This window comes from Lontra canadensis, unplaced genomic scaffold (genome assembly GCF_010015895.1).
Source record: "Lontra canadensis isolate GAN:19392208 unplaced genomic scaffold, GSC_riverotter_1.0 scaffold88, whole genome shotgun sequence".
Lineage (NCBI taxonomy): Eukaryota > Metazoa > Chordata > Mammalia > Carnivora > Mustelidae > Lontra > Lontra canadensis.
The window spans coordinates 4,778,225-4,850,046 of record NW_022631082.1 but is presented as its reverse complement, the minus strand read 5'-3'; the positions used below and the strand labels follow the sequence as shown (position 1 = coordinate 4,850,046).

Sequence of the window (71,822 nt, the reverse complement as noted above, 5' to 3'; positions counted from 1 at the left end):
TAGTGATAAAGAAGACCAAATGCTGGGGAATAAAGAAGCTGAGAAAAACATAAACAACTACTGGATCACGAGGGGAGAATTTGAGTGATAAGTGATACCATAAAGTGAAATAATATTAGAGTAATTGGGATCCCAGAAGAAAAAGAAAGAGAGGGGCAGAAGGTATATTGGAGCAAATTATAGCGGAGAGCTTTCCTAATTTGGGGAAGGAAACAAGCATCAAAATCCAGGAGGCACAGAGAACGTCCCCTTAAAATCAATAAAAATGAGGTCAATATTTAATTTAATAGTAAATTAATAGTAAAACTTACAAGTCTCAATGACAAAGAGAAAATCCTGAAAGCAGCTCAGGACGAGAGGTCTATCAAGGGCAGAAACATTAGACTGGCAGAAAACCTATCCACAGAGACCTGGCAGGCCAGAAAAGACAGGCATATTATTCAGGGTACTAAAGAGGAAAGATATGCAGCCAAGAATGTAGGAGTGATAAAAAGCTTCTAGGGTAAACAGAAACCAGAAGAATTTGTGATCACCAAACCAGCCTACAAGAAATATTGAAAGGGGTCCTCTAACAAAGAGCCCCAGAGTAACACAGACCAGATAGGAACAGAGATGATATACAGTATCAGTCACCTTACAGCAGGCAAAACAATGGCAATAAATTCCTATCTTTCAATAGTTACCCTGAATGTAAATGGGCTAACGGCCCCAATCAAAAGACATAGAGTGTCAGACTGGATAAAAAAGCAAGAGCCATTGATATGCTGTCTGCAAGAGACTCATTTTAGACCCAAAGATACCCCCAGATTTAAAGTGAGGGGGTAGAAAACCATTTATCATGCTAATGGACTTCAAAAGAAAGCTGGGGTGGCAATACTTAGATCATACAAATCAGATATTAAGCTTAAGACTATAATAAGAGATGAAGAAGGACACTATATCATACTTACAGGGTCTGTCCAACAAGAAGATCTAACAATTTTAAATATCAATGTCCCTAACATGGGAGTAGCCAACTACATAAAGCAACTAATAACAAAATCAAAGAAAAACATTGACAAGAATACAACAATAGTAGGGGACTTTAACACCCCCTCATTGAAATGGACAGATATCTAAACAAAAGATCAAGAAGGAAATAAAGGCTAAAATGATACACTGGACCAAATGGACATGACAGATATATTCAGAACATTCCTTCCAAAGCAACAGAATTCACATTCTTCTCTAGTACACATGGAACATTCTCCAGAATAGATCACATCCTGGGTCACAAATCAGGTCCCAGCCAGTACCAAAAGACTTGGATCATTCCTTGCATATTTTTAGACCACAATGCTTTGAAACTCAAACTCAATCACAAGAGGAAAGCTGGAAAAAACATAAATACAGGGGCACCCAGGTGGCTCAGTGGGTTAAAGCCTCTGCATTCAACTCGGGTCATGATCCCAGGGTCCTGGGATGGAGTCCCCCATCAGGCTCTCTGCTCAGCAGGGAGCCTGCTTCCATTCCTCTCTCTCTGCCTGCCTCTCTGCCTACTTATGGTCTCTGTCTGTCAAATAAATAAATAAAATCTTAAAAAAAAAAAACCCACCTTAAATACATGGAAGCTAAAGAACATCCTACTAAAGAAGGGCACCTGGGTGGCTCAGTGGGTTAATCCTCTGCCTTCAGCTCAGGTCATGATCTCAGGGTCCTGGGATCAAGCCCTGCACTGGGCTCTCTGCTCAGCAGGAAGCCTGCTTCCCCCTCTCTCTGCCTGCCTCTCTGCCTGTGTTCTCTCTTTCTCTCTGTAAATAAAATCTTAAAAAGATAGTAATAATAAAATAAATAAAAAACTCATGGAAACAAATGAAAATGAAAACACAACTGTTCAAACTCTTTGGGATGCAGCAAAGATGGTCCTGAGAGGAAAGTATATAGCAATACAAGTCTTTCACAAGAAACAAGAAAGGTCTCAAATACATAACCTAACCCTATACCTAAAGGAGCTGGAGCAAGAACAGCAAATATAGCCTAAACCCAGCAGCAGAAGAGAAATAAGAGAAATAAATGAAATATAAACCAAAAGAACAGTAGAACAGATCAACAAAACTAGGAGCTGGTTCTTTGAAAGAATTAGTAAGATTGATAAACCCCAGGCCAGACCTATCAAAAAGAAGAGAGAAAGGACCCAAATTAATAAAACCATGAATGAAAAAGGAGAGATCAGAACCTACACCAAAGAAATACAAACAATTATAAGAACATATTATGAGCAACCATGTGCCAGCAAATTAGACAATCTGGAAGAAATGGATGCATTCTCAGAGTCGTATAAACTACCAAAACTGAACGAGGAAGAAATAGAAAACCTGAACAGACCTATAACCAGTAAGGAGATTGAAACAGTCTTCAAAAATCTCCCAACACGTCTGGGTGGCTCATTCGTTAAGCGTCTGCCTTCAGCTCAGGTCATGATCTCAGAGTCTTGGGATCAAGTCCCACTTGGGGCTTCCCTCGGGAAACCTGTTTGTCTCTCCCACTTCCCCTGCTTGTGTTTCCTTTCTCACTGTGTTTCTCTGTTAAATAAGTAAGTAACATCTTCAAACAAACAAACAAACAAAAGAAACCTCCCAACAAAGGCCCAGGGCCAGATAGCTTCCCAGGGGAATTCTACCAAACATTTAAAGAAGAATTAATTCCTATTCTCCTGAAATTGTTCCAAAAAATAGAAATGGAAAGAAAACTTCCAAACTCATTTTATGAGGCCAGCATTACCTTGACCCCAAAACCAAAAAAAGACCCCATCAAAAAGGAGAATCACAGACTAATATCCTTGATGAAACTGGATGCAAAAATTCTCACCAAAATACTAGCCAATAGGTTCCAACAGTACATTAAAATGATTATTCACCATGATCAAGTGGGATTTATTCCTGGGTTGCAAGATTGGTTCAACATCCACAAATCAATCAGTATGATACAATACATTAATAAAAGAAAAAACAAGAACCATATGATCCTCTCAATAGATGCTGAAAAAGCATTTGACAAAGTACAGCATCCTTTTTTGATCAAAATTCTTCGTAGTGTAGGCACAGAGAGTACATACTTCAATATCATCAAAGCCATCTTTGAAAAAGCCACAGTGAATATCATTCTCAATGGGGAAAACCTGAGAGCTTTTCCGCTAGGGTCAGGAACACACAGGGATGTCCACTATCACCCCTGCTACTCAACATAGTACTAGAAGTCCTAGGCTCAGCAATCAGACAACAACAACAAAAACAAAAGGCATCCGAATCATCAAAGAAGTCAAACTCTCACTCTTTGCAGGTGACACGATACTTTATGTGGAAAACCCAAAAGATTCCACCCCAAAACTGCTAGAACTCATACAGGAATTCAGTAAAGTATCAGGATATAAAATCAATGCACAGAAATCAGTTGCACTTCTATACAACAACAACAAGACAGAAGAAAGAGAAATTAAGGATTCAATCCCACTTATAATGGCACCAAAACCATAACATACCTAGGAATAAATCTCTCCAAAGAGGCAAAGGATCAGTACTCAGAAACTATAGAACATTCATGGAAGAAACTGAGGAAGACACAAAGAAATGGAAAAACATTCCATGGTCATGGACTGGAAGAACAAATCTTGTGAAAATGTCTATGCTACGTAGAACAATCTACACATTCAATGCAATCCCTATTAAAACAGCTTCAACTTTTTTTTCACAGAAATGGAACAAATAATCTTAAAATTTGTATAGAATCAGAAAAGACTCTGAATAGCCACAGCAATATTGAAAAAGAAACCCAAAGCTCATGGCATCCTAATTCCAGACTTCAAGCTCTATTACAAAGCTGTAATCAAGACAGTATGGTACTGGCACGATAAACAGACACATAGATTAATGCAACAGAATAGAGAACTCAGAAATGGACCCTCAACTCTATGGTCAACCTATCTTCGACAAAGCAGGAAAGAGTATCCAATGAAAAAAGCCTCTTCAACAAATGGTGTTGGTTAAATTGGACAGCTACATACCGAAGGAGGAATGTGGACCATTTCCTTACCCCACACAAAAATAGACTCAAAATGGATGAAAGACCTCAATGTGAGACAGGAATCTATCAAAATCCTTGAGAAGAGGCGCCTAGGTGGCTCAGTGGGTTAAAACCTCTGCCTTCGGCTCGGGTCATGATTCCAGGGTCCTGGGATGGAGCCCCACATCGGGCCCTCTGCTCAGCAGGGAGCCTGCTTCCTCCTCTCTCTCTGCCTGCCTCTCTGCCTACTTGTGACCTCTGTCAAAAAAAAAAAAAAAAATACTTGAGGAGAACACAGGCAGCAACTCTTCAACCTCAGCCACAGCAATTTCTTCCTAGACACATCATCAAAGGCAAGAGGAGCAAGGGCAAAAATGAACTATTGGGACTTCATCTACTATTGGTAACATTCAAAAAGCCAATGCTTTTGCACAGCAAAGGAAACAGTCAACAAAGCCAAAAAACAACTAACAGAATGGGACAGAATATTTGCAAATGACATATCAGATAAAGGGCTGGTATCCAAAATCTACCAAACTCAACTTACCAAACTCAATACCCAAAGAACAAATAATCCAATCAATAAATGGGCAGAAGGGGTGCCTGGGTGGCTCAGTGGGTTAAAGCCTCTGCCTTCGGCTCCAGTCATGATCCCAGTGTCCTGGGATCGAGCCCCGCATCGGGCTCTCTGCTTGGCAGGGAGCCTGCTTCCTCCTCTCTCTTTCTGCCTGCTTCTCTGCCTACTTGTAATCTCTGCCTGTCAAATAAATAAATAAAGTCTTAAAAAAAAAAAAAAAAGAAATGGGCAGAAGACATAAACAGACATTTCTGGAAAGAAGACATCCAAATGACCAACAGACACATGAAAACGTGCTCAATACTATTAGGCATCAGAGAAATACAAATAAAAACCACAATGAGATACCACCTCACACTAGTCAAAATGGCTAAAATTAACAAGCCAGGAAACAAAAGACGGTAGCAAGGATAGGGAGAAAGGGAAACCCTCCTACACTGTTGGTGGGAATGTAAGCTGGTGTAGCAACTCTGGAAAACAGTATGGAGGTACCTCAAAAAGTTGAAAATAGAGCTATCCTATGACGCAGCAATTGCACTACTGGGTATTTACCCCAAACATAAAAATGGACTGATCTGAAGGGGGACGTGCCTCCCAATGTTTATAGCAGCAATGTCCACAACAGCCAAACTATGGAAAGAGCCCAGGTGTCCATCAACAGATGGATGAAGATGTGAGATATGTATGTATGTATGTATGTATGTATGTATATGTATATATATGGCGGAATATTATGCAGCCTTTAAAAAAAAAAAAACAAAATCTTGGGGCACCTGGGTGACTCAGTGGGTTAAGCCTCTGCCTTCAGCTCAGGTCATGATCTCAGGGTCCTGGGATTGAGTCCGGCATCAGGCTCTCTGCTCAGCGGGGAGCCTGCTTCCCCTCTCTCTCTGTCTGCCTCTCTGCCTACTTGTGATCTCTGTCAAATAAATATTTAAACAAAACAAAAACAAAACAAAACAAAAAACCCCCAAATCTTGCCATTTGCAATGACATGGATGGAACTAGAGGGAAATAAGTCAATCAGAGAAAGACAATTATCATATGATCTCACTGATATGTGGAATTTGAGAAACAAGGCAGAGGATCATAGGGGAAGAGAGCAAAAAAGGAAATAAGAAGGGAGACAAACCATAAAAGACTCTTAATCTCAGGAACAAACTGAGGATTGCTGGAGTGAAGGGGGATGGGAGGGATGGGGTGGCTGGGTGATAGACATTGGGGAGGGTATGTGTTGTGGTGAGCACTGTGTATTGTGTTAAGATTGATGAATCATATCTTAAAAAATGGGGCTGCCGTGGGTGGCTCAGGTCATGATCCCAGAGTCCCAGGATCGAGTCCCACACAGGGTTCCCAGCTCCGTGGGGAGTCTGCTTCTCCCTCTGACCTTCTCTCCTCTCATGTTCTCTCACGCTCTCAAATAAATAAGTAAAATCTTATTTAAAAAAAGACTGATGGGGCGCCTGGGTGGCTCAGTGGGTTAAAGCCTCTGCCTCGGCTCAGGACATGATCCAGGGTCCTGGGATTGAGCCCCGCATCGGGCTCTCTGCTCAGCAGGGAGCCTGCTTCCTCCTCTCTCTCTGCTTGCTTCTCTGTGATCTCCCTCTGTCAAATAAATAAATAAAATCTTTAAAAAAAATAAATAAATAAAAGGACTGATGAATCACAGACCTGTACCCCTGAAACAAATAATACATTAATTGTTAATAATAAAAAATAAAACAAAGATCAAGTTTAATGTATGTATTTTATTTTCAACTTATGCTCGGAGTTCACCATAAAATGGATTCAGTTATCCACACAGAGAGAGCATTCATGCAAAATGTTAAAAATGGGTTAAACTACTATAATGAACATTCACTGTACCGGGTGTTCAAATTTTGTTCAAAGTTTCAGATTTTACAGAAGAAAAATTGAGGGGATAAACCACACTCAGTCCAAACATCCCGTTAAGGGTAAAGTCAGTTATTCTGGAACTAGTGCCACAAGGCCCCCACCTTTTTCTCCTGGAGGCCCTTCTTGTGATGGTTTGTGGGGGATGCATGGGCCCAGGACGTTCAGAGCACGAGACAGCGGAGTATTCTTGCTTTCATTTAGAAGAATGACTTATGGCCCGTACATGTCCGTTCTTATACACAGAAATACACACACCCTTGAACCTAAGTCTCTTTTCTTTCTACCTATAGGTAACGTTCAAAAAGAAAAACAGGGGGCGCCTGGGTGGCTCAGTCCTTAAACGTCTGCCTTATGCTCAGGTCATGATCCCAGAATTCTGGGATCTAGTCTGGCGTAGGGCTCCCCGCTAGGTGGGGCGCCTGCTTCTCCCTCTGCCTGCTGCTAGCCCTGCTTGTATTCTTTCTGGCTGTCTCTGTCAAATAAATACGTAAAATCTTTTTTTTTAATTAATTTATTTTTTTAACTTGACAGAAATCACAAGTAGGCAGAGAGAGAGAGAGAAGGGACTCAGCCTCCCCGCTGAGCAGAGAGATCGATGCGGGGCTCGATCCCAGGACCCTGAGATCATGACCTGAGCCAAAGGCAGAGGCTTTAACCCACTGAGCCACACAGGCACCCCTAAACACATAAAATCTTAAAAAAAAAAAAAAAGAAAGAAAGAAAAGAAAAGAAAAAGAAAGACAATGCCAAGGCCAAACGCTAGCAAGAAACTTTCTCTTGCCTATGAGTAGAGGAAAGTCCCGCTGATCCTAGGCTCCTCCGGTGCTCACCACAAGGGTCAGGAGTGCCAGCGTCGTGAGAACCGCAGGGCACCGGGTCGGGACAACGTCCCTGGCTCGTCGGAAATTCACTTCCTCCGGGAAAAGAGTCGCAACCGTTACTTGAGGCGTCTGAACCGGGAGGCACCGTGGCCGAAAACAATCCGCAGGCGCGCCCTCACCTCACCTCCCGGACCGGCCCAACGCGGGCACTAGCGACCGCGAAGGGCACGAGCTCAAGGACCCGTCCCCTCTCAAGAGGGGACTGGGTCGCACCTGTGTTTTAACGCCCTCCTCGCATTCGGGCCTCCTTTTCAATCGGCCTCGCCGAACACAGGCTCACGCCCGCTACGACTAACCTGAGCCGCCCAGGGAAACGCTGAGCAACGCGGCAAAGACCGCCGCGCGCGAGTGACGCCACTTCCGCTTCCTGCCTCGCGCCGTAAGGGGCGGGGCTCCAACTAGGACCGCAGGACTCGTTGGACCGCTTCTTGCTGGGAACCCGTAGTTTCCTCTCCAGTGGATGCTGAGGATCCTGGAGTTGGGCCAGCGTGGGGACAGAGGGCAGGGACAGACCCGAGAGACTAGGTGGGGCTCGAGCCAGGCCTGTGCTGTGTTTGGAAGTCAGGAGGGCAAGACTGGGCGGGGGGGGGGGGGGGGGGGGGGGGGGTCTGCCCTCAGAGGATGCTTTTTTAACAAGTAATTTTGAGGGTTCCCGCCTTACCCTAAAAATTCTCTTCAAACTCTAGATTCCAACAGATTTCCTAATTTTCTTCTAGATGCATTGTTTTTAGTGACATTTTAAGAATGTAGTTTGATGGGATAGCGGTGTGGGATAGTAGATCCATTTTTCCTTTCCTTTTTGTGTGTGTTTTTTTTTTTTTTTAAGATTTTATTTATTTGACAGAGAGATCACAAGTAGGCAGAGAGGCAGGCAGAGAGAGAGAGGGAGGAGCAGGCTTCCTGCCCAGCAGACAACCCGATGTGGGGCTCGATCCCAGGACCCAGAGGTTATGACCTGAGCTGAAGGCAGAGGAGTGACCCACTCAGCCACGAGGCCCCCTCATTTTTCCTTTTTCTTCACAAATAAACCGTACTGTAGTAGTACCTATTGATAAACTTTCGTGACATACTGATTTGAAATTCCACTTTTGTTATGTAGTAAATTCCTCTATATACACTTGCATTTGCTTCAATTTTTTTATTTTTCAAAATTTTCCATACAGTCCAGGGCTCCCCATTCTAAGTTGTGGAACAGCACCTATAACAGGCATTTTCAGTTACTCAGCAATGGTTCTAAAGTTCCCACCACTGTCGGGTGATGTGGATTTCAGTGGGTGGTCATGGTGGAGTTCATAAGGTCCTTTTAGATCCTGGTTTATTAGCACATTACCAAGAATGGTTTATGTGCGTTATCAAATGTGTTTTACTCATCCCTTGAATTCATAACTGTTTTGCTATGTTCATGTTTCTGTATAACATATTTCATTTTCATGTAGCCAAAGGAATCTTTTGAAAAAAATCTGTTTTTTGCCTTGCTTTGAAAAATTCTCTTCAAACTCTAGATTACATACATGTTTCCTATTTTCTTTCTTAATGTATGTTTTAATGACATTATAACATTTATACTCCAAGAATGCAATTTATCCTGTGATGTTGGAGAGTGGATCCATTTTTGCTTTTTCTCCAGAAACATAGTCTTCTGTAGAATGATCTATTGATAAGCTATCCTTGACATACTGATTTGAAATTCCATTTTCATTAAACAGTGGATTGCTCTATATGCACCTGTATCAGTTTCTAGACTTAGGGTCATATCATACTCTCTTTTTACAATAATTTTATACTATGCTTTAGCATTGAGTGGTAAAACTATTATGGCAGCTAATGGTTATTACATCTTTTTGCTCAATGTTCTTCAGAGACAAAATTTTTAATGAATTTACTTATGTAGCTATTATCATGATTTTTCCCTTTTGTCTGTGTTTTGCAACAGCTATTATTGAGATATAATTCACATACCATTTGATTTACTCTTTTAAAACTATACCGATCCACGTTTTTTAGTATGTCACAGAGTGGTGCAAGCGTTACATTTTAGAACCTTTGCATCACTCTGCAAGCACCCATGGCTGTCCAAACCTTATTTTCTTCCTCCCTCAACATCTAAGCACCAACAAATCTATTTTCTTTCTCTATCAGTTTGTATTGTATAGTAATTTCATGGAAATGAAATCATATAATTTTTGTCAATGATTTTTTTCACTTAGTATGCTTTTCAAGGTTCATATGCTTTGTAGTATACATCATTTTAAAAAAGATTTTATTTGAGAGAGAGAGAGAGAGAGAAAGCACACTTGAGTGGGGGCGTGGCAGAGGGCGAGGGGGAGAGAGAATCTCAGGCAGACTCCCTGAGCACAGAGCCTGGCTCAGAGCTCGATCCCAGGACCCTGAGATCATGACCCAAGCCAAAATCAGGAGTTAGCAGCTTAACCAACTGCGCCATCCATACACCCTCATCATGTTTTTTCTTGGTGACTAATATCCCATTGTAGGAGTATATTACATTTTATTTACTTATCAGTTGATGAATATTTGGGTTGTTTCCACTTTGTGCGTATTAGGAGTGTAGTTATTGTTTTTTTTTTTTTAATGTATGCTCTATGCCCAAGGTGGAGCTTGAACTCATGAGCCCGAGATTCATGTTTGTTTCTTTGTTTTTAAATATTTTTATTTGTCAGAGAGAGCACAAGCACGGGGAGCGGCAGGCAGAGTCAGAAGCAGGCTCCCCACTAAGCAGGGACCTGATGCACGACTTGATCCCAGTACCCGAGGATCATAACCTGAGCCAAAGACAGACGCTTAACTATCTGAGCCACCCAGGTGCCTGACTTGATACAATTTATACAGGGATTTTACTCAGGGCATCTTACAGATGGGGGCATCAGCTGGATGAAATCCAGGTGCTATGCAGCTATTCTTTGCAAACTTCAGAACTTACTCCACCAATTTTATAGATCGAGAGGATGCCCTGCTTTTTTTCCAGGGAGAACTGTAGGGAAATCAAAGGTTTCACATGCACACAATTGACAGCTAACATTTAATTAGATTTTGTGGTGCACTCTGTGTGTCACGAAGGGGAGAAACTATGTTATCTTGAACAAATTTATAGAGGACCAAAGCAAGCCTACCCCCATCCTGGCCTTGGCTATATTAGTCTACAAGGGGCCCAAAACAGGTAGCCCCAAGAGAGGTCATCATTTGAACATGAGCAAAAAGGAGGCTTAAAGCTGCAGTCAATATTGTCAGTGATCCTACAGTCCTTAGGTTCTCACTGTGGCTCCCACTTCCTAAGGAAAGTCCTTCCCAACTACCGACTCTTCTACATCAAAAATGAACTTTTATGGACACTGTACATATTGTTGCAGGTCATGAACCAAATGCTAATGGATTAGACTGTAGTAAACCCTGTGTTGGGTCACCCATTTCTCTCTTCAAAATTAAGGGCTTAAGTCTCCAGGTTCAGGGACTACAGCCATCTGACAACCCTCAGCCTTTAACCCTCTTGGAGAATTGCCCGCAGCTAAAGGAAGCTGACTCACTTACCCACTCAGATCTCCTGCTGCAGGAGCATAACTGCCTGACAGCTATCTGTATCCACCACGGTCTTTGGTCTAAGAATCCTGCTGGGCTGCTCCTATCCACTGACTGGTCACAGGTGGATACCAGAGCACGCCCACTGCCAGGCTCACACAATGACATTCATGACGACGGTCAATTAACCCTGCCAAAATGGTGTCTCCTCTTTCTGGCTTAACAGATCTCAAATTCCAGGCAGCTGGAAAACTTCAATAGGACCTTGGCCATGTTTCTGGAAGTGCTAACCTTGTAGGTGTCAAGAGCTCTAAAGCTGCTGAGGCCAGAGTTGAAGAGACCTGAACCAAATACTGCCCAATCGGCTCACTGGGCATGACATTAGACAGGGCTACTTCTAACAAGCCTTGATTTCTGGACCCAAGTATCCCATATATTTGAGTTAGGGAACATTATGATTGTCACTGACTTAGAGTGTATATGCATCCTGTGAATTGTGTAGCGAGAATATCTACTGTATGCAAAAGTCTGCTCTAAATGTCATCATACTTTTTGAAATTAAGCGTGTTGCATACTTCCCATTAAACAAATTTTTTAAAAAGATTTCATTTATTTATTTGAGAGAGAGAATGAGAGAGACAGCGCATGAGGGGGAGAAGTCAGAGGGAGAAGCAGACTCCCCGATGAGCAGGGAGCCTGATGCGGGACTCGATCCTGGGGCTCCAGGATACCTGAGCTGGAGGCAGCTGCTTAATCAGCTGAGCCACCCAGGCACCCCTAAACAAATTTTTAAAAACCATACTCCCCATTTTTCATCTGCATAGTTTTGCCTCTATCCTCACACTCCGTGACAAACTTTAGAGGTGGTTTATATTGGCACCTCTGTTTCCTCAATACTCACTCATCAACCCACTCTACCTGGATTGTTTATGTCCCTCTCCCTCATGTTAGAGGTAAAAAATGGTGCCCTCTCTAATATCGACAAAGGCCTCCATGTCGCTAGCAAATGTCAAGGGATATTTTCAGTCCTCATTTGGTTAGTCCTTTCAACAGAACCCAAACTATTAACCACTCTGCTTTTCTTCAGAAAGGACCTCTTTGCCTCCATGACACTGTGGACTAAGTGATCTTTGAAATCTCCAAAGATTCTTCAAGAAATGGGTATTCCACAAAGTTGATTCCTGGTTTTGGTTCTTGTAGAAATTACATGTTTCTTAGGGGATATTTTCTCATTTTAAGTCATACCAAAGAAAAAAGAATTTTTTTTTTTTGAGAATATACTTTCATCTTTGCCCACTGTTGCCTACCCAGACATGACTGAAAATTTGCCATTCTTTCATCTTTATATCCCAGGGGACCTGAATTGTTTGCAGTGAGGAAAGTCAGAAGAACAATTTATTCAATGAGGACCTTTGAGAATTCAACCACTATGATAATAACATGTCCCATTCCCACTTTCCTGTAATTCTCTGAGGGCAGCTTAGGGGAAAGCCCAAATGGGTTCTCCTGGGACGGACCGCTGAGAATAGAAAGCTTCCATGATAATCATCAGAGAGGGCAGGATCATTGCTTCCCAGTCGTGGCTGGAGGAGTAGGGGGGAAAGGGGTTAGAAAGTGGGCACTGGGTTTATCTCTAGAGTAATGAGCTAGGTACAGTCCTATATTTAGTCAGTCTACAAAGCTGAAGTCCCTGTAGTACAAAGGTGCTTTACTTGCTACTTAAACCAGTCTTCCCCAGCTCTTTTTTTTTTTTTTTAAAGATTTTATTTATTTGACAGACAGAGATCACAGGTAGGCAGAGAGGCAGGCAGAGAGAGAGAGGAAGGGAAGCAGGCTCCCCGCTGAGCAGAGAGCCGGATGCGGGGCTCGATCCCAGGACCCCGGGACCATGACCTGAGCTGAAGGCAGAGGCTTTAACCCACTGAGCCACCCAGGCGCCCCTTCCCCAGCTGTTGTTTTGTTTCAGAATCTAGAGACACTCTTCAGTAGGTTCTTTTCCAGTGAGTCTCATCTTTATCATTTCCCATGAATCCTAGCTCCTGTTCCATCACTTAACTACTCACCTGATACATGTAATGCATGATATGTTGTCCTCTTTATTCCTCAAGTGATATGATTTTTTAAAGTTATATTCACTGTTTCTGCTGGCAGATTTGCCTTAAGTGTCTGATCACACTTAATAGTTAGGCATTGTCGTTGTTTTCCTTTAGTGTCCACAATATATCTACAAATAATGCAATCGTTTCTGACATTTGGTATTCAGACTAATATCCGTTTCCTATCTTACTAATCTCTATAAATATTCACGAGAATATGGAGTGATTGAGTTGGAGCAGATTGTCTTGACCTGCTCACAAATTTAAGATAAATAATTTAGCGTATTAATGTAGAATACCCTGTTGGCTGCAGTTCTTTTCTTTTTCTTTTTCTTTTTTTTTTTTTTTTTTACGTGACCTCTGTGCTGAGCATGGGGCTCAAACTCACAACCCAGAGATCAAGAGTTGCATGGTCTACTGACTGAGCCAGCCAAGTGCCCCTTGGTTGCAGTTTTAACCAACTATTCTTTATTGTGTTAAGAAACTGACCAAAGTTCCTTCATGTAGTAAGAGACTCTTTCCAGGCAACTAAGCACAGGAATGGCTATCATATTTTCTCAAATATTTTTTTCCATTGTGATTATGGCTGTGTTCCTCTTCATTTTTCTATCTTTGTGATGCAGACTTTTAGCAAACATCGTAGCATTAATGAACTTTCCATTCCTAAAATACTTGTTTTACTTGTTTAGGATATACTACTCTTCTTAAATAGGCATGACTGCATTGTATTTAACTTTACTGTCCCAAGTTGTTGTTGTTGTTTTTGTCTACATTTAGTCATATGATGAGCTTGAAGATTCCTTTCTTGTGTTCTAGTGGAAGCTTTTGGTCTCAATCTTTATTATACACCTAACATGTCATGTGTGGAACACCTAGTATGTGCAGGCACCATGTAAATCTTTAGAAAGACAACGGAGAGCAAAAACGGTCACAACCTCTAGCCCACAAATAAACATAAAATCACCAATGTGAGAGCCACATTAAGGAATAGTAAAGGAAGCTCCCTGTGTGCTCCTCACATACTGTGTCCCTCCTGAACTTCACGGTCTGCTCTCCATCTCACTGGCCTCTCAAATCCCTTCCATTACTGAGCTGACCCAACCACGGAGAAAGTGCAAATTCTGTTCTCAGGACCTGAAGTACGTGCTCTTTCCTTATTTCCCTTGATTAACCATTACCCATCCTTCCTCTTGCAGCTCAAATGTACCTATTTCAGAAAAGACTTTTCTATGTACCTCGTCAGAATAAATTGGTTCTCAGTAATTTTTTCTCTTTAATTAATTGCAATCTCTAGACATTAGGAATAACAAGGACCTCCTTTTTGTCATGAATAATGTAAACATTTATTTTCATGTTAAATTTGCCTTTTAATTTTTTTGCCTTTTAATTTTTAAAGGATGATTTCCTTTATAGAAGTTTTTGAATATTTTAAATCAAATCTACAAGACATGTCAAAAATCAGCAACGGAAGTGCTGATTTTTAATACAACAGACACCTGCTCCGGAGTGGGCACACAGGAGCACACACTCCCAAACTTTGTATTTTACTTTAGTGGTTGTGTGCTTCTGTTTCACCCTATTATCTAAGTAGTCCACTTGCTCTTCTCTGTTCTTAGAGAAATCCACCTGGCAAGTGGTATCTGAAAGAGGGAGGTATAGGGTATTCATGAATGAGAAGTGCTTGAAGGTGGTCAAAAGAGTTACCAGACCTATTGTGTTTATAATGATCAGAATTCCATCTTTGATGGATGTCTCAGTTTAATATTGATAAGTGATAGCTATACAAGGCAGATTTATTGTGATGGTAAGGGCAGAAGCTCACATTTTCCAAGTGTCCACAGAATGTCACAAGAACTACAGTAGAAACATAACATGCATCATCTCATTTAATTCACTAACCAGGCTTACAGTGTAGGGAATACTTACCACTCTTATTGTAGAGGTACACTGTCTGCAGCTGTAAGAGATGAACTTTCTCTGGGTCACACACAGAGAGTACATTGGTAGACCAAATTCCTGTTCTAGAAAGACTGACCCAAGATCCCATATTTGGAATCACAGCTCTATACTGAATTTGGGGATATTTGTCTACCAAAGGGATTGACAAAAATAGCCATCATTTATTGCCATCCTACTGTGTACAAGAGCATTCTGAATCCTCACAAAGAAGTTAATAGCAGTAACTGCATATTTAGAATGAAAAATAATAAGACACATAATAATAACAGATAGTTAACTGTCACATTGATAGGCAGCATCACCTCATCAAAGTAAGGCTATTTGAGTTGAGAATCCACATTGTATAACTAGTATAGAGATATCTGAATAATGGAGATTATCAAAGAAGACATTTGATGTCTTCACTTCTTTTGAATGATCATATCATAGAAGAAACTGGCTTATGTCCATGGCTTCAAATAGAATTAAACCAGTGAATAGGAAATTTAAAAAAAATTAAAAATTTAAAAATGCTTAAATTAAAAAAAAATAGAGATGTCTAAATTTTTGAAAGGATACCTAAGTACATTTAGATTGAAAATAAGCTACCATTTGGGTGAGTGAGTGAATCATTGCCTTTGGAAGGACTAATGGAGGGTGAAGGATGTCCACCTAAAGGTGGTATTAGAAATATGATGACTGGCTGCTGTGCCAGTTGGCTATTCACTGAATATTGCTTTCAACCCCTGCTCTAGCAGGCACATCGGCTACATGGAAGTAGGAAACCATACCAGAGGATCCGAATTCTTCCTCCAGGGCCTCTCAGATGACCCAGAACTGCAGCCCCTCCTCTTTGGCTTGTTTCTGTTCATGTACCTGGTCACCGTGCTGGGAAACATGCTCATCATTCTGGCTATCCTCTCTGACTCCCATCTCCACACACCCATGTACTTCTTCCTCTCCAACCTGTCCTCTGTTGACATCTGTTTCATCTCCACTACTGTCCCAAAGATGCTGGTAAACATCCAGGCACAAAGCAAAGACATCTCCTATACTGGATGCCTCATTCAGGTGTATTTTTTTATGATTTTTGCTGGAATGGATGGTTTCCTCCTGACTGTGATGGCCTATGACCGGTTTGTGGCTATCTGCCATCCCCTGCACTACACAGTCATCATGAGCCCACGACTCTGCGGCCTGCTGGTTCTGGTGTGTTGGGTCATCATTTTCTGGGTCTCCCTGATTCATGTCCTACTGATGAGGTGGCTGACCTTCTGCCCAGGCACAGAAATTCCACATTTCTTCTGTGAAGTAGTTCAGATTCTCAAGGTGGCTTGCTCTGACACCCTCATCAATAATATCTTTTTATATGTGTCCACTGCCATACTGGGTATGTTTCCTCTTATTGGGATCCTCTTTTCATACTCTCTGATTGTCTCCTCTTTAATGAGAGTATCTTCTGCGGCAGGAAAATATAAAGCATTTTCAACCTGTGGGTCTCACCTCTCTGTGGTCTCCTTGTACTATGGGACAAGCCTGGGGCTCTATTTCAGTTCCTCTGCGACTCATTCTTCACAGAGCTCAATTGGCTCAGTGATGTACACTGTGGTCACTCCCATGCTGAATCCCTTCATCTACAGCCTGAGGAATAAGGATGTGAAGGGGGCCCTAGGAAGACTCTGCAATTGAGGAGCCCTTTGTCCGTGATGAACCACTGGCCTAAGAACCAAGGGGACATTGTGGGCTCCAAAGGCAAATATTGTGCATGTAAATCTTCTGGGTTTCTTTCCTCTCCTAAAAGACAGGCCTCACTTCTATTCCTAAAGTACTCACAAGTTTGCTTTTGTTAGGTTTTGTTTTTGTGTGAGTTTCTCCCTAACAACCTCCTCAATAATTTTTTCTCCTTTTTCTTCCCTATTTGGAGCCTATAATATTCTTTGGTCAGCTTTCCTACAGCCATTCCTGAGATTTTCAATATTACATGTGAAGTACTTATATCAAGTGCTAGCATGGTTTCCTCCCCAAATTGTCCTCTGGAATGTTGATATCCTTCACCTTAATTTGGTTATATGTTTGTTTTAACCTGGAAGAAGTGGAATGGAAATCATACAATAGTCATAACCGAAGTGCTTGCCATATCGAGACTGTACTTATTGCTCTACATCTGTAAATTTATGTATCTCGAAATTTCCTTAAGATATTTTCTCTCTTTTTAAAAAATGGTTGGGATTGGGGTGTGGAAACCTGACTCTGAGCTCACACTCCTAAGTTTGCTACCATAGTGTTCCTGAAAACACTGGTCTCATTTTCAACTTCAACAGTGGGAATGTTGATTTGAAACCTCGTTTGTTCAGGGTTTTTTTTTTTTTTTTAAGATTTTACTCATTTGGAGAGAGAGTGCGAGAGCACACAAGCAGGGGAGCGGTAGGCAGAGGGAGAGGGAGAAGCAAGCTCTCCACTGAGCAAGGAGCCCAACGCTCGACTCAGTCCTTGGACCCTGGGATCATGACCTGAGACGATAGCAGACACTTAACTAAGACACCCAGGTGTCCCTCATTTGTTCAGGTTTGTAGGTATTATAGTGCATTGCATATCACTGAGATATTGCCTCCTATTTGTCTTCTTCCTCTTCCTTCTTTCCCTCTACATATTCTTTGTTCTATTGGACCTTTATTTCTCATGTCAGGCTCTCTGCTCAGTGGGGAGCCTGCTTCTCCCTCTCCCTCTGCCGGCTGCTCCCCCTGCTTGTGTACTCTCTGTCAAAAAAAAAAAAAAATCTTCAAAAAATAGTAAAAAAAAAAGAAAAGTTTTGATAGAAATGAGTCTGCAGTGAGGAGTGTATTTGTCAGCATTTCTCCTCCATTTGCAGGGATCCTTTCACTTTCTCCATTGCATACCAACCTGCCAATCAATGTTCAGCAACAGGTGCACGGGGTAAGAAGTAACAGGGAATTATGCCCCACCAAGGATAGCTCTCTCTCTGTCTTTTAAAGATTTTGTTTATTTATTTGATAGAGACAGAGGTGGGGAGCACGAGTGGCAGGCAGAGGGAGAGGGAGAAGCAGGCTCTCTGTTGAGCAGGGAGCCTGATGCGGGGCTCGATCCCAGGATCTAGGATCATGACCCAAGCTGAAGGCAGCTGCTTAACCGACTGAGCTCTTGGAGCCCAAGGACAGCTCTTGATGGAGAGGTGTGAAGTATACCGTCTTCATCATCAATTAGCTGGGATAATTCTCATATTTCCATTTTGCACCACTTTCCAATATTTCCCCACAGGATAAAAACTGTTCAATTGATGTGGGAGCTGACTTAGGGCACATTTTATTGGATGTACTTTCTTCCCTGTTTCACTTCCCCTCTCCCTCACCCATGTCCTTCTTCCTTGCTTCTTCCAGTAATGTGTGTGCCAATGAATCACTGGCGCTGTGTCTTCTTCTAAGGAACCCAAATGGAGTGATGTAGTAAAGATTGTGATGGGTATTAAAACAATTATCAGGGATGGAACTAAAAACTTTTGGGACAAAATCAACCTGAACAGAAAACAAGTATTCCATATATAATTAGATCTTCAAATTACTGAAAAAAAGGCATAATATTTCAGCAATATGGAGTGGCTTAAATTCATTTTCAGTCCATTAAGTTTCAAGCAATGTTTAATTATTGTCTATGTGTACAAATTGAAGAGGGTACCAAAGAGGTAAATATGATTGCAATACAGAATTGTGAGCATAATAATGTTGGTGTGTAATAGAACCTGTTGAAAAGAAAGGTAAAAGTTTACGACTCAAGTAATTCCAGAGAAAACATTTACTTAATGAAATTATTGAGATATAATTTGTATACCATAAAATCCATTCAAAATGTAAATTCAGTAATTTTAGTAAACTTATAGAATTATGTGCCCATTACCACAATGCAATTTTAGAACATTTCTATCACTCCAAAATTTCCCTTGTCTCCAGTTGCAGTTACTCTCACCTCAGTCTTAGGTAACACCTTATCTGCTTCCTGTCTCTATAAATTGGCTTTCTCTAGATATTTTATGTAAATGTAATCATACAATATATGGTCTTTTGATTCTCACTTCTTTCACTTAGCATAATTATTTTTGAGGGTTATCTATGTGGAAAAGTTATATCAGTATTTTGTTTCTTATAATTGCAGAATACTCAAACATATAAATATACTTCTATTTGTTTATTCATTTATCAGCTGGTAGACACTTGGATATTCCAGTTTGGCGTTATTATGAATAATTCTGTTATGAACATTTGCATGTGTGTCTCTGTGTTGACATGTGTTTTCATTTCTTTGGGGTAGATAACTCATGGTGTAATTACTGAGTCACATGGTAAATTGATGTTCCATTTTTAAAAACCTCCTAAACTGTTTTTTCAAAATGGCTCCACTATTTTACATTTATACATACATTCCCTCGAGCATTGAATGATGGTTCCACAGTTAACACATCACCAACCCTTAGGATTCATCAAAAACTTCTTAAAAAGATTTTATTTATTTATTTGACACAGAGAGAGAGAGAGAGAGAGAGAGAGAGATCACTAGTAGGTAGGGAGGCAGGCAGAGAGAGAGGGGAAATAGGCTCCCTGCTGAGCAGAGAGCCCAATGTGGGGCTTGATCCCAGGACCCTAAGATCATGACCTGAGCAGAAGGCAGGAGCTTAACCCACTGAGCCACCCAGGCGCCCTAAAAACTTTTTAAAAAAGATTTTTATTTATTCATTTAATTGATGGGGAGAGAGAGACAGCGAGAGAGGAGAGTGGATATACACAAGCGAGGAGAGTGGCAGAGGGAGAAGCAGGCTTCCCACTGAGCAGGGAGCCCGATGCGGGGCTCAATCCCAGGACCCTGGGATCATGACCTGAGCTGAAGGCCGACGCCTAATGACTGAGCCACCCAGGTACCGCTCATCAAAAACTTCCAATGGGACAATACACTTGAGCACTGAGTAACAAATAATCAGTAGAAATTTAACTGAAGAATGGTTTGGGCAGGAAGTAGAGAGAAGAGTTGCAACTAGAGGAGAAAGGAACCACGTACACATAAACACGGAAAATTCAAGACTAAAGCATGTCAGGATGGTACATGGAACTGTTGACTGAGTTATTAGAAATAAACCTAGAGGGGCACCTGGGTGGCTCAGTGGGTTAAAGCCTCTGCTTTCAGCTCAGGTCATGATCCCCGGGTCCCGGGATTGAGCCCCACATCGGGCTCTCTGCTCCAAGGAGAGCCTGCTTCCTCCTCTCACTCCCTGCCTGCCTCTCTTGCCTACTTGTAATCTCTGTCTGTCAAATAAATAAACAAAATCTAAAAAAAAAAAAAAAGAAAGAAACCTAGATATGTAGATGGAGGACAGACTATTAAGAATCCAATTTGAAGGATGCCTGGGTGGTTCAGTTGGTTAGGGATCTGACTCAATTTCGGCTCAGGTCATGATCTCAGGGTTGTGAGATCAAGCCCTGAACTGGCTCTGCACGGGGAAAGGAGCCTGCTTGAGAGTCTCTCCCTCTGTCTTCCCTACTCCTCCCCACCTCTGCTCTAAAAAGAGAGAGAATCTAATTTGATCTATTAAGGATTTTGAAAGCAATGGAACACTAAGGCCATGCTGTAACCACAGATGTGTTACGAAGACTTTAGGGTTGCTCTGAGTGGGAGAACCTGGAGGCAGAAGGAATATTTAGGAGACCGTTGAAGTAGCTGAGGGGAAAAGATGATACCTGGTACCTGACCTAACCAGTGGCAGTAAGATGGGAAGATTTTGGAAGAGAGATATATTAATTTCCTATTGAAGCTATAACACACTGCCATAAGTCTAGTGGCTTAAAATGACACAAATTTATTATTTTACGTTTCTGGAAGTCAGAAGTCTAAAATGCATCAGCAGGGCTACTTTCTTTCTGGAAGTGCTTGAGGAAATCTGTTTATTTGCTCTTTCCAAATTCTAGAGACCTCCACCATTAGTGGGAGTTTTGGTATTCAGGTATAAGACTACAAAGCCTCAGCAGAGCTCAAGAACAAGGAGGGACATTTTGAGAGGGCAGACCTATGCCCAGGTGGTCGGCTAAACATAGTCCCAGCCACACACCTGTAAACAGTTATATCCTCATGTGGACTTGGCTATAGCCCCATTTGGCTTTGGCACCATCCCTCAGCCCCCAGAAGGAGACACATCCACCCATACCTTTCAGGTTAACAGGTTGCTGACCTCACTCTGAGATGCAGACTATGAGCAGCCAGCCTGTGATCCAACTCCAGTCTCTCTGATCTGTGGTCTTCTGCACATAAGAATCCAGAAGGACATGTGTCCATCTGTGACTCTGGAGGCAAACCTGCTGACCTGGTCTGACTGCAGATCTTGAAGCAGCCCACAACCCAGCTTCAAACACTCTGAGTCCCGATGTAGGAAGAAATCATGCCCACCCAGAGACCCAAGGGGAGACTCATCCATCAGTGCCCACTGAGGCAGGCCTACAGAACTCAGACATGGATGTGGACCCTAACGCAGTTCTAGGACATGGCTCCAGCCCCTCTCAGTTGTGTTATGGGGCCATTCGTGCACGTCTAGTGAGAGAGCCATACTTTCCCACACAACTAGGAAAATAGCTCTGCCACCTGTGGTTTCTGACGAGAATCCTTGTCCTAGGGCCAGCCCTACTGACCAAGGTCCTGGAGGCGGTCCTGTCTACCCAGGGACCAGACAAGGTTTACTGCCCTACTAACAGGATTTTCACACAGACTGTTACAGATCCAGGAGCAGCTGTATTACATGGCTCCAACCCAACTCAACTATGATCCTAGAAGCAAACCACCAGGACTGAAACCCAGCAGGAGAAGGTCTTTGAGTGAAAGCAGCTTCTAAAGACTGAAAGAAGTGTTTGCTCCTTCAAATGCACAGACCCTAATACCAATACCACTTGTCTGCATACTCTACTAGCTGACCTGTAAAGGATGTCAGGCTGAATACCTACTGCGGTTATATGCAACAAATATCACCTACCATTATATATTTACCATGAAATATTAAAACATATAAGCCTACCATAATCAAGAGTGAGATATGTTTATATGTAAATACATTACTAGTACACAAGAGTTCTAGAAACTGATACAGGTATTTATAAGAATTGTTTTTTAAATACAGGTGCAATTCCAATTCAGTGTGCCAGTTAATTTATCAGTAAGTGGTACTAAAACAATTAGCCATGTTTTCTGGAGGAAAAAATGTGACTGGATCCACTACCACACACTACATGTCAAAATACATTCCATGCAGATTAGAGATTTAAGTGTCTTTAAATATATTTAAGAAGAAAATGATAAAATCCAAATACGATCTGTAGCTTGAAGAGACTTTTAAAATTAAAGCAGGATGGGCGCCTGGGTGGCTTAGTGGGTTAAAGCCTCTGCCTTTGGCTCGGGTCGTGACCTCAGGGTCCTGGGATCGAGCCCATTGGGCTCTCTGCTCAGTGGGGAGCCCGCTTCCTCCTCTCTCTCTGCCTGCCTCTCTGCCTACTTGTGATTTCTGTCAAATAAATAAATAAAATCTTTAAAAAAATTAAATTAAAGCAGGAAATGCAGATAGTCTTTTTGGGGGTGCTTGGGTGGCTCAGTCGGTTAAGGGTCCAACTCTTGGTTCTGGCTCAGGTTGATGATCTCAGGGTTGTGGAATCATGCCCTCCATTGGGCTCCTTGCTGGGCAGGAAGTCTGCCCAGTCTCTCCCTCTGCTCCCCATACTCTCTCATAAATAAAATCTTAAAAAAAAAACACCCCTAGACTCCTTCATCTACATAACACTTAAACCTTTGTACAGATGGCCTGAAGGGCAGGGTGTGAGGCATGCAGGAGGGAGAGGGCCTATAGGGGCTGGGGCAGTTCTCAGGAGCTTGACGGTCACAGTACTGCAGCCCTGGGATCCTGGCATTTTTTAGCATCTGTGAAAGCTTCCTTGTAATTCATTTCCTCTCACTACAGTATTAAGAATTATACCAAATTGAAGGGCGCTTGGGTGGCTTAGTCGTTAAGCATCTGCCTTCAGCTTAGGTCATGATCCCAGGGCTCTGGAGTAGAGCCCCGAATCAGGCTCCCTGCTCAGCGGGAAGCCTGCTTCTCCCTCTCCCACTGCTTGTGTTCCCTCTCTCGCTGTCAAATAAATACATAAAATCTTAAAAAAAGAATGATACGAAATGGAAAAAATATGAATGAATATCGTAAAACAAGAAAAAGTAAGACATTTCACTCTTCTTGTCACTCAGATTCCTCTGGAATAAGCAGAATTGCAGACGAATTCAATGGAATGTTTTCTGTTCAGTTATAGTATTTGTTCTATGAGAAAACCAGACTAAAATATTTTGACAACAGAACGGATGACTCTGATAAAGAGACATCAAATGATTTGCCAAAATTTACAGATGTAATCAAGACCAGAAATAGAAATCCTAACTACCTTGTTCCCAGTCCTGTACTGAGAATTCTAGACCAAACTGCCTTTTGTGGGGGAAAAAAAAAAAAAATCTGCTGATACTGAAATTTGTGATGAAGAGTGTGACTTATCTGAATTGGCCAACCAACAAACTCAAGAGGAGAGTCCTATAGAAGTTCACACTGCTGAAGATGTTCTAACTGTTGCAGAAGTGCATGCAACTTCTGGAGATTACGATTTGGAGACAGAAAACAATTCTTCTGAGAGTCTCTAAGACCAAACTGATGAGGAGCCACCAGTTAAAGTTTGCAAAATTTGTGACAGGAGCCAAGCGTTGAATGGGCCTGCCCAGCAGAACTGGCTTTTACTGACAGCTAATAGCAGTGACTTCTATAAATGCGAACTTTAGGGGCGCCTGGGTGGCTCTGTGGGTTAAAGCCTCTGCCTTCGGCTCAGGTCATGATCCCAGGGTCCTGGGATCGATCCCCATATCGGGCTCTCTGCTTAGCACGGAGCCTGCTTCCTTCTCTCGCTCTGCCTGCCTCTCTGCCTACCTGTGATCTCTGTCTGTCAAATAAATAAATAAAATTCTAAAAAAAAAATGTGGGGCGCCTGGGTGGCTCAGTGGGTTAAAGCCTCTGCCTTCGGCTCAGGTCATGATTCCAGGGTCCTGAGATCAAGCCCCGAATCAGGCTCTCTGTTCAGCAGGGAGCCTGCTTCCTCCTCTCTCTCTCTCTGCCTGCCTCTCTGCCTACTTGTGATCTGTCTGTCAAATAAATGAATAAAATCTTTAAAAAAGTGCGAACTAAAATAAATAAATAAATAAATAAAAATAAAAATAAAAAAGTGCGAACTTTGTGAGTTCAACAGCAAATATTTTTCTGCTATAAAGCAGCCATATATGATGCTGAAGCACAAAGGTACTAATTCAAATGTGTTGAATATGCAAGGAAAGTTTCTCTATCAACATGCTTCTGATTAAACACATCAAACTGCATGAAGAGGATCCCTACATTTGTAAATACTGTAATTATAAAACACTGATTTTTGAGAACCTTGGCCAGCACATTGCAGACACCCATTTTAGTGACCTTTATTGCTGTGAGCAGTGTAATGTAGAGTTATCTTCAAGCAAAGGCTACCTACATTTCCAGGAGCACAGCTGTGATGAATAGTACTAGTGTCAGTTTTGTAAACATGAAACCAATGATCCAGAAGACTTGCAAAGCCATGTGGTAAATGAACATGCATGTAAATTAACTGAGTTCTAAGTATAACAATGGAGAACATGGACAGTACAGCCTCTTTAGCAAAATAATCTTTTCTAAAAAATATATGGGGCGCCTGGGTGGCTCAGTGGGTTAAGCCTCTGCCTTTGGCTCAGGTCATGATCTCAGGGTCCTGGGATCAAGCCCTGTGCATCGACCTCTCTGCTCAGCAGGGAGCTTGCTCGCCCCCCCTCCCCGGCCCCCCCATCTCGGTCTGCCTCTCTGCCTGTGATCTCTGTGTCAAACAAATAAAATCTTTTAAAAATATAGTTTATTTATTTATTTTGAGAGAAGGCATTTTGCGGGGAGGGGCAGCAAGAGAAGGAGAGTGAGACTCTTGAGGAGACTCCCCACCGAATGCAGAGCCAGATTTAGGCTCAATCTCATGATCCTGAGATCATGACCTGAGCCCAAATCAAGAGTTTGATGTTTGACTGAGCTATCCAGGCACCTACAAAATTCCCTTTGACAAATATAAAAACTTCTTTGTATGTCAAGTATGTGGTTTTCAGAGTAGACTCAGTATGCATGCTAACAGGTATGTTGCTATTGAACATACTAAAATTCTTCCTCATGCTTGTGATAATTGTGAAAATGAGTTTTCAAGTATGCGAGAATACTGCAAACATATAAATTCACATTTACCTGAAGGGATTTATTTATGTCAATACTGTTAACATTCAACAGGACAAATTGAAGATCTTAAAGTTCATTAGATTTCAAGCAATCAGCTCACTCACTTTTAACCCTAGTGACTGCTAGATGGGGTTTGGAAATGAATGAATTAATAAGTCACCTTCCCGTTCGTGAGACAAATTAATTATTTTCTTTAACTTCCATAACGTTGATGTAAACTAATAAATTTGGCATTTTTGGTGATGTTAAAGAACAATTAAATATTTGTACAATTAAAGATGAAACATTAACACAGCAAGAGAGGTTATCAATTCAGTCGATGCATAAAACACATTTGATGATGCGCAAGAACAAGACGTTTCTCTTTTTATTGATGAACAACTGACAAACAAGGATTAGTTTCAGGAGCACACAGTGATTTGACACATATACACGTCATGATATGGTCACCACAATGTCTAGTTTACAGCTGTTACCATACAAAGAATGGTGAAATGTTACATTGACTGTATTCCATATGCGGGTCCATGACATCTCCTTACTTATTTTACAACCGGAAGACTGTACTTCTTCTTCTTCTTTTTTTTTTAAAAGATTTTATTTATTTATTTATTTGACAGAGAGAGAGAGAGAGAGAGAGAGAGAGAGCGCACAAGTAGACAGAGAGGCAGGCAGAGAGAGGGGGAAGCGGGCTCACTGCCGAGCAGAGAACCCGATGCGGGGCTCGATCCCAGGACCCTGAGATCATGACCTGAGCCGAAGGCAGAGGCTTAACCCACTGAGCCACCCAGGTGCCCCAAGACTGTACTTCTTAATCTCCTTCACATACTTCGTCCATTACGCCCCCACTTCCCTCCCCTAAGTCCTGAATAGATGGGATCACCCAATCGTGTTAAAAAAGATCTCTATTTACTGCAAAAACGCCACCCAATAACACTCAAAATAAAGGCCTAAAAATGGGATGGACCGCTGGGTTCTCGCGCTTATCGATAAGGAACGACGACCGTACAGGCTCTAGGAACTGCGGGGAGGGAGACACGAAACCTTTCACTGAGCAGGCCGTTGGGTTTGCCCAGGGGTGTCCTCCCACCGCGCAAACTGCAGCTGGGGCTCGCCCCACGCCACCCCGGCCCGCCCAGCGCACGGGTCCCGCCGTCAGCCCGCAGCCGCGCCCACTTACCTGGTTCCAGCCCCCGCCGTGACCTCCCGGCCGCATTCCGGCCTCAAACCTAGCCGCAGCCCAGCCCGCCATTCAGCTGGCGAATGAGGGAGCCACAGTTCTGCGGTCTGAAGTAGAAGCCCCGCCCCTCGAACCCCCGGCAGGAAGCGGAAGTGGCGTCACACGCCCGCCGGGGTCTCTTCCGGCTGCCTCCTCTGGACGGCGTTCAGCCCTTGGGGATGGTAGTGGTCAGCTGTGGGCTGGCTGTGGTAAGGGTGGCGTGAAGAGGAGTGAAGGAGGAGGGAACGCAGGGACCGGTTTAGTCAGGGTCGCGGATGGGCCTGCTGAGGGCCCGGGCCGCGCGGTGCGCATCCGCCTAGATCGGCTGAGAGGCCACTGAGGCCGGCGGTTCCCGCCCCGAGCCGCTGTGGACCTGCTGCTGTGAGGTCGCTTCCGTGGGGTCTTTTGTATCCACTGCGCAAGCAGCCTTTGTGACTTTTCTTAAGGAGGTAAAGAATTTCAGCTGTTAGGAGGGACCCAGACTCCGCCTCCTCGGGGACCTGACTGGTGAGCGTTGGGAAAGTTGGTTCACAAGGGCTTGCGTTTTCTTTTCGGGCGGAAGAGAATGTGGCTTTGTCACGCTCGTCCTTTATTTTGGACACACTGTGTCTTAGTCGGAAAGTAATATGCTTTCTCGGACGTCAGTAGTGGGCATATTTCAGAAGCAGGTGATACACGCGTGCGCCACAAGGGTACTACAGAGAAGCAGTTTTCACCTACCTTAACATCCTTCCCTCCTGAACCCGTCCATCCCCACCAGGTTTCAAACTAGGGGACCCCTGGAGAAAAGATTGGAGGCTTTATTACCCCACTTTTAAATAATTGAATTTCACAATTACAGGACGTTTATTTTCCCGACATTTTTGTTTCCAAAGGTCTTAACCTAAAGGAAATGTAAATACTACTGCAATGAATGTGGTCGAAGTCGGTTCGCCCATTTTCGCATTTTGCATGGTTGCGCTTTCTGGATAACGACATGTATTGAGAGTAAAAAGGAAATAAATTGCAGGCGTGATACTTGACCTTTAAATACTCGGTAGTGTTGGCGCCTGGGTGGCTCAGTTGGTTGAGCGTCTGTCTTCGGTTCAGGTCATGATCCCGGGGTCCTGCGATCGAGCCCCACAGGGCAGGGAGTCTCCTTCTCCTTCTGCCTCTGCCTGCTACTCCCCCTGCTTGTGCTCTCTATCAAATAAATAAATAAAACCTTTTTAAAAAGTTAAAAAAAAAAAGACCTGTGATGTATCTCCTAAGTATAAGGACATTTTGCTACTAAAACGATAATACATTGATTTCACCCCAGAAAATTAAAAATGTTAACTGATACCTGCTCTGTGAAAACTAAAATCCTATACATTGTCTCAAAATGTTTTTGAACATTTTTGGATCTAGGACTCAGTTAAGGTTTATATGTGACAATATATATGTTTATGTCTCTTAGTTGCTTTTAAGCTAAAGCAGAGCTATTGTTTCTTCAGAATACTGACTTGGAAGAGTCATATGTTCTTTGAGAAACTCATACTTTTGATATTTGCGATTTTATTTCCATGATGTGTTTAAATGCTTTGTTCATCTTGTAATTTTGTAATATGGTCATTGGGTCCGGTATAGAGGTTGGTAGACTTTGTGTCAGAAAAGGCCAAGGTAGTAATGTAACGGGGGGCTCAGGGGTGCAAGAGCATCTGTCTCTGGGGCTCTAAAACAGACCAGGTTCGGCCACTGGTCGCTGACAAAATCAAAGACGAGAGGGGCGCCTGGGTGGCTCAGTGGGTTAAAGCCTCTGCCTTCGGCTCAGGTCATGATCCCAGGGCCCTCAGATCGAGCCCCGCATCGGGCTCTCTGCTCAGCAGGGATCCTGCTCCCCCCCCACCGCCAGCTTGTGATCTCTGTCTGTGAAGTAAATAAATAAAATCTTTAAAAAAAAGAGAGAGAGAAATGAGTGGTGGTGAAACAAGGTAGAAATACATGTCAGTGAGGCCAGTACCAGGAAGAGAGGGAACTAGTGTCTCAAAGATGGTCATCAAAGTTCTGAAAATACTTCCAGTTTTTTATAAGGCGCATGTGGGACAGAGGTCAGCGGGTACCTGCAGGTGAGCAAAGATCAGGGCCATCATTGCCTTGGAGTCAGTCACATGGGGTCTTGCTAGCTCAGGGCAGTCCTTAAAGCTTGAGTAGGAAGTTTCAGTTCCCATCAGAGATGCTTTGCCCTTTTGGACTTTTGCCTGAGTTAAGGGATGAGCTGTAAAGAAGACCTTAATCAATTGGAAAGTTTGAGGCCAAAATGGAGGAAGTTGCAGTCCTCTTTCAGTGACTACTTTATGATTTGTTGGCCAAAAGGCCTGGAATTACTCAGCTCTGCTTTTGTAGTGCACAGGCAACCATAAACCTTAATAAATGGATATGGTTTTGTTCCAGTAAAACTTGATTTCCAGAAACAGCCCTGTGTTTTATAGTTTGCCAGCTATTCAGGTCCAGAAGCTTCAAAAGATCTTTCACAGACTACCTTGTGGGTGATTTGTACTTCAGATTATGTTGCATAAAGGAGTTATAATGTGGGGCGCCTGGGTAGCTCAGTGGGTTAAACCTCTGCTTTTGGCTCAGGTCATGATCTCAGGGTCCTGGGATCGAGCCCCGCATCGGGCTCTCTGCTCAGCGGGGAGCCTGCTTCCCCCTCTCTCTCTGCCTGCCTCTCTGCCTACTTGTGATCTCTCTCTGTGTTTCAAATAAATACATAAAGTCTTTAAAAAAAAAAAGGAGTTATAATGTACATCAAGTATTTTATTTCCCTCACGGTCCATAGTAACTACTGCTCAAATTTAGTTATAATCTCACGAAAATCAGTTACCTAAAGACTAAATTGTAAAGTTATCCTGTAATAACTTGTGTATTAATGAAAACGGGAAGGATATAGGTGCAACTAATCTTTTGAAGCATTAATCTTTGTATCTCCTCCTGCAATGTTGGTATTGTTTCTGGATTATATTGTCCAGTGGTGGGGAATTTCAGGATACTCCTTTCAGCTTTTCCTATCATAATGGTCCTTACCCTATGGGTCAGAGATAAGGAAATACTGCTAGTTGCCAAAAATTCCAATTATATATTTAGGTTTTAGGGAAAGAAATAAACACAGGGTGGGTGCTTGCTGCAGCTGGGTCCAGTCTGTGTTCACTGAAGGTTGATTTTTTTTTTTTTTTAATTACCTCCTAAGTCTCTGCTTTGGTGGTGTGCCAGAATGATATTTTGGATCCTCAGGAATTATTGTCCTCTTAGAGACTGTCTGAATATTTCCTTTTCCCCCATACATAGTCACTTGTAAATGACTGTACATCCTTTTATGAAGAGCCTGTAGGAAGGTTTATAGTGTGACTAGTGGTGATGATGCAAGATCCTTCCTTTGATGAAGGAGTCCCAAGTTTGTGATGTTGTTGGGTAGGCAGCTGTGATTTTCCACTGTGGTCAGTCAAATCTGAGTTTTGGTTACTGTACTTGAGGTTTCTAGTTATAGACATCAAATAAAATTCTAGTACATAGGTTGGCAAACTGAACCCTAGGCCAAATCTGGCTCTCCACCTGTTTCTGTAAATACAGCTTTAGACAAACTTAACCATACTCGTTGGTTTACATTTTTTAAAAAATATTTTACTCATTTATTTGACAGAGAGCACAAGCAGAGGGAGAAGCAGGCAGAGGGAGAAGCAGGCTCCCCGCCGAGCAAGGGAGCCTGATGCAGGGCTCAATCCCAGGACCCTGGGACCATGACCTGAGCCAAAGGCAGATGCTTAACTACTGAGCCATCCACGTGCCCCTGGTTTACATATTTTCTATGGCTTCTTTGAAACCACAGAGACAGACTTGAGTTTATATAGCACAGATGGTATTTGGCCTGCTATGCCTGCAACGTACTATATGGACTGGTAGAGCAGGTTTGTTGAGCTCTGCTAGAACAGGTTGCATATCTGTTTCATTGCAAGGGACCAGTTAGGCTGGGATCAGTTAGCCAGTGCTAGTGATTTCTGCAGGCCAGAGCACTCTGATTCCTGTTTCATTCCCACTGCTCTTGACAGTTCACATACCTACTTTGTCTATGGCAATTAAGTGCTGCCATATTGCAGGATAAATCCAGTGCCACATTGCTATCTCCCTGGGATTTGCCCCTTCACATTTTGTGGTGGAATTTCTGACGTTTGAGCTCATTACTGTAGGTCACCATCGAGTCTATGGTACCATCCAAGCAAGTAAGCTGTTGGAGCTTTCCCTGCGTCCATGAGGTAGTATATATTAAACCCAGCCCGTCATTATAATAAGTCCCCATGTCAATGAATTTGGCCCAGTTTATTGTTATATTCCACACTTGAGGGTCTGGCATGCTTACAGTTTATTCCCCGACAGGGTACTCAGGTTTCTTCTACATATTATAGTAGTTGGAACTGTTTTGTTGTACAAGCTATTTTATCTTGCATTGACTTGTATCCCTGTTACCCTGGACTATGAATTCATTATGCCACTAGAGGCAGTAGCAGGTAGTTTGGGTGGATCTTGAAGAGAAGGAGCATTTCCTTCTAAGACTTTTGCCCCTAGTGAGAGTTCTTCGGTATTTTTAAGCAGAGGAAGGCTCATCTCAGAAACCAAAGGGCAGGAGACTTCCTGTTGAGGGAGAGTTGGTGTCTTGTGGATTTGAGATTGTGACTTTCATCTTGGTCTGACTCAGTGTCCCCATTCGTTTTCAAATCTCATTCTTCCCTTATCAGTGCCCTAATTTTCACATGAACAACTAGTTGATATAGACACTCTAATTGTGGTTGTAATTTTACCTGTGCAGTTAAATTTCATGTTTGATTTTCAGCGGTGTCAGTCCTATGGCCACAAAAAATGTCCTTTTTAAGAGCTGTCTTGAGGCTTTGTGATTATCAGACCTTGATACGAGCATGCCATTTTCTGTGCAACTCTAGTCATAAGACTCTGTCTCTCACCACAGTCTTTGTAATCATTACTGAGGTAACAGCTAAGCCTAGCATTCACTTGGATTCCCAAGGCAAGTGTTTCTGTGTACATCTTCCGAGTGAGCCATAGCACTCATAATGCAGCTGAGTGTCTTTCAAGGAGCTCGGCATCTGGCTCCAGACAAAGACTTGATGAAATCAACCCCCACATCTCATCTACTCTGTAGATAGCATTTGGGCTGCTGTTCTTTGTTGAATTTATTAGAGAGAGTCAATAATGTTCAACACAGGAGTTGTCCTTTAAGCTGTATCAGGTTAAGAGATAGAAGGAAGCCTTATTAAGAAAGGAATAAAAATAAAATAAAATAAAAGCTTGGTGAAAAACAGAAGTTATAATAATAAGGAAGTTCTGTGAAAGACTCCTAAAAATAGATCACTGACAGGCTGATTTGGCATTGCTCCTTTGCCAGGGCAAGGGGCAGTAGGCAAACTTTGATTGCTTTGAGCTTCAATCAAGACCCTCCTGTTGAATACTTGAAGAGTCTTCTGAGTTTTCTAAAATCCTTGCAGCATTATTTTTCTTAAAATTTTGGGTCCTATTTAGAACAGCCTTCCCTTTTTCTGTCATATTACCCAAGAAGCAAACCAAAATATTTGTGTATACATTTGTATTTGTATATAGGATACTCCTTATTTTTTCACCTATTTGAGTTTTTGCTTCATAAGCACCAATAAACGGATGTGTCCATTAATAATTGAATATTTTGTCCCTTGGGAATAATGGGCCATTAAGCCCCGGAACATTTTCTGTATATTTCACTGTTTTCTGCATAATGCCTAGGACAGGACCACAATTTCTTAATTATTTATGGAAAGAAGGAAAGAATAAGCCTATTAGATAAATGAAAAGGCAGTGCAGGGCTCCAAACAACTCTCAGCTCCATGAAGTGAAGCTCAAGGGTGTTACCAAATTAAACACTTCATTTTGCTCCTCTTCATAATATCCAGCAGTATTCTAGGCCAGTGCTGGTGAATGGAAATATAATGTGTAGGCCAAGTATATGATAAAAGCTTTTCTGTAACCGCAATAAACAAAAAAGAAGGAAATCTTATGTAATAATATACTTTATCCCATCTATTGAATATATTTCAGCATGGAACCCCATATAAGAATTGAAGTATTTTAAATTCTTTTCATACTAAGTATTCAGAATTCACTGGACACAAAATTTTCATCAGATGTATTTTATGTGTTTGGATCATGTAATAAATACAGTTGAGAAAGATGTATTTAAGTTTATGGAAACATTTAAGTTTTCTAATAAACCTGCAAAAAGTTTAAAATTTAAAATTTAATTAAAAATAAATAAAATCTAAAATCTTGTTTTGCTAACTGCATATCAATTGCTCAATGGCCCATGTGGCTGCTGGCTACCAGAATGGACAAGGCAGGTCTTGAATGACGTCTGCTCATATTGGGCAATAAGAACCTTAGGATCTCAAACATTTGAGAGAAGCCTGTCTGCATTCAATTGTGGATCTCTTTTTTTTTCATAATTGGATAGTATCGGACCAGTGATTAGTGTTCTGTGAATCTAGCTTTATCAGCTATTAAATAGGGCAGATGATATCTACTGTAAAGGGTTGTTAACAACAATTAGGTGAGCTGATATACGTACAGCTCCTAGTAAGACAGATATCTGTCATATGCCTGTTGTAAGGAAATGGTAATGGCTATTACTGACTTTCATACCAAAGGTTATAACATTTTTAGTGAATTTCCCGTATATCCTCTACTGAGAGAGAGCTAATGTATGATGTTTGATAATGGATTAGTAATGCTTACTGATTGATGATTGATATGAATGAAAGATACTCTGGGTAACATTGTGCCAAGAGTAATGAAGACTGCCGTATTTACTCAGATTCTTAAGTTGCACTGAAGTGATCTTGGCATCAGATTTCTCACCAGGCAAACTTCATCACTCTCCCAGGATGGCAGCCGTTGATCTGAGCCATGGTAAGTCAGTGTTGATTCTCATTTTCAGACGATTCTTAAAGGTCACCCCTACACAGTATAGGGCCTGGATCTGGGTCTAGGCAGTCAGGCTGCTGGTTCACTTAGAAAGAGCTGAAATAGGCCAGAGAATGCTGTTACCTAAGTCAGCTTCCTGGTGTGTGTGCTTTGGGACTTGGTGCTGCATAATCCCATTGATGAATTTTATTATCTTGGGCAAATAAAGAATTGGATTTCCCAGGGGTTGGGTTTCCATATCTGTAAAATAAGGTGATGACCCCTTTCCTTGTGGGTGGTATGTCTAGCATGTCCCTTTTATGGCTCTGGGTGAGGGAGGGCTACTCTGATATTTTATGGCATTAGTGTGTATTTCTGTGAGATTTCTTGAGTGTACAGGAATATATGGAAATCTCAAACTAGGACGGAATGATTTTTCAGGTAGGTGATTCTGGTTATGCTGCATTCTTTTTTTTCCTCTAGATCTTTCTAGAGATCCTTTTTATCTGCCTGAGGAAAAAACAGAGGCAGAAAGGATGGTGGCTGTCTGGCTGAAAAATTATCAACAGGTAATTAAAAAAACATACTAATCAACGGAATACCATACTTACATCCATCAGGTGGATACATTCCTTCTAGGCACATCTGTGTTCTGAGCTTCCTAAAGCAAATAAACTCTGTACAAGGACTGAATCCCCAGTTGCATTTTCCCTGGAAGTGGAAACTCATACTGAAAAGGGATTACTCTGAAAATAATCTTAGTATTTCACTAATCACCTATGAACCTCATGGATAACAGGTACATAGTTCCACCTTGCTGTGTTCTGACATGGTAAGGAGGGTTTAAGTATCTTTTTCAATGAATTTAGTCATTCTGTGCTGTTTATCAAGGATCTTTAGTGTGCTTAGAAGTCTACTGCAATGGAGGGAAATAAGAACTCCTACTCTGGTTTTTCTGAGATAAGCTTAAAAGGTGCCATTAAAGTCGTATGAGTGGAGATGAGCAGTGAGTGAGTTTAGATGGGAAGAAGAGGACCTGGGACCACAGAACCGTGGGAGGATAAAGAGAAATCTCCTAGACCTGCATAGGTATTGAATCTCCTGTCCTCATTCTCCCGTGAACGTTGGTGGAGATGTTTCTTGTCTCAAGCCAACATGTGTGTGATGGTTTAGATTGCAGTGACCTTCGAGGATGTGGCAGTGGACTTCACCCAGGAGGAGTGGCTATTACTGGACCTTACTCAGAGAAACCTATACAGAAATGTGATGCTGGAGAACTACCAGAACCTGGTAGCAGTAGGTAAGTCTGCCAACATTCCAGATGTGTGTCATATACTTAATGTGCTTCCAGCCTTGGTGATGCCCTCTGAACATAATTGGAAAAAAGAGACACATAGTCCCTGCACTAGCAGGTTATCGTCTGCAATGCGTGTTCTGTAAATGTGACCCTCTGTTTGGGAATTTACATTCTTAGACTCCACTTCTGACATTCTGAGTTATAAAGCTGGGGTTGTCTCCCCATCTTCTGTATTTCAGTAAGCCATCCTGCTGATTGTGATGCACTCCAGCGTTTGAGGACCACTCCTGTAGTGGTTTCCCCATCAGAATGAAGATCTTTCATCATCTTAATTTCCTATTTGAGTACCTTTATGCTCTGTAAATATGTATATACATTCAAATTTGGCTTTCAGGTGTCAAGAGATAACTTATCTCTTGTCACAGAAGGGGAGTACTTGCCTCTTTTGGTCCTTTGGGGATAATTTCATGGCTTTCATTAGAAATATAGTCTTAGATTCATTGGAGGCTTTGTCTTCTCTTGCATGAGCCTCTCCTGTTAATGTACCTTTTCCTGTGGACAGAATATCAACTGTCGAAACCTAAGCTGATCGCTTGGTTGGAACAAGAGTTGAGGACAGTGGAGATGGGAGTTTTCCAAGGTGAGTGCTGTTAACAGGCCTAACTGGTCATTCTGAAGGATGGCATCTTTGCAACTTTAATGTGTAAAATTTTAAGATACATTGGTCTCAGAGGGATGAAACCATTTACCTCTGATGTTTGGGATATCTTCAGGTTCCTTCAGTCTTTTACTTAAAATTCCTATGATCTCACAAATGACCTGTTCTGACTCTTTATCATTTTGGTGTATCCTCCTTGTCCAGGTATTTTTCACATGTCTACTTGGTAATAGATTACCTTGATAATATTTTGTTATTGTTTGACATCTTACTTGATTTTCAGAAAATTATTTTTTAGTAAGCCACTGAAGTCTGTCCCTACACACTTATTGTCATATATTCCCCATAAACAAACAGGTGAACCTTTTTTCTTGTTATTTCACCATTTTTAATATGAAAATAAGTCTTAATTTAATGAGTCTTAATTTAAAATTGTTTAGTGGTGCCTGGGTGGCTCAGTCATTAAGCATCTGCCTTTGGCTCATACCATAATCCCAGGGTCCTGGGATTGAGCCCCACATAGGGCTCCCTGCTCAGCAGGAAGCCTGTTTCTCCCTCTTCCATTCCCCCTGCTTGTATTCTCTCTCTCTCTTGCTGTCTCTCTCTCTGTCAAATAAATAAAATCTTTTTTTTTTTTTTTAAGATTTTATTTATTTATTTGGCAGAGAGAGAGCATAAGCAGGGAGAGCTGCAGGCAGAGGAGAAGGGAGAAGCAGGCTCCCTGCTGAGCAGAGAGCCTGACATGGGACTTGATCCCAGGACTCTGGGATGATGACCTGAGCCAAATGCAGACACTTAACTGACTGAGCCACCCGGGCGCCCAAATAAATAAGATCTTAAAAAAAAAAAAAAATTGTTCAGCCTATGATTTCTTCCTGCAAATATTTAAATTTGTGTTTTATTTTACTTTAGAATGGGAAACACAGCCTCAAACGAAAGGATCAGCATCTCACCAGGAATTTTTTGGAGGAAAAACAGCCATTGAAATACAGAAAGTAAGATTGATATGTGATATTTCTTATATTCCACATTCAAAAAAGATTGGTGGTCCTGTTAAAAAATTCAGTGCAAGTGTGAGATACTTGAGACAAATGGCATTCACCAAAGACAGTAATTCGGAGATACTCTGAATATGACGACTTGGCATTTATAATCCAAATCTATCTTGAAAATTGTTGCTCTCTAGATGCCACAGGTACACATTCCCAGATATGTAACTTGTCATTGAATCTTTAAACATTTTCGTGAAATTTTAATAGAATGATCTTAAGAGTAGATGGCGTCAGTTTTTGGCAGACAGGTTCCCTGGTTTAACTTGAAAGAAATCAACAGGACCTGTATTTATGTAATGAAAATGCTAAGAGTCATATCATCACCATGTTTCTTGCATTATAAGGTTGAAATTTATCAGCAGTCTGAAAATTCTGTCATCATCTTTCATCCCTTCCATCAACAGGAGAGGAACCACCATGGAGCAGAACTCTCTGACTGTGAGCAAGGTGGAAAAGTCTTGAATAAGCATTTAAACCTTAAGACACACATGAGAACTCAAAATAGAGGGAACAGTTTTGAGTGTAATCAGTATCACAGTGGCCTCCTTCATCTGCAAAAGAAAACCTCTACTAGAGAGAAACTTTCTGAGTTTAATCAGTGTGGTAAAGTCTACAGGCGGACTCCACATGCAGTGTGTGAGAGAACCAGCGTGGCAGATAAGACTTTTGAATGCAGTGACTGTGGGAAAACGTTCATTAGTCGTTCACACTTTCAGGCACATAGGAGAACTCACAATGGAAGAGATTTCAGTGAATGGAAGCAATTTATAAAAACTTCAGTTTTCTCAGCAGGCCAAAAGGAGCATGTGCAGACACGGGCTGCTCACGAACCCCATGAAGGTAAACAGTGTGGGAAGTCTTATGCGGATTCCAAGTGCCTCGATAATCATATCATTCGACTTCATGGTGGAAGAAAACCCTTTGAATGTAGTGAATGTAGGAAAGCCTTCTCTACATCCTCGCGCCTTTGTGTGCATTTGAGAATTCACACTGGAGAGAAACCCTATCGATGTAAAGAATGTGGGAAACACTTCCAGTGGCCCTCACTCCTTCGGAAACATGTTCGTACTCACAGTGGCGAGAAGCCCTATCAGTGTAAGGAGTGTGGGAAAGCCGTCAGTCGTTCTTCGGTTCTTAATGAACATTTGAGAATTCACACTGGAGAGAAGCCCTATCAGTGTAAGGAGTGTGGGAAACACTTCGCTTGGCTGTCAGTCCTTCGGAAACATGTTCAGACTCACAGTGGCGAGAAGCCCTATAAGTGTAAGGAATGTGGGAAAGCCCTCAGTAGTTCCTCAATTCTTAATGAACATTTGAGAATTCACACTGGAGAGAAGCCCTATAAGTGTAAGGAGTGTGGGAAAGCCTTTACCAATTCCTCACGACTTAGTGTACATTTGAGAATTCACACCGGAGAGAAACCCTATCAATGTAAGGAATGTGGGAAAGCTTTTGTTTGGCCCTCAGTCCTTAAAAAACATCTGCGAACTCATAGTGGAGAGAAGCCCTTTGAATGTGGTGAATGTGAGAAAGCCTTCAGTAATCCCTCTTATCTTAAGGAACGTTTGAGACCTCATTCTGGAGAGAAACCCTTTCAATGTGGTGAATGCGGGGAAGCCTTTAGGACTTTCTTGTATTTTAATAGCCATTTGAGAAATCACTCTAGAGAGTAATCCTATGAACTTAAGGACCGTGGGCTTTCACTAGTGCTCTCCTGATTTGACATTTAAGTATTCACACTGGATAGAAACCAGTAAGGAATTAATGGGAATGTGGGAATTAATGTAAGGAATGTAAGGAATATGGGAAAGGCTTCACTTGGTCTTCCAACCTCCATAAACATACACAGATTCAAAGTACAGAGTGACCCTATGACTGTTAGCGGACTGTGGGAAAGCCTTCACTACTTCCCCATTTGAAGCCAATGGAGATAAACCCTATGAATGTAAACACCGAGGAAAAGCCTTCACTGTTGCCTCAACCTGTAAAATTGTGGGGCGCCTGGGTGGCTCAGTGGGTTAAGCCGCTGCCTTCGGCTCGGGTCATGATCTCGGAGTCCTGGGATCGAGCCCCGCATCGGGCTTTCTGCTCGGCAGGGAGCCTGCTTCCTCCTCTCTCTCTGCCTGCCTCTCTGCCTGCTTGTGATCTCTCTATCAAATAAATAAATAAAATCTTTAAAAAAAAAAAAAAAAGCTTCACATCGAAGTCAGGACTTAACACCTTAAAACGCAGAACAGATTGAAGACTTATGTATGTAATAAGAGTGACAAGGTCTGTTATTCCCGTGCATTTCAGAAAACAAAACAACCCACATTCGAGGGAAACTATGAATATGAGGAATGTGGAAAGGTCTACAGGTGTCCCGTTGAATACGTGAAAGAACCCACTAGTGAGATGCCTATGAAGCGAAGCAGTGGGGAAAGCAATCAGTGTCCCACAACCATGTCGGAGGAACACAGTGAAGTTCAATATAAGAGCCGTGTGGGGCCCGTTTATAGGCTGGCTTCGTGGATCTATTTTGAACGTGTGCCACTCTGCCCTGACCATTTGTGGGAATGGTCTGGCTTTCTGCCCTTGATAGCAGTGCTAGTCCAGTCTAGTTTCTGGTACCTGGTTTTCAGCCTGGCCCCACGTGGCACTACCACCGTTAGACTTAGCGCTGTGCAGGCCACCTGGATCCTCTGGTTACACTGACCTTGTCTAATACTGTGAAGATGGCGAGCATGTGAATCAGTTCACTGCTCGTAGTCCGTCTGCAGTGCCTCATGCTGGTGAAGGGGGAGGACATAGGTCTCTAAATTTCCTGAAAATGTTCTCTCTCACACCTGCTCTTTCTGGGTTAGGAAAGACTTAAGAATTAACAGCCCTGATCTCATGCTCTCGAAAGAGAGCAGCACATGTAGTACTAGGTTCGAAAATACCTTTAACCTCGGCCAGAACACGGAGAGGCTGTTAACAGAATGTTCTCTTTGTTCCCAAATCACCACGGCCCGGAAGAACAGTTAGGTCCTTTGTGTTCCGAAACAGCTGCACCTGGCATGTGACGTGCTGATTCGTTTACATCACTTCAAATGCTGTGAGGTGGGAAACCTTGTGAATAGGACAGGTCCTGATACTCTTGTTATACTTGATGTCCCACTGGCAGTTCCTGCAAGTGGCCTTTGGGCAGAGACACAGAATCTATCAGAACCTTGGTTTAATTTTGAGTTAACACATTCATATACTTGTAATACTTGAGCAGCCTTTAGTTATGTCATGGGTGGCCTTGGAGGCTACAGCAGCTTACTGTCACTTCCCTTCTAGCTTAATCAGATCAGTGGAATACACTCCAACCAGTCAGGTTTAGTTACAATTCCCGATCAGACGTGACCTGGATAGGGGCACCTGGGTGGTTCAGTCAGTTAAATGTCCAACTGTTAATTTCAGCTCAGGTCTCAATCTCAGGGTTGTAAATTCAAGCCCTGCATCGGGCTCCAGGCAGGGCATGGAGCCTACTTAAGAAGCGACATGGGTACATTCCTGTATGTTTGTGTTTGTTTGATTGAGATTGGGATATGAAATGAGTCTCCTGAGTATGGGTGTAGTCTTAACTGCATTGTGTGTATTGCAATATATAATACACTGGCCTTAAGTGACGTTATCTCAAAACCCACAAGTCCTAATTCCAACAATCTGATACCCTCATCAGTAACATCTATGTGTTCCAGTAATAATGGTAGCTGACTTCTGTCTCACCAGGATCCTCTTTTCATAATCTCGGATTGTCTCCCCCTTAATGTCTTTTATATGGGGAAACATGAAGCATTTTCCACCCGTGGGTTTCACTACTCTGTGATCTCCTTTTCCTGTGGGAGAAACCTGTGGCAGTCTAGCTCAGTTCTGCTGGAGCCTTTCTAACCGGAGAAGCTTGATTACCTCAGTGACATGCACTACGGTCACACCCATGCTGAACTCCTTCATTGACAGCCTGGGGTCCTGGGTTCTCTGCCTGGGAGAGATGATGGTCCATGATGGGATGCTGGCCTCAGAACCAAGAGGACATTGTGGGCCCCAAATACAAATATTGTGAATTTAAGTTTTCTGGTGATTATTTTCTCATAATGGATATATTTATTTTACTTTATTCCCCAAAGTACCTATGACTTGCTTCTGTTTGTCTTTGTTTCTCAACAACCTCTTCAGTAACTACTTTGTTACTTTTCTTCCCTAATTAGAGCACCAAATTTCTGTGTTGGTCAGATTTCCTATAGCCATTCCTCAGATGTCCAACATTAGATATGAAACACCACATCAGATGTGGCATGGTTTTCTCAAAAATCATCCTCTGAAATGTTGATATTTGCATTCATTTACTTTGGTGTATTTTTCATATTAGTGGACTAAAAAGGGTACTACAGTTGTAATTGAAGCACTTGCCATAATAAAAACTGCTATTTTATGTATATAATTTGATGGAATTCTTGGGAGATACTTTCTCATTTACCCCATTTTTCATAAAAGTTTGTGATTGCAATGGATTCTACCCTGGACACAAAGACATAGTTTTGAACTTCCGGTGTGTAGGAATCTAGATTTGAGTGGTAGTTTGCTTAGGTGTTTTTATGTGGTATATTGCATAGGGTAAATCTGATATATTGCCTCATTCTTTGCCTTCTGTCCTCTTTCTTTCATTCCCTCTTTCCTTTATTATCTTTGTTTAATTGTACCTTTATTTCCCATTATTGCCAACAAGACCCAGGTGGAAACTACTTTATCAGTGCATGACTGGTGGAGGAAAGAACAAAAAAATGAATGTTTCATGGATAGAGTATTTGGGAATATGAAAACATCTGGAAATGGATAGTGGTAATGGTTGCACAAAAACCAATGTACTTGATGCCAGCTGAATAGAAGTGTACACCTAAGTGTTTAAAATGGTTAATTTTGTTACATGTATTTAAACACAATAAAAAAGTGACAGTCAAGTGGAAAGAGATTGTGAGATTTCTTTCTGATAATATCTTTAATTCCATAATGTAATTGATGACTCTTGTTAGTTTTTAGAGAAATATTTTAATATTGGCCCTCAACAGTCTAGACCACAAAGGAATCCAGAAGGACTTCTGTCCCAACTGGCTCCTGGAGGTGGGCCTGCTCACTTTGGTCTTCCTGCTGATCTTGAAGCAGCCCACAACCCGGCTCCAGACACTGAGCCACAATGTAGGAGGAATCCTGCCCACCCAGAAGAAGTCTCACTCTTCAGTGCCCTCTGAGGCAGGCCTGCAGAATTTGAGTCATGGATGTGGACCCTAAGTTAGCCTTGTGACTTGGCTCCAATCCCTTTCAGTTGTGGTTTGAGGCCATTTATGCCTGCCAAGTGATGTGTTATGAGTCCTACCGTCCACATAACCAGAAAATACTACTGCTATCTTTGAATCCTGAATTGATACCTTGTCGTAGTGTCAGGATACTGAGTCCGTATCCTGACAAGGTCCTGGAGTGATGTCTCTTCTGACCAGGGTGAAGACTAAGTCAATTGCTTTGGTAACAGGATTGTGTACCCCAGACTCAATGCAGAGCTGACAGCAGCCAGGTCTGGTCTCAGTCCCACTTGACCATGATTCCAGAAGCAAAACCCATCACCCCAGAGACCTGACATCAGATCGTTTTTGTCCATGAAAACAGGCTATACAGTCTGAAAGAGACATTTGTTTAATTACAGAGACACAAATGACAAGCCCAGTTGCCTGCAGACACGGCCAGCAGACAGACCATTAAGTAGCCTAAGTTGAGCTGACAGATGAAGGGCTTTTCTGTACTGTGACACTAAAGACTGGAAGAGCGATTACTCAAAGGTATAGATATAAAGAGGCAACGATCACAAGAATTAGGCAAACATGATATCATCAATGGAAGTACCTTAAGCTGAGCACCTACTGTGGTAAATGTAACATTCCCAACCTTTTTATATTTACCACGAAATATTAAGACTTACAACACTACTATAATCAAAACAGATAAGAGCATAAGTAAATGCAATACTAGTGCAGGTGTTTATTGTTTAATAAAGTCTGAATTTTGTATCTGTAGGTCAAAAATAATTTATGATTGGTACTGAATCAACTGGCCATCTTTTCTGGGGGAAAGAGGGATTGGATCCACTACTCCACCCCATATGTTAAAATATATCCTATGAGGATTAAAGAGGTCGGTGTTTTTAAATGGATTATATTTAAGAAGTAAACTATAAAATGTGTATATAATTGAGAGTTTGAAGGGACTTTTTAAAGCAAGTTAGGAAATCCAGATACAACTTTTATTTTTTAAAATTTATTTAAGAGAGCCCACACGTGGGCTGGAGGAGCAGAGGGAGAGAGTCCCAAGCAGTCTCTGTGCTGAGTGCAGAGCCCAACTCAGAGCTCAGTCCCACGACCCTGAGATCAGGAACTGAGCTGAGACCAAGAGCTGGATGGCCAACCTAACTGTGCCATCCAGTTACAATTTTTAAAAATGCTTCTTTGCCTACATGAAAATCAAAGGATTTGTGCAGTAAAACATGAAACACTAATGTAGCAAAATAGGTTGTCAATTCAGTAGATGCACACAAAACATTTAATGATGCCCATGAACAAGTCTTGATAAATATGTTTTAAATCAGTGTTTTAGGGGCTCCTGGGTGGCTCAGTCATTTAATTGTCTGCCTTGGGCTCAGGTCATGCATGATCCCAGGGTCCTGGCATCGAGTCCCACATTGGGCTCCCTGCTTAGCAAGGAGTCTTCTCCTTTCTCTCTGCCTGCTGTTCTACCTACTCTTGATCTTTGTCTCTTTGTGTCAAATAAATAAAATCTTAAAAAAATTAAAAAATCAGGGCACCTGGGTGGCTCAGTGGGTTAAAGCCTCTGCCTTCGGCTCAGGTCATGATCTCAGGGTCTTGGGATCAAGCCCCGAGTCAGGCTGTCTGCCCAGTGGGGAGCCTGCTTTTCCTTCTCTCTCTGTCTGCCTCTCTGCCTACTTGTGATCTCTGTCAAATAAATAAGTGGACTCTTTAAAAAAATTTAAAAATCAGTGTTTTAAAAGATCTTTATTAACTGTGCAAAGACCATTTTCCATTCAAAATCACAGCAAACATGATTAATGGAGTAATTTTTTTAATTTTTATGTTTTTTTTTTTAAGATTTTATGTATTTATTTGACAGAGAGAAAGAGATCACAAGTAGGCAGAGAGAGAGGAGGAAGCAGGCTTCCTGCTGAGCAGAGAGTCTGATTTGGGGCTCGATCCCAGGACTCTGAGACCATGACCTGAGCCAAAGACAGAGGCTTAACCCACTGAGCCATGCAGCACCCCATATATTTTTTTTAATTTTTAAAACGATTTTCCAAAATCAGACGAGATTGTGATTGTTCAGGGTGGCATGGCCATAGACTTTAAAACGATTTTATTTATTTGACACAGAGAGATCACAAGTAGGCAGAAAGGCAGGCAGAGAGAGAGGGGGAAGCTGGCTCCCTGTTGAATAGAGAGCCCGATATGGGTCTCAATCCTGGGACCCTGAGATCATGACCTGAGCCGAAGGCACCCAGGTGCCCCTAATGGAGTAATTTTAGAAACATTCCTGAATAAAGCAAGAGTGCCCAGTGTCAGTGTTTTTCCACAAAATGTGAACAAAAATATGAAAGATTTACAAAAAGTCATTACATTGAAAGCAAGGAACCGGGGCGCCTGGGTGGCTCAGTGGGTTAAAGCCTCTGCCTTCCGCTCGGGTCATGATCTAAGGGTCCTGGGATCAAGCCCCGCGTCGGGCTCTCTGCTCAGCAGGGAGCCTGCTTCCCTTCTCCTCTCTCTGTTGCCTCTCTGCCTACTTGTAATCTCTGTCAAATAAATAAAATCTTAAATAAAAAAAAGAAAGCAAGGAACCAGTGATAAGAGTTTACCATTGTGTCCAATATAAAAAGAAATAAGGGGAAATAAAGGCCTACATACGGGGTTGATGGAATAGGGGCAATATAGTAGTTTACAAATTAGGGGGAGATAAATACTGAAAAATACTTATGCTAGACATAAATCCATATTTATTAGTAATGACATATTATGGGCTAATGTCCCAAATGAAAGCAAAGGTTTTTAAAGTATTTCAAATAGATAATATTTGAAAATTTGAAAATATTTGAAAAAGTAAGGAAAAACAAGCTGATGTAACTATAGTACTTCACAAACTTCATGAAGAAGCAGCAGAGTAGGGGCACTATTCCCCTCTTGCTCAGAGAGGAAACCTCCTGTGGAAGAAATTTCATTACTGCATTGCAGATACTCTGGCTGCCATTGTTCTCCCTCTCCCAGAAATCCTTGACTCTGTTAGAATGTCTTTCCCATTTCCAAAAGTCTTGAATGTGTGATTTGATTATTCCTTTCTTCCAAGGTGTTAAGTGAACCTGTCACTATCTCACAGATTTTGGCAGAGGAGCTGAGACTCTGACGTTAGAGACCAAGGCAATAACTGACTCATGGTATAGCCAGTAGCATGAGCATCAGTATGTGTAAATTGGCTCCCATTGTCCCGTCTCACAGGGGTTCCAAGGGCCCCGGGTGCTGGAGAAGAACGCTGAGCTTGCAGAACCCAGTTTATTTGAAGCAGTCAGCCAGCCTGCTCTTTATCTTAATGGGAGAGATGATGTCATCTCTCAAGGTTCCACACTGCAAAGGCACATCTAGCAAATGGGCCAAGGGAAGAGTGATCAGGGATTTGCATTCTTCCCAGGTAAAAAAGTGAATGAGAGCAAGAGAAAAAGGTGCACAGATAATTCCCACTGAAGCTGTAAGACATGTGTGAAGTTTGATTTGGATTATTAGAATGGTTTCATTAAGCCTCAAAAAATGTCATCAAGCAGCTGCAGCCTTGATGGCCACACATGACATAAACCAACCCAACACTGCTCCACATCAGAGCTATATGAATTTGTATCACTGAGGCTATTGTCACAGTTCATGGATTGAATGACAAGCACAGAGCCAGACCCCATCACCATGACCCCTTGGAGCTTGAGCTCCAAAGATGGTAGGGTGGTTTTGCCAGGCTGTGGTGTTGGGTGTAGGGACGGAAGAGCACATTCATTGTCCTCACTCACCCTCTTGCCACACAGCTTGAATAGAAGGCCTTCCCAGTTGGTAGGGGTGTGTTCATAGGGCATGTACTCATGCTGCCTCATGGTATGAGGTATAATCTCACCTCTTCTCCACTCATCCCATGCATCTTCCTGAGATTCCACGAGATAGGATCAGATGAAAGAGGGACACAAGGTCTTCTTCCCAAAATTGACAGACATGTTTTGTATCCCTTACCCTGGCCAGTGTGATTCAGTGTAGATGGACTCCATGAGCAGTTTGAACAGTGATGCCCTGAGGCCCTGTGCTTGAAATGTAAGACCAAGTCAATCCAGTAAGAGTATCCAGATGGGTAGAAGACAGTAAGGACAATAAAGGGTGAATTGAGTAGGCCCACTTTTGGGCGGGCTGCAACATGGAAGGTGTAGCCACTAGACTGGCCTGGCCAGGCCAATCAGGGCAAAGACAAGTCATGCCCCCAGAAAAGGTTGGGACACAATAATAAATGTTTAAAACAGACCTTACAACCACCCACAAGACTAATGCCTGTGAACAGACCTAAGATTCTTGTTTTTAAAAATATTTGAGAGAGCATACAGGAGCAGGGGTGTGAGGGTATGGGGGAGAGAATTCCCAAGCAGACTCCCTGCTGAGTGCAGAGCCCAATGAGGGGCTCAATCCCAAGACTCATGAGATCACGACCTGAGCCAAAACCAAGAGTCAGACACCCAAACAACTGAGCCACCGAGGCGCCCCTCCCACATTCTTTATATCCATAGGGGTTTATACCAGTTTGAATTCAAATGGGATTTTTAAAGAAGATTTTATTTGACAGACAGAGATCACAAGTAGGCAGAGAGGCAGGCAAGCAGGCTCCCTGCTGAGCAGAGGGCCCAGTGCAGGGCTCCATCCCAGGACCCTGACATGACCTGAGCCGAAGGCAGAGGTTTAACCCACTGAGCCACCCAAACGCCCTTCAATTGGGATTATTAAAACATGAATAATTTTGGAAGGGTTTTCTACATTTCTTACATTTGAAGTACTTCTCCAGAGTGCAATGTTTTATGTTTACTAAGAGAAAAATAACTAATGAAGGTTTTCCCACATTCCTTACATTTATAAGGGTTTTCTCCAGTATTAATTCTTAAAGGTTGTGCTACTTTTGAGGCAACAATAAAAGCTCTCCCACTTTCATTAAACAGTCATAGTGTTTCTCTCCAGTGTAAGTATGCATGTGAGTGATAAAATGGAAACTGGCAAATGCTTTCCCACACACAGACTACACTCAGTTTCTCTCCATTGTGAGTTGAGAGGATTAACAAAACGCGAGGAAGCAGTAAAGGCTTTCCTATGTTTGTCACATTTAAAAGGCTTCTCCATAGTGTGAGCTTGTAGTTATGTTCAGTATGTTTTGAGAATGCAGCATAGGTTTTCCCACATTGCTTACACTGGTAGTACTTTATTCCAGTGTGATTAAGACATGAGGAACTCTTTCCACATTCTTACATACAAAGGTACTCTCTTCAGTATCAAATCTTGTAGGTCTCTTAAAATTGGGAGATGTAACAAAGGCTTTCTCACTTCCTTACATTTATAGGGTTTCTCTCCTGTCAATTAACATGCGTATGTAAAGGTTTGCACAACAAGGAATATTTTCACCACATTCCTCACATTCATAAATCCGTTAGCAGCGGAAGTTTCTTCATGCACTCGTGAAGAACGGGTGTCTCACCTTCCTTGCTTTCACATGTTTTTTCTTCTCCATCATGAGTTGTCATTTGTCCTTTGAAGTAAGATTGATCATGGAAGGCCTTCCCACTGTCACTGCATGTGAAGGTTTTCTCTTGGGTGCTGGTTTTCCAGTCCAAAATATTTGGAGTCAGATGGTTTTTTCTGTGTTGTTTAAACCCAGGAAGTCTGGGTCTCCACTACAGGGTTTCTCCTGCAGAGAAAGGAAGCCTTTTCCATATTCCTTACTCTCATAAGTGTTCCCTCCATTCTGAGTTCTCCTGTGTGTCTAAAGGTATGAGCATTCACTCAAGTCTTTCCGACACTGCTCACAATGAGTTCCCATTCAACATGATTTCTTGCCTGTAGGGGAATAGATGAATGATGCTTCAAAGATTTCTGAGTCATTAATTGATCCTACCTGTATCAAAATAGAAATAGCATTGCAGTGCTGATTAGGATTCATACCATTTCCAGTGCATTTATATACCTCCTGCCCTGTTCATTTCTTTCCAGCTGGGATGACAGATTCCTTCTGCCAGCACAATGGGCCATCTTTTAAAATCCTAGAGGGATTCCTTTTGTTTGATGGAATTTCAATTTTTTTTTTTTAATGATTTCGATTGTGTGAGAGAGCAAGCACGCACTAGTAGGGAAACAGCAGGGAGGAGAAGCAGGCTCCCCGCTGAGCAAGGAGGCCAATGTGGGACTCGAGATCATGACCTGAGTAGAAGGCTGATGTTTAATCAACTGAGCCACCTAGGCATCCCTGTTTCAGGGAATTGTTTTAAAAACTCAACATCCATTTATGTGTTTGGGAATGAATACTTGTTGGAATTGTGAAGTGACAAGTTTCGAGGTAGATCTAGTATATCCCCAAATTCATCACACTGAGAATATCTCACAAGAAAAATTGTTTTGTCTTTGGAAAATGTCCCTTATCTCAAATATCACTTGTGCTAATATTCTAGCTAAGAAAAAGCTCAATCTTTTCCAACTATGGGAAATAAAAAAATACCACTTTATAAACTTAAGTGATTTCAGTGTTTCTATCCCATTGGATGTTTTTTTCCCAAAATATTCTGCCAAATTACTGAGTATTTGGTTTTACGCTGCACTTTGTTTGAAAGTAAGAGAATAACAAATGTAAGAAATTATAGAAATACATGTAGGTTAAAGGACTTAAAAATAGTGAGGTTCATTTGAATTTGTTACAAAATTAAACATGCCAAAACCCAGTACAATAGATTTGAAGAGTTTGGCTATGTCAACAATTTATTTTTTTTAAAGATTTTTATTTATTTACTTATTTAACAGAGAATGAGAGAGAGAGAGAGAGAGACTGACTGAGAGGTCACAAGTAGGCAGAGAGGCAGGCAGAGAGATGGGGGAAGCAGGCTCCCTGCTGGGCAGAGAGGCTGATCCCAGGAACCTGAGATCATGACCTGGGCCGAAGGCAGAGGCTTTAACCCGATGAGCCACCCAGGTGCCCCAACAATTTAGTTATGATGTTAAGAAGTTGGTGAAAAAAACGACTCTGAAATTAAACAACATGATTCTCTTCAAGGGCAGAATCACTCATGATGCCCTTCTCTGACTACAGCTGAGTGAGAACCACTGTGGCACTGTATGGCAACAGTGTCTGTTCGTGTGGATTAACTTGAATGCAGAGAGATATTCGGGAATTTCAAGCTAGAATGGAATGAATTCCAGTCAGGTAAATGTGGCAATTACAGTCATCTCTGGTATTGTCTTCTTTCTTTTCTCCTAGGTTTTCCTTCTAAGGACATGTTGTTCTTTCTTGAAACAAGGATAGAGACAGAAAAGATGAAGACTGAATGTTTAACAGGTTCTTCTCAGGTAAGAAAAAAGCTGATCCTTCAATAAAAATGACATGCTACATCTACCAGATACATATATTTCCTTATAGGTAGACCTGTTTCCACAGCTTCCTAAAGGAACAGTCACTCTGAGCCCTGTTGAATTTTCTTACAAAGTACAGCCTATCAGAATGAGAGAATACCAAATAATCTCAGTATCTGCATTTCATAATGGCGACTACATGTTATTTTGGCAGGTGCTTATATGATGAGGCTCAAAATGTGCATTCCTTGGTTTATAAATTCATCAGTGCTTACAGGTATCTCTTTTCTCAGGAGTTTGCTGCAAGAAGAAAACCGGACAAGAGCTTTTATTTTTTATTTATTTATTTTAAAAGATTTTATTTATTTACTTGAGAGAGAATGAGAGAGAGAGAGAGAGAGAGCATGGGAGGGGAGAGATTCAGAGGGAGAAGCAGACTTCCCACTGAGCAGGCAGCGCGATATGGGACTCAATCCCAGGACTCCAGGATCATGACCTAAGCCGAGAGATATGACTGTGGCACACATTCATTCTGAAACATTCCTCTCTTGTGTGGTACCCCAGCATGTACTCCCAGCCTCTAAGGCTATATAATAACACATCTTAAGGGTCATAGGGTTGTGGAGATCTTTCTGTCTTGTGGCTACCTAAGCCATACTTCTGTCTGTGAGTCTCCTTAATAAACCATCTCTCATCGGGGCGCCTGGGTGGCTCAGTGGGTTAAAGCCTCTGCCTTCGGCTCAGGTCATGATCTCAGGGTCCTGGGATCGAGTCCCGCATCGGGCTCTCTGCTCAGCGGGGAGCCTGCTTCCTCCTCTCTCTGCCTACTTGTGATCTCTCTCTCTCTGTCAAATAAATAAATAAAATCTTAAAAAAAAAAAAAACACCATCTCTCATCAAACTACACTTGTTTGCCTTCTTTGGTCTTGTATCTCCTTTGACTTTGGAGTTTGTTTTGCATATACCTTTCAGAAAACAGTGCTAAACACTCTTCTCTCTGTTGATAACTCACTCATGGTTGATATACTTCATTCCTGGCTTCAGTGAAGCCTCTAACACATAAACTTAATACAAGTCTAAAAGCTCTTGTCCAGGGACGCCTGGGTGGCTCAGGTTCCGACCTCAGGATTCTGTATTGTGCAGGTAGAACCTAAAGCAGAGTCTCAGAAAAAGGGCATCAACAAGGACTTATTATGGGACATATTCTAGGCCATCATCCTGCAAAGCTGAGGGTGAAATCTGCTGGAATGCTGCACTACATGAACCAAGATTATTTCAGAGAAGATCAAGAATGACAAGTGGACAGGGCCTTCTCCATCTCTCTGGAGATCAGGTTATTTGAAGTTGGGTTCATATTAATTAATCAATCAATCAAAAATATTGATTAGTAATAATTCAACAGGATCAATTACTTTTTCTGTATAGATGACATGCATGAAAGCTACTGTAACAGGACGGTATACAAGAGGTTATTAATATCAACTGCCAATAACTGAGGACTGTTACATATCAGATGTCTCACTAGAGTTTTGAGCTCACACATATGTGGAAAAGTTTGTATATCTGAATCTGCTTCTTTTAATGATTTTATATTTAAGTCATCTCTACACCCAACATGGGGCTCAAACTCACAACCCTGAGATCAAGAATTGCATGCTCTACCCACTGAGCCAGCCAAGCACCCTTCCCCACCTTTTCTTAAAAATGATTTTAAGTATGAATCTATTCATTCAACTGTAACGATCTAAACACAAATCAAACATATCTGTTAAAATTTAGTGTCCAATGAATTTTTAACTTTGAATGAAGAAAATAATGCAAAGTATCTAAAATTTTTGGTACTGATTGCATACTGCAGTAACTACTTTATATAATAAAGAAGTAAAATATTCTTCAAAATAATATTAACTTTTTCATTTTTGTTCATTGTAGATACTGAAAATAATTATGTACATGGTCTACACATACTTTTACTGGATAGCACTGGTCAAGGCTGTTGCTGAGTATATAAAGGAAAAAAAAATTTGTTTCTGTCAATACCACTGAGCTTGCCTCCTTGGATGGGAAGCTTGAGGCTTGTTCATTTGAATTCTTATTGAGGGTTTATTCCTTTCTTCTGTTCAGTAAATAGTAAGTTATGTCTGTGGCAGATACTCATGAGAACAGTTACATATACAGAAAATGTCCCAGACATAAAAGATCTAACATTCCTATTGTAGAAGATAGACAATAAAGTAATAATTGACCTATCAATTCATAAGTGACATGGGAAAATAAACAGGTGGGGGGGAAAAAAGGGTGTCCTATATACCCACCCCACATAAATTCTGTTGGTTTCTGGGCAAGACAACGGAAAAAAAGAGAATCATTAGCTCTTCCATATTTAACCTAAAAAGATTAGAAAAGGAATGCCAAAGTTTTTACAAAATAACTCAGAATATGTTAAAGTGCTGAAACTCCCACAGGTGTTGGTTGGAACCTCCAAACAAGATGTGTGCTTCCCCTTGCCTTGACAGAGGGGCAAGTCCATGCCACACTTTGCTCAACATGTGTGCATTCTGTGTGTCTTTTCAGACAACCGCCATTTCATATTTTGTATTTGTTCCGCTTTCTATTTAATTTGCCTTTATGTTTCTTCATTTTGCCAGACTTCCTTTATGTTTGTTTTTTAACTGTCTGTATTTTATGTCTAACTTTCTAAAAAAAGATTATTTCTTTGAGAGAGAGATCACAAGTAGGCAGAGAGGCTTCCCCCTCTCTCTCTGCCTGCCTGCCTCTCTGCCTACTAGTGATCTGTCAAATAAATACATCTTTAAAAAAAAGTATATTAACTTCCTACGTGAACGTTATGTGTCAGAAGCAAAGAACGCGCAAAAATAAAGTCAAACCATCAAATAAAACATTCCTTTGCATCCAAGAGGAAAACAGGCCCGTGGGAATCAGCTCCCCGCACAGTGCTCACCCGAGTGCGCCGGAACCGCGAGGTCCGTGAGGACGTGAGCACACGGCCAGAATCTACCAACTCGGCGGATGAAGCTCTTTTCCCCCTGCAGAAAAGTAACAAAAGTTGCTTCGCAGGCTCCTGAAGAGGGAAGCAGTGTATGAACCGACCCCCCAGAAGCGCCCTTATATTTCCTGAAAAGCTACTCCCGAGGACACCCCAGCGGAAGGCAGCGGTGCGCGCCAGGTCTCTTTTTTTCTTTTTTAAAGTTTGTTTGAGTCATCCCTACACCCAAGGTAAGGCTTGAACTCACCACCCCAAGATCGAGTGGCTCGCTCCACTCACTGAGCCCGCCAGGCTCTCCACAGGCCAGGTCTCTTTAAGCAGGAACCTGGGAGGCGCGAGACACTTGTCCTTTAACTGCCACCTTCCAGCCCCTTCCCTCTCCCTCGGGTTAGCCTCCAGACGCTGGCAGGCGCGCACTCACAGCCAAAGCGAAACCAGACCAGCGGCGGAAAAGACCCCGGCGCCTGCGTGATCTCATTTCCGCTTCCCGCCTGAGGCCGGAAGGGGCGGGACCCCGCGGGCGGCCGTCGGCCTCGTCGGACCGCCTCAGGCGGGAGAGCGCTGGTTTCCTCCCGTCTGGGTGTGGGTGGGCAGGGCTGGGCGAGGCCCCGGGGCGGGGACAGAATGGGATCCCGAGACTAGGCGGAAGTTAGGACCAGCGCCGTGGGCGGGGCTTACTCTTGAGGGCGTGGCTGCAGGTCCGAATAGACCCAGTGCCTGTCGGCACTGCTGAATATTCAAGCGGGAAGGGCGAGCGCGCGGGGGCGCCGACGCCACGACAAGCACAGGAGGACTGCCTGCCCCTCCCCTTGTTCCTGGACCCCTTACAAGGATTCTCCCCTATCTAACGTTCTTGCCAATCCTTAAAGTGGTCTAGCTCCTCCAGTCAGTCCCTTCTTTAGGTCTTTGAGCACCATGCTAAACTCCAGTAAGCGATTCCTTTAGATTTTCAATGTAATGACATTTTCTGCAAATCTGTTACCCCCCCATAATAATTCTTTTTATGTATTTAGTTTTTAAATACAAATGATACCGGACTTTCTTCACTTCTCAGGAATATATCTGAAGTTTCTCCAGTAATCACGTTCTCTGTGGTTGCTGTGGTTTTCAGTGGATGACCTTTACGGAGTTAGTAAAGATGTTTAAACCCTGATTTTAATGACATTTTATTGAGTTGTTCATGTGCATTATCGAATGTGTCTTATACATCTATAACTATTTTGCTAGGTTGTTTCATGTGTTGCTGTATGGAATACTAAATGTATGTAGCCAAATAACCTATTTTTTTTTAAAATATTTTAAGATTTGAGAGAGAGAGAGAGAGAGAGAGAGAGACAATGAGCAGGGAGAAGCAGACTCCGCAATGAGCAGGGAGCCTGACATGGGGTTCAATCCCAGGACCCTGAGACCACGACTGCAGCTGAAGGCAGCTGTCTAACCGACTGAGCCTCCCAGAGGCCCCAAAATAATTTGTTTCTTGCCTTTAAATGTCCAAACTGTATACTGAATTTATTTCTCACATTTATTAAAGACATTTTTTAAAGATTTATTTATTTGAGTGAGCGAGAGAGGGAGAGAAGGAACAGGGAGAAGGGTGAGGGAGAAGCAGGTTCTCAGCTGAGCAGGGAGCCCCTACTGGGCTCAATCCCAGGACACTGGTATCGGCGGAGCTGAAGGCAGCCACTTAACCGAATGAGCCTCCGAGGCGCCCCTATTAAAGACATTTGAATTTTTAATCCTCGTGGAGTTGATTTTGCCATGTGGTGTGGGGTAGTGGATCTGGTTATTTTATTTCCTACAGAAAACATGGCCAGTTGTGGTACCACTTACCAGTAAACTTTTCTTAACCTAGTCATGTGAAATTCCATCTCAATTAAATAAATTACTATATGTGCTGGTATAAGTTTCTAGACTCTTCTGTGCCAGTAATAGTAATACCCATATACCTTTTTTTATTACAATAGCTTAATATTTAGTTCTAATATTTAGTGGTAAAAATATAAGGGCTGCTAATATATGTTGCACCTTACTGCTCTAAGTGCTTCAGAGATAAGACCTTTTTTTTATGCTTCTAATGATACAGCTATGCCATGATTTTTTCTTGTTTTTTTTTTTTTTGAATAGCTTTATTGACCTATAATTCACATAACCTACAATTTGTGCATTTGAAACTTAAACATTCAATGTTTTTTTTTTAATTAAATTCCAGAGTTGTGCAACTAGCACAATTTTAGAACTTTTTTGTCACTCCAAAAGAATGATTCCTTTGGCTATCATCCCATTTTCTTCCTTAGTGTGTAGGTAACCATGAATGTATTTTCTCACTCTAAAGATTTGCCTTTGGACATTTCATGTAAATGAAATCATAAAATCCTTTGCTGATAGCTTCTTTTCACTTAGCATGTTTTCAAGGTTCGTATGTGTTGTAGTATGCATCATTTTTAATTGCTGAATGATATTCCTTTGTATGGATATACTACATGTTATTAATATATTTATCAATTGATGCACATTTAGGTTGTTTACATTTTGTGGGTATTATGAGCACTGCTGCTCTGAACATTCACGTATTTTTGTGTGTCTGCAGACATATTTTAATTTATCCTGGGTATTGTATTAGAATTCCCCAGAGAAATAGAACATATAGCCCTGAAATTTATGGTGAGCTCAGAAGGATCTATTATATATACACACATACAATGGACACAACATACATTATACGTACTTATACACACACAACATGACTTTTATATAAGGAACTACTTATATAGCTATGAAGGCTGAGAAATCTCTCAATCTACCATCCCCAGTCGAGAGAGCTATGAAAGTAGGTGGTACCTTTCAAACACTTGAGAGCCAGACTGCCCACAATGGAGATTTCAGTCCCTGTCTCAAAGCCCAAGAAGAGGAACACCAAGAGCAGGAGAAGATCACTATCCCAGTTCAACAATCAGACAGAAAAAGAGAATACAGTCGTCCTCTGCTTTTTCATCCATTCAGGCCCTAAATCGCATTGGATGATATCCATCCATGTTGGGGAGGGTGATATGCTATGCTTAGTCTATTGATTTAAATGCAAAACTCCTGAAACATGCCAACAGGCACTACCAAAAATGACATTAATGAGATATCTAGGTATTTCATGACACAGTCTAGCTGACACATGAAATTAATTAATAGGTATCTACCTAGGACTGGAATTGCTGGGTCAAATAGTAACTATATATTTGACATTTTGAAGTACTATCAGACTGTTTTCCAAAGTGGCTGCACCATTTTATATTTTACCCATCAGTATATGAGCTATTTCCCAATGTCATTTGTTAATTTTTTTTTATTAGCTATCCTAAATGGTAAGAAGTGATATCTCCTTGTGATTTGGGTCATTTTTCTATCAGTGATGTTGATGACTAGTGGTAACTTTTCATGTATTTGCTGCTATTTGTTATGTCCTTGGAGAAATGTCTCTTCAAATCTCTTGTCTATTTTAAAATTGAATTATTTGTCTTTTCATTGTTTATTTATGAGTTATTTATATATTCTATTTATATATTTACATATATATATACAGAATATTTATATATTCTGTATAGAAGTTGCTTTTTGCATATATGAATTGCAAATATTTTCTACCACTCCATGGATTGTCTTTCTTTCACTTTCTTGATGTGTTCTTTGGAGTACAAAAGTATTTAAATGTTGATGATGGACCTCTGAAGTACAAAAGACCTTAATTTTGATAAACTACAATTTATCTATTTTTTTTCTTTGATTGCAAGTGTTTTTGGTATCACATCTAAGAAACCATTGCCAAATTCAATATCAAGAAGCTTTCCTCCTATGCTTTCTTCTGGAAATTTTACAGTTTTGTCTTTGGTTGATCTTTGGTCCATTTGTTTTTTTTTTTATAAAGTAAGAGATGGAAAGCAGTAACATTCCAGTGCTATGGCTGGCAGCACCATTTGCATAGTCCAGGAACTCTCGACTGCTCTTTACTTGGTTAATACCAAAATATAAGATATAGTTATGTATCCTAAATTTTTGAGATAGGCAAAATTGAATTATTAAGTGGAGAAGCAGTAGAGATAAGTACCTCTTTGTTATGCTTATATAATGTTTTATTTTTTTAAAGATTTTATTTATTTGAGAGAGAGATCATGATGGGGAGAAGGTCAGGAAGAAGCAGACTCCCCACCGAGCTGGGAGCCCGATGCGGGACTCAATCCCAGTACCCCAGGATCATGACCCGAGCTGAAGTCACTCACTTAGCCAACTGAGCCACCCATCCACCCAGAATAATAAGTTTTAAACTCTGAAAGCCAGTTTTAATACCTATTGAGCCATATTAATTTTTTTTAACCAAGTATCCACAGAATCATTTTATCAAGGAATAAAGCCAAAGACCTTAATTTAAATTTATTTTTCATCGTTGTCAGGGCATTGATGATTAAGATGGGATAATTTAGGGTAATAGTTACAATACTTATGGGAAATTTAGACATTACTACAATTACAGTGGGGTACACCTATTTTCCTCTATTTTAATTATTTTTTTGATTATAGGAGAAATGTTTAAATTTAGTGGGGTCCCCAAGTATAGCTATAATTTGAGCCCTAGTATTGATAACAATTTATGAAGCCCTGCCAATTAGTGTATTTTAGCAATGTTATATTTAATTCAGAACTTAAATTGTGGAGGTGCAAAAGCCTTGGTGACCCTTTTATCTTTTTAATATGTAAATTCTTTAATATATAAATTTTGTTTATTTGTTGTATATATAATTATATATAAAACTTATGTAAGTTTTTAACATATAAACTTTAATATATAACTAAGTTTTCAATTGATTCAAATTATGGATCTTTGTTTTAGTTTAGTTGTGTGTAGTGTATATTTATAATTTACATATATACATATCTATATTAAATGTTGGAAATGTACATAATTTACTTTACCTTTTGTTTTCTCCCCTGTATCTATGGGTTTATTTTTCATTATCATTTTTAAATGAGTAAGCAATTGAAGACTAACATTATGTTTCTAGACCTGACAGTTGCTTTGTACAGAAGATTTAAAGTTCCTGTTCTTTGGGAAGGGAGGGATTACTTGTAGTCACATAAAGCCCCTGCCGCTATACCTTTTCTCTTGGTCTCTCACCTTTCCCTGTTTTTTTTTTCTTTATGTATTTACCCATAAGCTCCTGATGGTCCTGAGTGGAACTTTGCTATGCGCAGTGACCTCCCTTTCTAGACTGTGCCTTTCAACCTCAGAGGGACTGGAGTCTCTCTCCAAGAGAGCAATAGGGGGGAATCCCAATTTTATAACATTTGGTTTTCAAGAAGATGCTCTTACATGTTGATAGGCAGTGGCACTCGAGAGCCCACGTACATTGACCAGGAGATTTACAAATGGGTTTGAGTTGAGAAACCTCCCGAGGTTTTTTAAGGGGAGCAGGGAAAAAATGTTCTTCCCCTTTTCCCTTTTTCATGAAACATGGATCTCATCTCCCACCAGGTAGGCAGGGGAACAAATCACGACAGAAGCAAAGCGAGGAATAACAGGGACATATGTGACAGCTGATACTGTCTTTGGCAGGGAAGGCTGCTGAGGACCTCCTGATCTCTTTGGCCCCCATAGGAGATGTAGTGGCTGAGGAGATCCCCCTTGGTGTTGCAGGGACCACGACTCCACAGTGCTGAGGAGATGTAAGTCGCTTCTGGTTGTCCTCACATACTGGTAAGGAGAAAATGTTATCAGCTAAGTCAATTGTCTGCATTTATACCAAATGAATTAAAACATTATTAGGGGAGAAAAGTGGGGAGTATATAAGAATGAAAGGACAAGGGTGCCTGGGTGGCTCAGTTGGTTAAGTGTCTGCCTTCGGCTTAGGTCATGATCCCAGGGTCCTGGGATTGAGCCCCATATCAGGTTCCCTGCTCAGTGGAGAGTCTGCTTCTCCCTCTCCCCATTGTTCATGCTTTCTCTCTCTCTAATAAATAAAACTTTAAAAAAAAGAATGAAAGGACAATTTATCAGAAATATAAAATGAGGGGCACCTGGGTGGCTCCGTCTGTTAAGCATCTGCCTTTGACTCAGGTCATGATTCCAGGATTGAGCCCCACATTGGGCTCCCAGCTCAGGAGAGACCCTGCATCTCCCCCTGCCCCTCACCCTCCTGTGCATGCTTTCTAATAAATAAATAACAATAAAATCTTAAAAAAAGAAATATAAAATGACCACATTTGTATGCATCTACCTATAGTGCCTCAAAGTAAGACAGAATTAAAAAAAAAAAACAATCTGACTACCCCCAGTAATAGTGACACATTTAACATATGTCTCTCAATAAAGGACAAATGAGGAGAGGTTTGTAATAATAAAAATTTTAAAAACAAAAGATTCATATATCAGACACACTGATTATACTGAATAATTACAGAATAGGCATTGTTTCCAACCATATTTAAAAGATTCATAAAACTTGACCACATAGGAGATATTCTCGGTTAACTGAAATCCCCTGAAACAGAAGCTCCCTCCAGAGTGGTTTACATCAGTTAGGAGTTTATTTTTCTTGTGTTAGATGAAGCCCAGAAATAAGCAACCCGAGGTTGGTACAGCCAAATGATACTGTATATCCCTGTAGTATAATCAGTAGCCTCTGACTATCATCCTCTTGGTCTATTTTCTAGGAAAGAAAAAGAAATGAGACACAGGGCAAATGTTGAAGAGAAGATGCCAAGTGAGATACTCCCATTGCTACAGCTTCTTTAGAACCCATGAGTAGTGACCACTGCCTATTTCTCACTGACCAGAACCAAGAGCTTATGGAGGCTCAAAGCAGCAAAGTAAGTTGAGAGAGTTCCTTAAAAAATTGTTCACACTGACAACTTGAATACAACTATAGTTTTGTTACTTTAGGAAAGGGAAGGAGGAATGGATCTGGGGCTACTCATTGTATCCGACACACTGGGCCACACAGCAAGTCTCCAATAATTTTGTTTGAAATAATGTCATACAGAATCTAATCATAAAGACCACGCATCTGTGTATAATCCAATTAAATTAGAAATCTACAGAAAAATAACTAAAATATGCAGAGTCTGCACATTAAAAATCCATTTCTAAGTAACCTACAGGTCCAAGACATCTTGATGAGGATTGCACCACATTTAGTACTAAATTATGGTGAAAACATTATTTATCAAAATTTTGTGGTGCAGACTAAGGAGCATTTAGAGTGCCATATAACCTTTAATACTCATCAGTTCACAAGCTGTCACACTTTCAAGATGAGACACTCCCTGATAAAGACAATCACAGAACGATAACATTCGTAAGATTGTTCCCAGTATAGCGTAAGTCAAGAATTGTGCCTGGGCTTTCTACATTGGTCACAGCAGGGCTGCTCTCTGGTGTGAGTTCTAACCTGAGGAGTGAGGGGTAAAGGCCCAACAAAGGCTTTCCTGTAGTCATTTCACTCATACTTTCTGCCCAGTATGTATTCGCTTGTGCATTATAAGGTTAGTGCTGGTGCTGAATGCCTTTCCACAGTGAATGCACTGATAGGGTTTCTCTCCTGTGTGAGTTCTCACGTGTACCCTTAGGCACGAGGAATTCCTAAAGGCCTTCCCACATTCTTTACACTCATAGGTTTTCTCTCCAGTATGAGTTCTCTTGTGCACGATGAGGTAAGAGCCTGTGCTGAAGGATTTTCCACACTGACTACACTCGTAAGGTTTCTCTCCAGTGTGAGACCGTGTGTGTTTCTTAAGGGATGACTGATCAATGAAGGCTTTCCCACAGTCACTGCATTCGTAGGGCTTCTCTCCAGTGTGGGTTCTCATATGCTTCTGAAGGGATGAAGGGACGGTGAAAGCCTTGCCACATTCCTTGCAGTCATAGGGCTTCTCTCCAGTGTGAGTCCTTTTGTGCACGTTAAGATGAGAGCTCTGGCTGAAGGATTTTCCGCAGTGACTACACTCATACGGTTTCTCTCCCGTGTGCGATCTCACGTGCTTTCTAAGGGAAGACTGAAAAATGAAGGCTTTCCCACAGTCACCGCACTCATAAGGCTTCTCTCTGGCATGAGGTCTCACACCTTTCTGAAGGCACGAGGAACTGGTGAGCGCTTTTCCGTGCTCCTTACGTTCTGAGCTTTCCCCCACGGTACACGTTGTTTTGTGGACCCCAAGGGAGGCCCTTTCTCCATGATCGTGGCATTCACAGAATTCCTCTCCAGCAGGTATTTGCCCATGTACTGAAAACGAAGGGTGTAAGCTGAAGCACCTAAGACACGGATTACACGGATGAGGCTTCTCTCCTGTGAGAGTCTTTGAGCATTTCCTAAGGGATGCCCCTTGATGGAAAGCTTTGCCACACGTATTAAACTCACAAGTTTTCTCTCCACCGTGAGTACTCACACGACTGCTAAGAGTTGAGGGGTGGCCAAGGTCTTTCCCATATTCTTTACAATTGAAGCATGTCGCTCCCTCACAGTATCTCGTACATATAAAGTGATAGTTCCTTCTGAAGAATTTTCCACAATGATCAAATGCCAAGGGTTTCTTGCCAGGTTGAGTTGGTGCCTGCAGAACAAGCAAGTGGTAACTAAAGACTTTCTCACTTTCTTTACACTCGTGGGAATCCTCTTCTGTGTGGATTCTGCCATACATAGGAGGTACATGATTATGACTGACATTTTTACTATTTTCAGTGCATGTATGTGATTTTTTTTTTTTTTTTGCCCTATTAGTTCCTTCAAGTTGAATTAACTGAATGCTGTAACCCAGGACTCCATCATTCCTAACAAGGGGCATCCTATATACAGAATTTTGCCAATAATGAGTGAAGAATGAATTAACCATGTATTAAATATTAACAATGGAATCATATTTAAATAAATGTTTACTTTTTGGTATTCTCTGTGGGGCAGCAAATATTGAGCTTGGTTTAGAGATTTCTCTAATTTTATGAGATTCAGGAAGACGTTTCTGAGACAGCTTTGTGGTGAGTGAATGCTACCTGCCTCACTGTCTCGCCTCATTTGGAAGCTGGTGCTTTAACTCAATAGCATCAAAGACTTCTCCTACTTTAAAAGAAATTAGAAATCATTCCTGGTGAATCTTACCGTTTTTATGCCATCGCAAGTTTTTTCCCCAGGAGCATTCTTCAGAGGAGTCCCATCTTTTGGTTTCAGTTGAATATCCCAATCTGAAATTGAAAATTTTTGAAACTATTGGGATAAAAAGTAGGGATAACAGAAAAAAGGAGGTGGGCACCCTATGAATTGTTTTCAGGAACACTAAATATGGAAAGGAAATGTGAAAGAGAAGATATAACCTGTGACCGGAGGACCTGTTCTAGGAACTTGACTCTGGGAGAAGATGCTAATGATAGGAACAAGCAATGGAAATGGGAAGTATTTCATTTAGAAAGGATTCTGGAGGTTTGAAATAATAGGAGAGTGTGTTATCTGGAAAGCAAAGTAGGGAAAATGGAAGAAAAAGTATTCAAGGAAATGTCAAATTTAAAGAGGAATTAAAACAGCTTTTTCCTCTGAGACCACATGAAAACGTGAATGAATGGCAAGATGGTGAAAGATGGAAAGCTCGCATAATGGCCTCCTTCTTCCACAAACTGACATTCCCAAATGGACCATCCCCCACCAAGTCTCCTCCACATAATGACTCCTTTCTGCTTGGGGCTCACCTGTACAGGCACCTTGGAGAATTGCCCCCTCCTCTGTCCCCAGCACTTCCTGCTCCACCTCCGTGATCAGACTGGGTTTGCAGAGAGGGTATCCTGCTCATGGAGAAAGACACATGAGGTGGGGAACTGTGAAGGACACAAGAAATCTGTCCCCAAAACTGATTCCAATACTTTGATATTAAGAGATTCTGAAGATAGACAAGTACAACTTCAGGAGTGACCAAAGAATCAGATCTGAGCTCTTTTGCAAGGTCCCCAAAACAGACACCTACGTATGCCCTATCCACAGGGAACTAACCCTCGAAATCCAAGCCCAAGAGCAGAAACATACTGCAAATCACCTAAATGTTACAATAATAATGAAAATGAAATCCGTATGTTTTTATGGAAAGCCATGAGACTGCCCCACAAGGGCAGAAGCTATTCTTTTTGTGTTTACCATGTATTGTCATTCTTTTCACATATCCTGGAACATGGTATATGAAGAAGGACCATCTGCTGCATGAAGAAATGAGAGAATGAAGGAATGAGGCCAATCTTACCCACGGAGGCCAGGTTCCTGTAGGTCTCCAGCATCACGTCTCTGTACAGGGTTTTCTGAGCAGGGTCCAACAGCGCCCACTCCTCCTGGGAGAAGTCCACTGCCACCTCCTCAAAGGTCACTGAATCCTGAAACATCACATGCACTGTGGCTCAGGCAAGGCCCGTCTCTAACAACGTAGCGAAAGAATGGTGGAGAGGCTGTCAGCACTGGGGAAAGAGACTAGCACACAGCAGGCTTGCGGGTGCTTCAGAGGCCTCCCATTATCTCATTAACTGAGACCCGAGGCGCAGTTCTTGGAACTTTTCTCTTTCGCTCTCCCTGCCTGGATCCTCTCATCCAGACTCATGCTTTAAGCACCCTGTCTAATATATAGTTGACCTGCTCTTCCCACCACTAGGTTGCGAGGACTCTTCCAGTCTTAGCCAAGATTGAGTACAGATTGTATGGCAGGATGAGAAAAATACTTGGAAAATGAATGATTTTCCTAGTGAAAAATCTCTCTTGTCCTGCATAGCACGCAGCAGAATGTGGAACTAATACCCAACTTGGAGGAAGATCTTGGAAAAAAAAGAAATTAACAAATGATGTAGCAATAGAAGTCTTTCCTACTGCATTCTTTATCTCATTCTAAGAGGCCCAGAGAAGTGGGGAAGACTGAGGCCAGCTCAGTTGAAATTGAAGGTCAGGGGCAAGAGATGTGTCCTTTGGGAACAGCAATGTTTTTTGGAAAGAGAATAATTTCCTGTATACCTGTGACCAGGTTGTCAGAAATCCTGCAGCCATTCTTCCTCTTGTGTGTCTCCCTCCTTACCAGACAGGATTCTAAGCAAGCAGACCTAGAGAAGAAAGAAGCCACCAGAGTCTGGGTTGGACAGATATTCAACACTTACACCCTAGAAGCTTCCACATACTAGCTTCAGAGGGAACACAGACACATACACACACACATACACAAACCCACAGTACACTTCCCTGTTAGGATTTTACCTTCCTATCCTAGAACAAGTAGGAATCAGGAATACAGTATTTATTTTTAGCTTTTACACTTTTTTTTCTAGACTGAACTACTAAAAATGTCTAGAGTCAATAGGCACTGTGAGAAGCAATGAGCCTTCCTAAAACTACCATGCCTCTAAATGTCATTTGCCCAGGAAAAAAACAAGGGGGCTCATTTGAGAAACAGCCGAGTCCAGTGTAGAACATGAAATGTTCAAGGTGAGTCTGAAACATCATATAGCAGAAAGCAAGAAACCCAACAAAGGTTAACAGGTTTGTATCAAAAAGACAAAGGAGGAAATTTTAAAAAATAGCTCTCCTTGGCTTAAGATGGAACAGTTTACAAAATAATGACTGCAATGTGTTGAAATCATCAAATCTAAAACAAAACAATGAGTTCATAATGATATTAAAAAAAAAGAACCCTAATGGTCAGTATTGGAGGAGGCCAGGCTATCAACTCATAATTCTGAAAATTCTGAAAGAATCAAGCATATATCCCTCTCTCTTTTGTGAACAATATTTTTATGATTTCCAAACTGCTGTGATGAGGCGAAGTTCTTTACAGAAGAATCGTATAAGCTTTATAAGAAGCTTCATTTATCATAAAGAAAACGCTAGAGTCAGAAAGTCACCATTTCTAAAGCATTAGTACATTGATGGATCATGGCAATGACAACCAACCGCTACTAAGTTATCAGGTGAAAAGTAAATGGGGATGTTTATTTCTGACTTTTAATTTTGAAAAGACTTTCAAACTGAAAGAAAATAATGGTGTGAACATGAACTTCCACAGACTCTTCACCATTAAAGTTTGCTTTCTCTCTCTACCCCGTGTTCCCTCTCTGTTTCAGCAAGAATGTTAAGAGTCTATTCGAGGGGAAACAAGAGATGTCATGACCCTTTCCTCCTCTATACTTCAGAGTGACGCCTGAACTTGGATATTCTCCAATGTAACCACAACGAGCAAAATCAGGACTACTTAACATGGATTTAACACTCCATATGCAGCATTTCACTAACTGGCCCAATAATGTCCTTTATAGCAATCACTTTGTAAATTTCCCATACAGGACCATGCCCTCAAACCATGGTTCTTTTTTTTTTTTTAAGATTTTATTTATTTATTTGACAGAGATCACAAGTAGGCAGAGAGACAGAGAGAGAGGGGGAAGCAGGCTCCCCGCTGAGCAGGGAGCCTGATGTGGGGCTCGATCCCAGGACCATGGGATCATGACCTGAGCCGAAGGCAGAGGCTTTAACCCGCTGAGCCACCCAGGCGCCCCCAAACCATGGTTCTTTACTCTTCTTTGATCTGGACCTATTCCTTGGCCTTTCATCTTTCAAGGTATGAAGAGTCCAGGTCCGATGTTTGACAGACTCCACTTCAATTCTGGCTTGTCTGATGGTTTTCTCATGATTAGACTCAGTTCTTTTTTGGATGAAGGATTACACAACTGATGTGTGTCCTTCTCAGTGAGCCACTTCAGGAAGCTATGACCCAGTCTGTATCGTTACTGGTGTTAACTTTAATCATGTGGTTAAGGTGGCATGCCACAGTTTCTTCTATGAAGTAATTGTTTTCTCCTCTTGTAATTAATAAGGACTTTTATTAACCAGGGGATAAATGAAGACTGTATAAACAAGCTGGAGAACTTTATAAAGGAAGGATCAAGCTGACACTGGAACCCAATGATAAATCTTAACATCACAAAGTAGGTATCTGATCATGGAAGTTCTGATATGATGTAAGAAGAAACAGTACCATCTGTGAAGTATTTTTGCCAAAAAACCCCTGAGAAATCCTTTCACATTAGCAGTTTATAAAAAGAGAAAAGAGGAAGGACTGAGGGACATGTTTTTAAAATGACATCATGAAGGGGCACCTGAGTGGCTCAGTATTGTCATAATGCTAAAAACTTCCTGTTAAGCCTAAATCTAGCCAAGCTTCTAAAGACTTTCAACAGGAAATACAGAGATAAACACGTTAAACACCAAGATGCAGCAATCAGCCAAATCTACAATGTAGAACACTTTAAAGACAAATGACTTAGTATCTCCAATTAGTTGATTAACAAAAAAAAAGGAAAAAGGGAGGAGATGAAACAGGTACTTAAGAGATCTATACCTCAAAAAACAATGTGGGAGCTCTGATAGGATCCTGACTTGAGCAAACCAACTGTAAAAATATATTCTGGAGATAATCAGGGAACTCTGGAGTCTGCCAGGTGAGAAAATGCTATAGTGGTATGTACCAGCTACAGATTCATACTTAAGTATTTACTGATGAAAGGACGTGATATCTAGAATGTGCTATTAAAAAAAAAAAAAACCCGGGGGGGGGGGTAAAAAAAAGCAGGTGGACAGGCTACTAGCACTATCCCAACACTATTACCTCCATAATACAGGAGCCACCACTCACATAAGGCTGCTGAGCCCTTGAAATGAAGCCAGTGTTAAAATTAAAATTAAAATTTAAATAGCCATATGTGGATAGTGTATTAAACAGTCAGGCTATGATGATCCAAGATTGGTAAAATATTGATAATTGTTAAAGCTGAGTGTTGACAACATTAAGGATTCACTATACTATTCTATTCTTATGTGTGCTTGAAATTTCCCTATGAAAAGCTTAAAAATTTAAAAGGATAAAATAAAGACATTTTTAAGTAAAAATCTGTGAGAATTTACCCATCAAAAGATCACTAAAGTAAATTCTCAGTATTCCAGGAAATGGAAGTTTATGCAATGGAAATGTTAAAAAAGTAGAGTGAACAAAAATCAAATGAGCATGTAAGGGCCAATTTAGCCCGAGTGGCCCCACCTTGGCTGAACAGCCCTTTTGTTGTTGATGCAGTAAAACTTAAATCGACCCTGCCCCCCCAGGGGAACTTACTTAAAAGCAAGTCTGGAAACCTGTCCCAGGTAACAAAGCCCAAATACAAGGGTGGGTCAGGTCAGATGGAGATAACAGCCCAAACCAGTGATGAGTTGGGTCAGGTGGAGATATCCAATCAGTAGAGTGCCATACTGTCTCCCTCGATACCAAGGAGTGTGGGCCCCGCCCTCTGGGCGCCTTTTGGGTGCCAATTCTGACCAAGGTGAAAGGCTAGTTCAAATGTGTACTATAGGGTAAATTGTAATTCAATTGGTCACTTATGTGTGACCTAGCGTGGCTGTGAAGCTTTCTCTGTGTGTTACAACTTCATTGGCCACCTGTGCGTGGCCAGGCCCAACCACATGGCCTTTGCCCTTAAAAGCTAGTCTGTAAGGCAGAGAGGGGTTGCCCTCTCTGTAAGGGGCAGCCCCGACCCGTCTGTTTGATGGTCGGTTTGATTCTTGATGCTTGGCGTGAAATAAAGCTTTGCTTGACCTTCGCTGTCTATCAGTCTCGCTCCTTTGACCATGGACTCATTACTGGGGGACCCAACATGTAAAAGTAAATGAACCTTGATCATATAAAATGGTAATAACAGTCTAATTTGTGAGAAGGAAAAGCAAGCTAGAATCCTAATACTGAATAATAAAAAAACACATAAATTTGACTGCAGTTTTACGCTACTTGTATTCTTGCAGAACAGAATAGAGATGTTGATTAGCTTTTGACTTTAAGTGTGCCTGATAAAGATACTAGGGTGACCACTAAGTGAATGGACTCACAGGTTTAACTCACAGTTTGGAAGAAAAAAAAAATGGAATAAAAAACCCCCAAACCCTCAATTATTCCAAAAGTAAGGAAAATAAGCAGGGAAAAGAAACCCAAAAAAAAGCAGGTAAAGTAAAAAGCACAATGCAAAACAGGAGAAAATACTGATATCAAGAATCACAATTAATATACAGGTAAATGGATTAAACTCTACAGTTTAAAAACAAAGATTGACATGTTAGATTAAGATGAATTCCAGCTCTACGCTCTTTCATGAGATGCATTTAAAACCAAAACAAGAGCATCTGGGTGGCTCAGTCAGTTACACATCTGCCTTTGGCTGAGGTCACGATCCCAGAGTCCTGGGATCTAGCTCCATGCTGGGCTCTCTGTTCAGTGGGGAGCCTGCTTACCCCTGTCCCTCTGCTGCTCCCCCTGCTTGGGCTCTCTCTAATAAATAAATAAAATCTTAAAAAAACCCAAAACAAAACCAGAAAGACTGATGGGACACCTGTGTGGCTCAGTTGGTCAAGCCTCTGCCTTCAGCTCAGGTCATGATCCCAGAGTCCTGGGATCGAGTCCCAAGTTGGGCTCTTTGCTCAGCGGGGAGCCTGCTTCTCTCTCTGCCTCTGCCTGCCGCTCTTCCTGCTTGTGCTCTCTCTGACAAATAAATAAAATCTTTAAAAAATAAACCAGAAAGACTGAATCTCAAAAATAAAAATGATACACCAGGCAAATATTAACCAAAATTGTTTATTTTCACACTTAAAAACAAAAACATAGGCTCCATGCCCAGTATGGAGCCCAACATGGGGCTTGAACTCAAAAACGTGAGATCAACACCTGAGCTGAAAACAAGAGCTGGATGCTTAACTGACTGAGTCACCCAAGTGCCTCTTGATTTCACACATTTTAAAACAAAAGGCATTATGAAAGACAACTACATTAGGATAAGAGGTTCAATTCACTAGAAATAAAGATTCTGAAGTTGCGTAGACTCACAGTGTCATAAAAGCTAAGAGAATTAAAGGAGAAATCACAAATCACCATCAACTTTGGAGACCTTAACATACTACTGTCAGTGATGTCGAGGTGGGGGGTGGGGGCGGGGCGGGGAAGAGGATGTAAAGATTTGAATAATAAAATGAACAAGCTTCACCTAAAACACTTACAAACACTACACTCAATAAAAACACTACACTCAAAAAATATTTTTTTCAAGCACAAGTGGAGTATTTATAAAAACTAGCTCTCTTCCTATAATATACAGCTAGTTTTAAAGCTTTCAATTTTAGTATATGTGCTGCGATGTGAGCACTAGTTTTAAAGCTTTTGAGGGATTTATATACAGATATGTTCCTTGACCAAAATGAAATTCAGTTAAAAAAGAAAACTATTACATTGAGCCATATGACACTGACATTTCTTTCTTTTTTTTTTTTAAGATTTTATTTATTTATCTGGCACAGAGAGAGAGAGAGCAAGTGAGCAAAAAGCAGGGCGAGTGGCAGGTAGAGGGAGAGGGAGAAGCAGGCTCCCCACTGAGCAAGGAGCCTGATGTGGGGCTTGATCCCAGGACCCTGGGATCATGACCTGAGCCAAAGGCAGACGCTAAACCAACTGAGCTACCAAGGCGCCCCAACACTGCCATTTCTGTAGATAAAAAAATGGTGGAAACTTAGCAGGTTCATATGGTTTGATCTAATATTAAAAGCCATACATTTGGGGCGCCTGGGTGGCTCGGGTTAAAGCTTCTGCCTTCGGCTCAGGGCATGATCTCAGGGTCCTGGGATCGAGTCCCGCATCGGGCTCTCTGCTCAGCAGGGAGCCTGCTTCCCCTTCTCTCTCTGCCTGCCTCTCTGCCTACTTGTGATCTCTGTCAAATAAATAAATAAAATCTTTAAAAAAAAAAGCCATACATTTGGAGTTTAGAGAACATCATCTTTATAACTCATGAATAAAATATATAATTGATAAATTAAACTGGAATTAGAAAATATGTAATACTATGGTTATTGATCAATTTTAACTACCAAATCTTGTAAGCTTCAGCTAAAGTAGGCCTTAGAAAAAAAAGTATGCTTTATATATTTACATTAGAGAAAAGTGAAGAATTAATCTAAGTTTCCAGTTAAAGGATTGAGAAAAAAATCCCAAAAGAAGAAAAGTTAAAGGAAGAAAAGATAGGAAAAAAAAACAAAACAAAACGAAGAACTAGAAAACAAAAAGTAGGGGTGCCTGCGTGGTGCAGTCAATTAAGCAGCCAACAACTCTTGGTTTCACCTCAGACTATGATCTCAGGATCATGAGATCGAGCCCTGTGTGGGCTCCACACTGAGCATAGAGTATGCTTGAGATTTTCTTACCCTCTGCCTTTTGCCCCTCCCACTTGTGCATTCTCTAAAGTAAATAAATTAAAAAAAAAAAGTAGAGCTCAATCAAGCAAAAAAAAATTTTGGCCCTTTGAAATTGATAAAATAGGAAGAAATCATGCAAGATTATTCAAGAAGGGAGAAGGCTCAAAGAAAATTAAGAAACACCCCCCCATACAATTATAAATGCTACAGAGATTAAACATATAAAATATTATGATTAATTCTATGCCAATCAAGCTCAAAACTCACAGGAAATCCATCAATTTCTTGAGACATAAAATTTACAAAAAATGCCTCTACAGAAATGAACAAACCAAGTAGTATTAAAATTACAAAAAATGAACCAGGCAGTGAGGGCTATACAACATTGTGAATGTCGTTAATGCCATTGAATTTTATGTTTAAAATACTTATAATGGCAAATTTTATGTTTTTATATGTATATAACATTTATAACATGTGACACATGTATACACACATACATGCACACACACATAGGTGTATACACACGTGTATGTATGTATGTATTTTAAAGTAGGCTCCACATGCAGCATGGAACCCAAGGTGGGGCCTGAACTCACAACTCTGAGATCAAGACCTGAGCCAACAATCAAGAGTCAGACACCCAAACAACTGAGCCACCCAAGCACCCCTTGTTATATATATTTTTCATCACAATAAAAAAATGCAGAAAAACTTGAAATAACTGGGGCTATTGCTGACCTCCTCAGAGAGATTTCTCACCTTCCCAGCCCCAGAAACTTACTGCCTGGACAGATATCTCAAAACAAAACAAAATATAAAACAAAATGAAGAGCTAGGCATTTAAATTTCACCACACAAAAAAACCCACTAGGCTTGGGTTGTATAAGTTGGTTCTGCCATTTGAAGAGGAGAGAATTCCAATCAGACTCAAAATTTTTCAGGAATCAGACATACTCATGAAGACTCTGGTTACATCACATATTTGTATATTACTAGACATTAGTAGAGATAATAACTTACTGAATCTATAAAGAAAGAGTTATATATTTAGAAGGTTTTATTTAGAAATTTAGGCATCATGCAAAACTCCAGAATTCTGCATGACCCAAAAAAGTCATGTTTGCATTCTGATTATTCTATTACAATACCTTATACAATTACCACAAGGGAGAAAGGAGGAGGAAACGGATACGCCCCTTTTTAAACAACTTTACAAAACAGTCTGCGTTACTCAAAGGGATTACCTTGACTAAAGGTATTAAAGGGAAGAACATTCTTTGTGACTGGTATAATGTTGACAATAAGCATTACACAGCCATAGTAAAAAAAAACTAAATGATAGGCAGTCTCATTAATGAACAGATATAAACAACCTAAAGTTCAAACCAAATATCAATAAATGACGTTAATACATCACAACCAAGTTGCATTTATTCCAGGAATATCAGAGATGCTTAACAGAAAATCTATTAATATTTGTCTAATTCAAAGATCAAAGAAAACTATGATCATCTCAGTGACACAGTATAAATGTTTTGCAATAGTCAACATTTCAAAGATCTTACCCAATTCTATAAAACAAACACAATTCAAGGGGTGCCTGCATGGCTCAGTTGGTTGAGCATCCCACTCTAGACTTCACTTCAGGTCATGATCTCAGGGTCCTGGGATGGGGCTGTCACCCCCCCCTCCCCCGCGCCCAACGGCAAACATCTAACTTCCTAGCGATAAGGTGAGGGCCTTTGAGACATGGAGAAAGGCAGTGGTGGCTCCTCCAGTCGAGTTTGAAGTCTTAGCCAGTGTTGTGTATTAGGGAGGGTGAGGGAGAAATGCGGGATGGGGTTGGGGGGACAAGGATAGGGAGACATAACAGGTTGTAAGATTACAGAGGAAGAATAAACCTGTCATTATTCACAGACGACATGACCGTTATTATGTAAACATCCAAGAATCTACAGGTAAATTATCTGAAAACCAAAAAGATCCGCAGCTTTTGCTGGATGGAAAAGAAACACTCTGAAGGTTCAAGCAGACCAAGCCCCATGGAATGGGGTGGTTGACAATACCATTGGACACGCTACACATGACCCCACAACTTTACCTCTGAATACCGGCCCTGGTGCAGAAATGGGAAGAAACATGCACAACCCCATAGAGAGGGGAGCAATTCAATCGTCCGTCCGTCCGTCCACAAGGGACTAAGATCCATCTGCACAAGTCCAAGCCAGGTCGGGGGGAGGGGAGGGGTGGAGGGGGGAAGGGAAGATCTTAGTGATAACTATTTCAAGGTAATGCCGTTAATGCAGAAAATGAGACAGAAAATAGCATTTTCTTGAGGAAAAATAACTTTTTTTTTGGGCGGGGGGACTTTAAAGAGAGGAGTACGGGGGATGGGTTGAAGTCCTCG

General features: G+C 41.4%; 4 protein-coding genes, 1 long non-coding RNA gene and 1 pseudogene across 6 annotated transcripts; 4 read left to right on the top strand and 2 right to left on the bottom strand.

The window, feature by feature from the left end:
* Positions 1–15,578: 15,578 nt before the first annotated feature.
* Positions 15,579–16,646, top strand: LOC116882847 (olfactory receptor 7D4-like). Its single transcript, XM_032883478.1, has one exon. The coding sequence runs from the start codon at positions 15,729–15,731 to the stop codon at positions 16,644–16,646; it is 918 nt and encodes a 305-aa protein (XP_032739369.1). The 5' UTR covers positions 15,579–15,728.
* Positions 16,647–23,173: 6,527 nt separating this feature from the next.
* LOC116883034 lies at positions 23,174–25,486 on the top strand (annotated as a pseudogene).
* A 1,430-nt stretch (positions 25,487–26,916) lies between these two features.
* LOC116882846 (zinc finger protein 426-like) lies at positions 26,917–35,393 on the top strand (the record flags this gene model as incomplete). The annotated part of the gene is made up of 5 exons (XM_032883477.1): positions 26,917–27,028; positions 33,431–33,478; positions 33,956–34,041; positions 34,646–34,772; positions 35,332–35,393. Coding segments are annotated over exons 2-5 (300 nt in total), but the record flags the coding sequence as incomplete, so codon positions are not given.
* LOC116883036 (zinc finger protein 501-like) lies at positions 35,377–38,225 on the top strand. The gene is made up of 3 exons (XM_032883903.1): positions 35,377–35,409; positions 36,340–36,422; positions 36,884–38,225. The coding sequence occupies exons 1-3, from the start codon at positions 35,394–35,396 to the stop codon at positions 38,150–38,152; spliced, it is 1,368 nt and encodes a 455-aa protein (XP_032739794.1). The 5' UTR covers positions 35,377–35,393; the 3' UTR covers positions 38,153–38,225.
* Positions 38,226–46,818: 8,593 nt separating this feature from the next.
* LOC116883058 lies at positions 46,819–52,640 on the bottom strand. 2 transcript variants are annotated; one of them, XR_004385723.1, is made up of 3 exons: positions 52,579–52,640; positions 52,113–52,197; positions 46,819–47,708 (listed from the first exon to the last, which is right to left on the bottom strand). It is a non-coding gene; the product is annotated as an uncharacterized LOC116883058 (long non-coding RNA). The 2 variants fall into 2 exon arrangements; XR_004385722.1 differs by lacking the exon at positions 52,579–52,640 and adding an exon at positions 52,405–52,563.
* Positions 52,641–58,734: 6,094 nt separating this feature from the next.
* Positions 58,735–60,833, bottom strand: ZNF177 (zinc finger protein 177). The gene has a single exon (XM_032883475.1). It carries the CDS (start codon positions 60,831–60,833, stop codon positions 59,640–59,642), a length of 1,194 nt encoding a protein of 397 aa, XP_032739366.1. The 3' UTR covers positions 58,735–59,639.
* Positions 60,834–71,822: the final 10,989 nt, after the last annotated feature.

What these genes read in the sequence shown, in the direction of transcription:
- LOC116882847 (XM_032883478.1), top strand. Translation starts at nt 15,729, where the DNA reads ATGGAAGTAGGAAACCATACCAGAGGATCCGAATTCTTCCTCCAGGGC.
- LOC116883036 (XM_032883903.1), top strand. An exon ending in CAGCCATTGAAATACAGAAA is followed by an intron (nt 36,423 to 36,883) that starts GTAAGATTGATA and finishes TTCCATCAACAG; the next exon opens with GAGAGGAACCACCATGGAGC.
- ZNF177 (XM_032883475.1), bottom strand. Translation starts at nt 60,833, where the DNA reads ATGTATGGCAGAATCCACACAGAAGAGGATTCCCACGAGTGTAAAGAA.